This window comes from Oryx dammah, unplaced genomic scaffold, assembly GCF_014754425.2.
Source record: "Oryx dammah isolate SB20612 unplaced genomic scaffold, SCBI_Odam_1.1 HiC_scaffold_23, whole genome shotgun sequence".
NCBI lineage: Eukaryota > Metazoa > Chordata > Mammalia > Artiodactyla > Bovidae > Oryx > Oryx dammah.
Window position 1 is genome coordinate 12,432,098 of NW_024070207.1, and position 72,089 is coordinate 12,504,186.

Genomic DNA, 72,089 nt, shown 5'->3' on the forward strand with positions numbered 1-72,089 from the left:
TATTTCAAAGATGCTCCCCAGGTGATTCTGATGCAGGTAATTATGCAAGGCTTTGAGAAAACATTTGAAGTGCAATCCATTCCATGAACTGTTTCTTCCTGGAATTGCTTATCATAATACTAGAATGATAAAAGAACTTGTGGAAGATTATTGAGTCAATGACAGAATTTGCACAAACCTAGTGGCTCAGCAGTAAATAATCCACCTGCAATGCAGGAGATGCCGGTTCAATCCCTGGGTTGGGAAGATCCCCTGGAGAAGGAAATGGCAATCCACTCCAATATTCTTGCCTGAAAAAATCGCATGGACAGAGGAGCCTGGTGGGCTACAGTCCATGGGGTTGCAAAACAGCTGGACACAATTTAGTGACTAAACAACAACTGGCTCCTTAGCAAAAATCAATCAGAAAATCAATTAAATAAAAGATCAATTAAATATTGAAACATGATGTGTCACAAGTATGTGTGGATATCAGAGGGAAAATAGTCTTTATTCTGTAGGGAAAATATAATTTCTAATATTTATATAGTAGCCATTCTACTTTAAGTGTATTTATAAAGTTTTTACCTTTCAAGTTTTTTTTTCCCCACGTTATCGATTGGGGATGGGATGAAGGGAACTGTTCCCTTAGATCTGTTTCCTGTATTACTTTTTGCAATTTACACATATTCTGAGTCTTCTGAACCAGTAGGACAGGCCTGCCAGGAGCCTTCAGGGAGAGATCATCCCACAAAAGACAAAACTTCAGTTTTTTAGACTTAAAGCAGAAACTCTGACTATAGAGTGGCATCTTTTACTCAAATTTGAACTCTAGTCCAATTCCCAAAATGGACTCATCATGTCTGACTCCTAGTGATGAGGTATCCTGTGGCTGAAATTGGATGGGACTATTGCTAAGAATTCTGCATCACACTGTGGCCCATGCAATCCTGGAACAGCCCCCCCGTGGTTGTTTTTTAGTTGCCAAGTCATGTCTGACTCTTTGCGACCTCCTGGGCCATAACCCACCAGGCTCCTCTGTCCATAGGATTTTTCAGGCAAGAATACTGGAGTGGGTTGCCATTTCCTTCTCCAGGGGATCTTCCCGACTCAGGGACCTAGGGATCGAACCTGCGTCTCCTGCATTGGAGGCGGATTCTTTACCACTCAGCCACCTGGGAAGTCCTCCCACTGTGTTAAGCATCATTATAAAGCAGAGAGAGATTTAGAAGACAAGAGTAGGGATTCAACCCACTGGGGACACCAGGAAACTCAGTGGGGTTTGGCACTGGAGGATTCCAGTGCCCAGCAGACATGGCAGGACCCAGGGAAACCAGGGGTGGAGCTCAACAGCAGAGGCCTGGCATGGAAGACCCCACCTCCCTGCCTATTGGACTTGTTCCTGAGCACAGGTTGAGTCACACTAGGACCCTCCCTCAAAACCGATGTTCTACAATGGGGTGGGGTTCTATATGCCTAGGTGGGAACAAGAGCCCACCAAGTACAGCTCAGTCACCTCATTTCTTCCCCACAGCAGCCCTGTGAGATAAGTGTTTTCCCATGAAAAGACCAAGTCTTAAGCAAGTGTAATAATTGCCAGTTTTATTCCTCTGGCTAAGAGATCCAGAGGTATTTCGAGGTTTACATTTTTTTAATAGTTCTTTTATCAAGAGTTTAAGTGCCCCCATTGCCCTTATAAGCTGGTTGCAAATTATTTGATTGACTCTTAATTAATAAAAAAAACTTTAATTCTCTTTGTGTGTGTGATGTGTTCATTAAAAAATACATATAAGCAAAAAAAACAGCACACAGAAACAAGCACAGTTAGATTTCTGATATATGCATGTATGTATACACACGCGCGCACACACACAATTTGAGACTTTCTCCTACATATGTGAGCTGGTACTAAATATGCTGCTTTGTAACCTGTTATGTTTTACTTTACAATATGAAATGAACATATTTTCATGCATATGTGCGAAATTTCCCAATCGAAAAATAGACCTAAAGAATGTGTCAAAATACAAAATGCAGATGCTGAAAACAGGGAAACTATACCTAAAACAAAACTCCACCAGATGATTAAAAATAAAGCAAAAGTCAGATACATCAGGAAATGCTAACAGAAAGCTGGGGCAAGATTTTAATATCAGAGAAAAAAAAAAGAATTCAAGGCCTAAAGCACACGGGATAAGGACGGCTGCGTGAATGTCTCTGCTTCCAATGCATCACCACAAACTTGTTTCTTACTCTTCTTATCTCTTCCCTAAGCCTTTCCAACTCATCTGCTCCTCTTATCATTTCTTCAGGGTCCAAATGCCTAACGGGAGTGTCCTCTTTATATCCCTGACCAGGCTGAGTCAGCCCTCCTCTAAGGTTTCCTTCTGCTTCCTGGCTTACACCTTCTTCAGAAGGTTGAGGATTTCCTTCTGCCTCCTGTGGTACAGCTTCCAAAGGGCGGTCTTCCTCAGCCTTTGGCATGTTCTGTGGTTTTCTTTCATTTTCTCCACAAGACTTTTGCATGTTGAGTATTTTTCGATTTCCTTTTTGAATAAATTAACCCTGGAAAACAAGGGAACAAAACAACTAGGTGCCAGGCAAATGAACCAGCAGCTAGAGTATGGGTTTCCATAGAGACTGGCTTCTTCTCATTTAGGTCTCTTAACTGTCAAAGTTTTCCAACTAGAAAAGGCTAGATCCTCAGGCTCTGAACTCCCCTGGCTCCGCCCCTCTCTCCCCCTCCTCACCCTCCCCCTCCCGCTCCAGCTCCATCTTCTCTCCTCGCGCTCCAGCCCACCATTTCCCAGCAGGCCCTGCTACAGGCCTCTCCTAGCGCCGAAAACAGGAGCAGGGAGCAGCGAGAAGCGCGGAAGCAATTAACCCCTCCCTCGCCTCCGATCTCCAACACTCCCGCCCTTTTAGGCTTTCCCAAGCCATTCCAACCTCCTACCTCTCACCTGAGACCGGCTGGTCCAGTCTCTGGCCTCCCCTCCGCCTTCCACGTCTCTCCAGTCTCCCCCTTCCCCCGCCCCATTTCCGCTGCAGGCTCTGCACAGGCCTCTGGCGCTTCATCCGGATGGGGAGAGGCTGCAGTGACCCCGGGATGGGCTTCGGTGTCATCCGCACTCACCCCCCCACACCCCCACCCCCACCCCCAGGAACAGGAGGCAACTGCACCTTTACACTGACCTGCAGGGATCCAGGGAATCTTCCTCCCTCTTCCCTCAGTCGATTTGGGTCGCTTCCCAAAGACCAAGAGTCCTGCAGACCGACAAGACTGCTCGGTGAGGAGGTCAGTACCTGAATCACGGGTCCCTTTAACGAGTCTAGGCCTTGTTCGTCTAAAAGTTTCCCCACGTCCTCATCCTCGCGATCCTTTTAAGGCAACCCCGCCCTCCCTCCCCGGTGCCCACCGGTTCCCTTCAGGCAGGGAGTGAGCGACTCAAGTTGTTCCTAAATTGTTTCTGTGTCTCTCTTGGGATCCTCAATTAGCTACCCTTCTCCCTCTCCACCCCCAAACTGCCCAAAATTCCCTGCACAAAAATGGAAGTTTAGCGGAACCGTGGTGTTAGGAAAGTAGTACCGGCTACGCTCGGTTTCTGCTATCTGACTTCTAGACCCCAGCGTCCTGAAGGCAGCGCCCAGCTTTATACTGACCTGAAAGGATCCCGGGCACTTTTCTCCTTCTCCAGCTATAGGGAGCTGCTCCTGGGAAACAGGCCCTGGACTATAAGGACTTCTGCACACGTCGACTCCTGGTCACGTGAGGGCCGCGTCATCAATGAGCTTGAGTCCTCGGTTACTCCTCCCATTTAACACTGCAGCCCGCCCCCTGCGTTCCCTCCATTTGATACTGTCAATCTTTTTTTTCATATTTGCCAATCAGAGACAATAAAACTGGTATCTTCTTCCTGCAGTTTCTATTCGTCTTTCTCGGGTTACCAGGGAGAATCAGCCTCTCGGGTTGAATAGACAATTTCTCCTTCTTTGGGGAATCATCTCTTTCTCCTGCTTCCAATTTCACCTCCTCTCTTCCCCCCAATATCCTACAGTCCACCATTTCCCTTGGAGTCCTGTCTAGCATTAAAATGGGCGAAGGTGGTAGATCGGGGCAAGACGGCAAGACGGCGGCTAGAAAAGAGTCTGGGAGTGAGAGTGTGGGATTTTTTTTACTAGTTCTCTTAAATAGTTTTCTGCTTTAATGTTTTAAACAATAAGCTTACTCTTTAAAAATGATGTTTAAAAAAGAAATGCCACATAAGCAATATTTGACACAATATGGAAGACAAATTAGTTACATCAATTTTTAAGACTTTGGCAAAGTTTTCTGATAGCTGCAAATGAAATGACAGTTTTCACAACATATTGATGTGTTAGAAAATGTTTTTTTAAATCTTATTAAAACAGCGCCTTTTAAAACTGACGCCAAATTAACCGGTGGGAAGAGGCCCAGTTTTCTCTTGTTAGCAGCTTTATGTAAGTAATCCGCTAGTTTTTCTCTTTCTGGTAAAATTCACGTTGTAAAGTGTTAGATGTCTGACCATTTGTGAGGACTGCTGCATGGCTTCTGGTTGTTTTAAGTGGAGGCTTCAGGCTTCTCTTCTTATGGCCTCTGTAGGATCCAGTGTCTTGCTAATCAGATTAATCTATAGAAAACCCTCCTTTCCATAGAGTCTACTTTAATTTGAAACTCAAAAAAAATGTGTTGGAAAATAACTCTCACACACTCTTGGAGTACAGAAAGGAGAGAGTTCCTGGTGAGTTCTGACAGTTTGGTGTGAGGCTTTTTAGCAGTGGAATTTTCATTCATACAGGCCACTCTTGAGGTATTCTGGTATCAGTTTGTTCCATGAACAACATATGTAATTGTTATAATCGGAAAGCAGAGAGAACATCATTGCTGTAAAAATATTGGTTAAAAGAGGAAACTGATATTCCTGCAACCCAGCATCCACTGGTACTTGGAGGTATGTTGGTACCAGGAATGGCAGTCTGGCCAGTGGAGCCTGCTGGAGAGTCAGGGAAAGAGGCAAAGAGGGGTCTCTTATCTAGGACGGTCATGGTAGGATGTGGTAGCCCACCACGAGAAAGCAGGGTTGGAAGAAGTATTTTTGTTATGTTTATGTTTCACAATTTATATTTAAGCATGAATTATTTATTGCACAGTTGAGGGATACATTTCCTAGTATTCAAGGGAGAGTATTTCATATAAATATAGCTATTGAATTATAAAGAGGTAACCATTACCACAAAATATTTCCCTTTTATTTAATGGGGGAAATTTATATTTAAAAAAATGATCATATATTAAAATTAACCTTGTTTAGGGTGTATAGTTCTATGAAATTTAAGAAATGTATGTATTTGTGGAACTACCACCATAGTCAGGATACAGTTCATTCACCCCCCAAAAAACCTAGTGAAGTCATACTTTACCAGCTTCCATGAACTCTGGCAACCTCTCATCTATCATTTTCTCTTTTTCAGAGTGTTACATAAATGAAATCTATAATATGTCACATTTAGAGACAGGCTTCATTCACTCAGTGTAATGCCCTAGAGATTCATCATTTAAGCTGTTTCATGCACTAATAACCCATTTTTTTCTTTTTACTGAGTAGTATTTTGTATAAATATGTTCCAGTTTATTTGTCCATTTACCCTCAGTAGGACATTTTTGTTCTTTCCAGTTTTGAGTAATGATGAAAAGAGTTGCTGTAAACATTTGCGTACAGGGTTAGGCCGTGATTGCTTCAAACCAGACTGTTAGGGTAACCTTTTCTCTGACCTGTCTACCTTCATACCTCCTTATCCCCTCTCAATTTACTTTGCACATTTCTGTCAAATTAAATTCACTCTTCCTTATTTTCAACTTGTCATTCTCCTGCTAAAGGCTCTGGATGGCAACCCATCTGTGAAGCATATCCTGCTTTTCTCATCCTGACCTTCACTGTTGATCAGAATTGAGCCACACTTGTCATCTACTTTTCTGCCCCATCCAAAAGGAACTCTCATTCACTGTGCCCAAGTGTGCTTTCTTCTCTCTTTTTGTCCTTGCACCCCATTTTCTTCCTCCTGATCGCACTCCTCTTCCTCCTAGATCCTGGTCCTGCTCATTCTTAGGGACCTAGCTCCATCACCAAGCCTCTAAAAAGCCTCCCCAGCTCTAAGTGAGCTCTCACTCCCCTGTCAGTGCTGCACATAGGGTCTGAACCCCTCATATTACCCTCAGCAAAGGTTGCCTTGTACCTTTCCCCTTTCCTGTGTATTAGTGTGTATGTTGGGTGGGGTTATCTAACCAGGCAAATATTCAGATGTGGGTTGCTAATGGGGAGTGGGGGCAGGCTCCAGCTCTCAAGCTGCATGAGTGGCTATTGGGATTTTAAACAGTGCATCTCCCAGAAATTTCAGAGATTCAGAAGGAGCTGTATGCCAATTGGCTCACAGACGAACCTTCCCTGCTTGTCCAAAACTGGAGCAGAAATTTTACTGTCTCCTCCTCTGTTTATTCTGCTTATGGGTAGTGAGAACAACACTAACACCATTTTTATGGAGCTACTGACAGAGGATTTTGCCCTGTTTTCCTAAATAGTCATAAGAGAGATCAGTCAGCTCACTGGTGCACACCTGACCAAGAGCCAGATGGTACATGCCTACACCTTCATCTTTGTCCCTGAGCAATTTCAGTACATCAATAGAGCACTCAGCTACTTTTTAAATTAATTTATTTTAATTGGAAGGTAATTACTTTACAATATTGTGGTGGGTTTTGCCATACATTGACATGAATCAGCCACAGGTGTACATGTGTCCCGTCCCACCCCCTGCCTGAACCTCCCTCCCACCTCCCTCCCCATCCCATCCCTCTGGGTTGTCCCAGTGCACCAGCTTTGAGTGCCCTGAGTACAAAAATCTATTCTTTACATCTCTGTCTCTTTTGCTGTCTTGTCATATAGGGTCGTCGTTACCATCTTCCTAAATTCCATCAGTTCAGTTCAGTCGCTCAGTCGTGTCTGACTCTTTGTGACCCCATGAATCACAGCACGCCAGGCCTCCCTGTCCATCACCAACTCCCGGAGTTCACTCAAACTCACATCCATTGAGTCGGTGATGCCATCCAGCCATCTCATCCTCTGTCGTCCCCTTTTCCTCCTGCCCCCAATCCCTCCCAGCATCAGTCTTTTCCAATGAGTCAACTCTTCGCATGAGGTGGCCAAAGTACTGGAGTTTCAGCTTTAGCATCATTCCTTCCAAAGAACACCCAGGACTGATCTCCTTCAGAATGGACTGATTGGATCTTCTTGCAGTCCAAGGGACTCTCAAGAGTCTTCTCCAACACCACAGTTCAAAAGCATCAATTCTTTGGTGCTCAGCTTTCTTCACAGTCCAACTCTCACATCCATACATGACTACTGGAAAAACCAGAGCCTTGACTAGACGGATCTTTGTTGGCAAAGTAATGTCTCTGCTTTTGAATATGCTATCTAGTTTGGTCATAACCTTCCTTCCAAGGAGTAAGCGTCTTTTAATTTCATGGCTGCAATCACCATCTGCCATGATTTTGGAGCCCCCCAAAATAAAGTCTGACCGTGTTTCCACTGTTTCTCCATCTATTTCCCATGAAGTGATGGGACCAGAGGCCATGATCTTCGTTTTCTGAATGTTGAACTTTAAGCCAACTTTTTCACTCTCCTCTTTCACTTTCATCAAGAGGCTTTTTAGTTCCTCTTCACCTTCTGCCATAAGGGTGGTGTCATCTGCATATCTGAGGTTATTGCTATTTCTCCCGGCAATCTTGATTCCAGCTTGTGCTTCTTCCAGCCCGGTGTTTCTCATGATGTACTCTGCATAGACGTTAAATAAGCAGGGTGACAATATACAGCCTTGACGTACTCCTTTTCCTATTTAGAACCAGTCTGTTGTTCCATGTCCAGTTCTAACTATTGCTTCCTGACCTATAGATGCATTAATATACTGTATTGGTGTTTTTCTTTCTGACTTACTTCACTCTGTATAATAGGGTCCAGATTCATCCACCTCATTAGAACTGACTCAAATGTGTTCTTTTTTATAGCTGAGTAATATTCCATTGTGTATATTACCACAACTTTCTTACCCATTCGTCTGCCAATGGATATCCAGGTTGCTTCCATTTCCTAGCTATTGTAAACAGTGCTGTGATAAACATGGGGTATACGTGTCTCTTTTAATTCTGGTTTCCTCGGTGTGTATGCCCAGCAGTGCGATTGCTGGGTCATATGACAGTTCTATTTCCAGTTTTTTAAGAAATCTGCACACTGTTCTCCATAGTGGCTGTACTAGTTTGCAGTCCCACCAACAGTGTAAGAGGGTTCCCTGTTCTCCGCACCCTCTCCAGCATTTATTGTTTGTAGACTTTTTGATAGCAGCGATTCTGACCAGCGTGAGATGGTACCTCCCTGTGGTTTTGATTTTAATTTCTCTGATAATGAGTGATATTGAGCATCTTTTCATGTGTTTGTTAGCCATCTGCATGTCTTCTTTGGAGAAATGTCTGTTTAGTTCTTTGGCCCATTTTTTGATTGGGTCATTTATTTTTCTGGAATTCAGCTGCATGAGGTGCTTGCATATTTTGGAGATAATTCTTTGTCAGTTGCTTCATTTGCTATTATTTTCTCCCATTGTGAAGGCTGCCTTTTCACCTTGCTTATAGTCTCCTTCATTGTGCAAAAGTTTTTAAGTTTAATTAGGTCCCATTTGTTTATTTTTGCTTTTATTTCCATTACTCTGGGAGGTGGGTCATAGCGGATCCTGCTGTGATTTATGTCGGAGAGTGTTTTGCCTATGTTCTCCTCTAGGAGTTTTATAGTTTCTGGTCTTTAATGCATTTGGAGTTTATTTTTGTGCATGGTGTTGGAAAGTGTTCTAGTTTCATTCTTTTACAGTTGGTTGACCAGTTTTCCCAGCATCACTTGTTAAAGAGATTGTCTTTTCTCCATTGTATATTTTTGCCTCAGCTACTTTTAAATTAAGTTAATCACAGTAGCTTTTAAATGTAAGATTTTTGGAAACAAGAGCATTATAGTCAATTAAGAACTATTTTAAAAAAGGAAAGAAAGGAGGTACACATTGGTTTAAATAATGAAGACGTGAGTTCTGGAGAGTAGACACCCTGCCCCTCTGACCCAATCAATATTCTGTTTTTGTGCACCAAGAGAGCCCTAGGGATAGCTCCAAAGTCCACAGCCTTTCAAGTGGTGTGAGGGGAGGAGAAAGGACCTCTTATAAAGCCTATGACATCTAGAATATTGTTTCCTATGCTCGCTTTAGAAGTTATTTTCTGAAGCTCTGAATTCAACAACTCCTGCATATTTCTTATTGTTCTTTCGAAGCTTATCCCACAGAAGAGCTTGAGATGGCTGTTTCTCTCCCTCGTTTCTCTAATATGCTGTCTATGGCTTGAAAACATCCCTCCCGACATGGCTGAATCTGCTGCAGATCCAAAGGTTTGGCTTCAGAGCATGGACTGAAGCAGCTGCCATCTGATGATGAACCCTCTGGAGTGGAAGTAGACCCAACACATTTCACCACTTTGCTCAGTTGAGCATGAATCCGCTCATGTTCTGATGTGAGTGGTGCACACAGTGCCCAAGCAGACTTCTGCTTAGATTGTATGTCTCTGCTTCAGAAAGTAAACTCAAAACAACAACAACAAAAATCCAGAAAGTAAAGTCATCTACCATCCCTCCTGTTAGTGTGTTCCCTCACTTTTGGGAATCTGGCATGCATAAGTTTCACAAGCTCCAAAACCTCTCCAAAACAGACATTTGCTACATCCAAGCAAATGAACATAATTTGAAGTGCAACTTTCGTCTCTTCCAGATAATTCTGCCCACTTCCCTGAACTCTCAGCTAAATGCTGCACACATTGTAGATTATTGTAGTCAAGAGTTTCTAGTTATCAAGGGCATAATGTTGATGAGTTACTGTGAACCTGAAATGCTGTATCATAGCCACTGCCATTTCATATGTCCCCATGGTCTCTGTGTTGGCCACAGTCCTAGGAATCCTTGAGTTGGTCTGCTTAGACTTTCCTACTACGTGACAGAATGCTCAAGACTCACCTCAGCTGGATTCTTGAGATTGCTTTGTGTAAGCCATGAGGTTCACGTCTACGTGGAGCATGTTGCTGGGTTGCAGGGAGGCACATGTCAGCTGTATTACAGCTTAGACCAGACAACTTTTTCCTGTGGCAAAAAACAGAGTTGTTGGGGAGACAGTGCTATTGCTGCTCTCTGGGTGCTTTTAAAAATTCAGTTGATAGTGGAAAGAAAGTCTTTTTGCTGACCTCTTGATTCTGCCTTAGTTGCCTGTGCTGCCTTATCCTTGAGGCATGCTATTTACCTATCCTAAGGCTTTCCCCCTGGTTTTTTGACTTTCTACTTTGAATCCCTTATTTGTCTGTAAGTCCATTAGAACAAAAAACCTTATCTGGTTCAACTTTGTAACCACTCCAGTGATGAAAGTTCAAGGTGACAGAAATGGTTTAAACTTTCACTCAGAAGAGAATGGTTAAAAAAAAAAAAAGAGAGAGAGAATGGTTAAATAAATTATCCATACTGTGGAAGTTGTGCAGAAATTAAAGTAATGAAATAATGCACATGCAGTGACAGCAAATGATATTAAAGCCGTATTTTTGAGTGTGTAAAGTGGCAGAACATTATTTAGAGAGTACTCTTCCACACACAAACACATAGTGCATACATATATATATATATATATGCATGCAATGAATTTATTAAGTAGTTCTAATTTTCTGGTATAATCATGGAATAATTTTATTTTTTCCAGTAATTGCTGTCAGCTGTGGTCTGTCAAATCTTCCCTTTCTCACTAAATAATGAATTTGTTCAATTATGTTTCAGTTTGTTTTCTCAACTAGTCAATCACTTTCATTCATTAAGAGAGTTTTGTTTTGGGTTCTTGAAACTCAGTCTGGTTTATTTTTTAAACTTTTTGTGTTGAAATAATTTTAGTTCTAAAGAAGTGTTTGAAAGATAGTACAAAGCATTTCTGTAAACCCTTCATCCTGCTTTGCCTAATAATTGTTGTACATTTATAAAAAAAACAAATGAACATTTGTGCAGTACTATTAACTAAATTACAGAATTATTCCGATTTCTCCAGGTTTTTCACTACTATCCTTTTCTTGTCCCAGGATTCAATCCAGGACACAATGTTGCATTTGGTTAATATGTCTCTTTATTCTATGAGAGTTTCTCAGTCTTTCCTTGTTTTTCATAGCCTTGACACTTCTAAAGAGTGAGGTATTTTGTAAAATGGTCCTCAATTTGGATTTGTCTTATGTTTTCTTGTAATTACAGTGGCTGTTATTAATTTGGGAAAAGTGTCCTTTTTTATCCCAGTGTCAGGGTTACATGACATCAGCATGACTGATCACTAGTGAGGTTAACTTTGATCGTTTAAGATGACTGCTGGGTTTCTCTACTTGTAAAATTACTGTTTTTCTCTTTTCATATTCTGTTTGTTTAGAAGCAAGTTACTAAGACTAGCCCATATGAGAGAGGAAGGGAATTAAACTCTACCTCCTGGAGGGAGGAACATCAAAGAATTTGTGGATATGTCTGAAAACAACCACAGTAATTGATAAATATATGGGGTCAGATAACTTGAGACTGTGCAAACATTCTGTGGATTTGTAAAAATTATTACTGTGATGTTCTGAGGGTAACTTTTCATATTCCTCATTTCCTTCTACATTTAATATTTGAAATTATTATGTAAGAAAGATACCCCCCCATTTATTTAGTCATACAATTATTCGTTCCTATCAGTGTGACACATGGATTTTTAAGTCTTCAGGGTTATGACACAATACAATCATTTGGGGGTTTTTTGCCCAAATTTTCTAGCCTTGGCAATTGGGAGCTCTTTCAGTTTGGCATACCTTTATCCTTTTTCTGCTTCCTTGCTTTCTGGTACTATGAAATCTTCCAGATTCATCTGGTTTTATCCTTTTCCCAGCCCAATAATCAGCCATTTCTCTCAGGAGTCTTGGTTAATTTTATTGGATAATCATATTTAGTAATTAAGATCTGAGTGCAGGGTATTCTGGTTGCTACTTGGGTGTCATTGCTTCTCAAATTTCTCAGCTCATAGAGCAAGGAGATGTGTATCAAACTGTATATATACAATCTCTACATTTATTTATCATGTATATCTATAGCTATTTGTATCTCTATAGATACAAATGATATAAAGACACACACAAGTTCATACTAATACATGTGACTGTAATCCAGTACCACACATATCCATTTAGCTTTCTCTCTTCTTATTTTTTATTTTTAATTTCTATCTTTGACAGCGAGGAACCTGGTTCTCCTTTATGCATAATTTACTTACTTATTTAATTAACTCTAGTATATAGTTAAATTAGTTTCAGAATTTCTATCATGTACCCCTGTGAGAAACAAATTTCCCTACCAGAACATAGCATTTCTGTATAGTTCTTTTTGTCAGCCATAGAAGTTTTGTTGGAGTCCTGGTTACACACTGGATATTGAGAAAAACAACAATCTGATAAAATAGACAGGATATAAGTAATTCAGCTAGTAATATTGACAAGGACATAGTACACCATGGAGACACAAAGCAGAAAAATTTGGAAACAAAAAGCAAATTAAAACAATGATTAGTGTAACTAGCTGTAATTCAGTTGTTATAAGTGACCAAAGGAACCATAACTGATTTAATGAGCCATCCACAGTACCAGCCCTGTGTACTTAGACATGCATGGCTTAATCTTTGAGACAAGCATATGCTACTGGCAGGATCAACCAGGTAGACAGAAAAAGATAAATGTTTCAATTCTGTTTACAATGGTAATAATTTACCAAATTACTGTAAGTCATAATTAGTGTAAGGGGAAGGTTTTCCTTACCCTTGGAAAGACACAGAATTAAGTCAGTAATTTTTCAGACAGAAACCATAAATATTATAAGCATATTCACCAGTTCACACAGTCCTATGTAACTAATCCCTTCTGTTGACAGGTTATAAAGCCATTAGATTTCCCATTCTTCAGTTTCTTACTCAGTTCAGGATTATGGTCTGAATATCAGAGACTTGTATTTATCCCAAAAGTCCTTTTTATAAATCTTGCAGAGGAAGCATTTTTGCAATGGCATCATAGTGAAACTGTAACTCTATAATGACAGAAGACTTAAGGAGGCACATTTAAATCTGATTATAATGCAATTGACAAAATAACTTGGTTACTGCTGGGACATATAACACTTTCAGATAATAGCTAGAAGTATGATTGATAATTTTACCAGGATGAATCAGAGTTTTAGGAACTCCATATAATCTCTAGAATACCTGTAGCATTTACCACACAATATAACATAAGAAGACTTATTACTCTTTTGACAACACTTCACATGTAATCTAACATACCAAGTGAAATTAACTAATTTAGTATCTCTCTCTGGGGTGTTTCAGGGGCCCCTTTGAAGCATCCCAAAGTTAGCTAAAGGTCAAAGGAACTTCCATATAATTTGACTTGGGAACTTTTGTCAAAAAATACCAAAAGGCTTTTAAACACAACAGGATCATAGGTCACTGTGAAACAATACTTAGTAATTTAACTAAAGTCACAAAATGATTAAAAGAAAACAAATATGGGTCACCTGAGGGCACAGAAGCTCATATAATCTGTTATCAAAAAGGAGCACTTCTAACAGAGAGATCAAATTCTAGTCTTGTGTTAACTTACTTATCAAAATCCATTTACTTAGTTAACTTCAGTCTAAATTTCATTAATCCTCACCATGCATAAAACTTTCTTAGTAAAATGTAGTTCTATTCCTTATACCTTCCTAACCAAAATACATACTGAAATATTATTTTCAGTAGCTCTAATTATATATTTAATTTAGAATCTCTGACTCTTGAAAACCTTAATTTCTAGTGAAAACCAAGAGGCAAGTAATAGTTATTAAAATCCAGAGAGACTATTTTAGATGACTTTTAAAACATAATTATCCTTATAGAGTTTACCTAAAAGCTCTTATTTTGTTTATATTTACTTTAAAGTTTCAACATATCAAGTTATTTTTCTTGCTGACAAATTTGCAACAGATAGAACAAGATTTCATTTAATTTGTATTAAATCTAAATGCAGTTAAAGTATTATACTTAATGTTGGTGACTTTGAAGACAGATCTATATTAATTGGATCAATAAATTTAAATATTAATGCCAGGTATTAATTTAATATTGAACATTTCCCAGTTCAAGTGAAACTGAAACTCATTTAGCTTAATTTTTCTTATACTTAGAATTGTTTGGTTTGTAAGCACTTACTTTTCTTTAAGCCAGCTGAACAGAGCTCATCCACAAGTCAACCTTAACAATGTTATCCAAAGACAGAGACACATGCAAACACAGAAGCAAACAGAGAGACCTCATAGTTCTCATTTCACAATTTCAGCCCTGAGTCAGATACAGAAATGTAAAACCCATCAGTTTACAAAAGTGGTTGGATTAAAGTTAGGTTTCTGGAAGATGGAACAAATCAAGCTCACTTGTCTGGATGGCCAAATATTTACAGAAACACAGTGGGAATTTCTGTTTACCCTTAACAAATCAGTTTCTAAATTACTTTACCATCTTTTCAAATTTTGCATTTTAAAAGTATGGCAAAGATGAGGGTTCCTGAGAAGATCAGATAAGACATTTGCATCTCCATGATATAGGGAAGTTTCTCCTAGAATAACTTTGTTTCCTCTATGTTTAATACTTACAAGCCTCTTCAAATAAATAGGGAAGGTTTGGGGAGTGATATCTATTAGAAAGTCAATCAACTTGTTCCCCACTGTCGGTTACCCAGGACGCCTGTGGGGAAATTAGAATTGGACACCTCAAGTCCATCCAAGGCCTTAGATGGTGATGCTAAGCCAGGGCCCTGTGCTCTGCGGATGAACATAGAAACTTCTGTTTGATTTTCATGGGTAGGGGAAACAGGAGGTGGTGAAAGGAGTGAATATGTTGGTGGCATGGCGAGGGGCAGGGGGTTTTAAGTTTTGAAATAATATGTCTCCACTCTCGTTTCCTTTCTCTTCTCCGTGTAGAACAGGTTCTCCCTTGGGTTTCCTTTCAGAATGCTATACCATAAGGGGGCAACCCTCTGATTTCTTCTCCTGATGAAATAGCATAAAAATATCTACCTGTAGATTCTCACCTCTTTTGCCTGCTCTTTTGCAAAACAATTCTAATTGCAAGATCATATAATACTTGGGTGACCCATTCAGGGACCATCACTCTTTTGATCTTAACATATCTCATATATGTCCCATATATTTGGGATAGATGAAATATTTCCCATTTTTATAAGTTTGATAATACCAAAACTCACAAAAATGCAAATTCCAATACAAAAGTGTCAAACAAATTCATCAATGCACACGAAACTAAAACAAAACCAATGAACTAGTTCCCAACAAACTGGTTCTAAATCAGGTAGAGTCCAACAATAATTTCCCTCTCCAACAAAGTACCCCAATCAAACAAACTGACTTGTCCCATAAAGGAAAAGCCCAAATTGAAGGGGGAATATGTTCCCAATGTGCATACTGGAGCAACTTATTCTACAAAATCAAGTTGGTCAACTCTCAGAAGTTTGTCGGTTCCTTGCTTCAACTGCCCAGTGCCACTTCAGGGAATTTTGAAGGGAAGATCCTCAGGACAAATGGTCCCAGCAGCTGCTAGGGTCTTGCCCCAATATTCCCTGATCAGGGCCAGCTAGCCTCAAGCAGCAAAGCTCCTGGCTGGCTCAGCCGCCCTTGTTCCCAAGTCCAAGCTCACTCTGCTCACCGCCTCATGACAGACCAATAATTTGGGAGACAAGGTGTTTAGGCAAGGAATAATGACTTTATTTGGAAAGCAAGCAGACCAAGGTAGGTGATACACATCAAGGTAGGTGATTTGTCTGCTAGTAGCTAGCAAACTTTGAGAAACACTATACATCCAACATTAGAATTATGTAGCAATGGATTATGGTATAACCCCTCTCTTGCTATGTTCCTTTTGGATTGGCAAGTGTCAGTTGCTAAAGAATGAAATTACATGCTCAAGGCATTGTATTCAATCAGGGACAGAACTGGGTCAAGAATTGAGGTGTTCTGACTCAGTAATTAATGTATTGATTTTTAAAGCTTTTATTATGTGTTATAGGTACCCAAATGAGTAAGATAAAATCTTTATCTTGAAAAGGGCAAGTCTAGTAGGCTAATTATAGTGCCTGAAACATGCATTAATTAAGATTTTGCAGGGACTTCCCTGGTGGTCCAGTGGTAAAGAATCTGCTTACCAATGAATGGGACACAGGTTCAATCCCTGGTCCGGGAAGATCCCAGATACCACAGAGCAACTAAGCCTGTGAGCCACAACTGCTGAGCCTGTGTGCCTAGAGCCTGTGCCCTGCAACAAGAGAAGCCACCATGATGAGAAGCTCATGCACTGCACTAGAGAGAAGCCCCCACTCTCCGCAACTAGAGAAAGTCTGTGTGGAGCAACAAAGACCCAGTATAGTAAAAAATAAATAGATAAATTCAAAAAGAAAGACTTTGCAAAGCATTTTTCCACATTTCATGTCTGCATTTATAAAACTATAATATGAGAAGTCGCGTCCAACTCTTTATGACCCCGAGGACTATGCAGGCCATGGAATTCCCCAGGCTATCATACTGGAGTGGGTACCATTCCTTTCTCCAGGGGATCTTCCCAACCCAGGGATCAAACCAGGTCTTCTGTATTGTAAGAGGATTCTTTACCGACTGAGCCACCAGGGAAGGCCAAGAATACTGGAGTGGGTAGCCTATCTCTTCTCCAGCAGATCTTCCTGACACAGGAATCAAACTGGAGTCCCCTGCACTGCAGGTGGATTCTTTACCAGCTAAGTGAGAATTTGAAGATGTTCAAGCTGGATTTAGAAAAGGCAGAAGAACCAGACATCAAATTGCCAATATCTGTTGGATCATAGAAAAAGCAAGAGAATTCCAGAAAAACATCTATTTCTGCCTCATTGACTATGCTAAAGCCTTTGACTGTGTGGATCACAACAAACTGTGGAAAACTCTTCAAGAGATGGGAATACCAGACCACCTGACCTGCCTCTTGAGAAATCTGTATGCAGGCCAGGAAGCAACAGTTAGAACCGGACATGGAACAATGGACTGGTTCCAAATTGAGGAAGGAGTAAGTCAAGGCTGTATATTGTCACCCTGCTTATTTAACTTATATGCAGAGTACATCATGAGAAATGCCAGGCTGGATGAAGCACAAGCTGGATTCAAGATTGCTGGGAGAAATATCCATAACCTCAGATATGCAGATGACACCACCCTTATGGCAGAAAGTAAAGAGGAACTAAAGAGCCTCTTGATGAAAGTGAAAGTGGAGAGTGAAAAAGTTGGCTTAAAGCTCAACATTCAGAAAACGAAGATCATGGCAACTGGTCCCATCACTTCATGGGAAATAGATGGGGAAGCAATGGAAACCGTGTCAGACTTTATTTTTGAGGGCTCCAAAATCACTGAAGATGGTGACTGCAGCCATGAAATTAAAAGGCACTTGATCCTTGGAAGAAAAGCTATGACCAACCTAGACAGCATATTCAAAAGCAGAGACATTACTTTGCCAGGAAAGATCCTTATAGTCAAAGCTATGGTTTTTCTGGTAGTCATGTGTGGATATGAGAGCTGGACCGTAAAGAAGGCTGAGTGCTGAAGAACTGATGCTTCTTCAGTTTTGAACTATGTTGTTGGAAAAGACTCTTGAGAGTCCCTTGAACTGTAGGGAGATCAAACCAGTCAATCCTAAAGCAAATCAGTCCTAAATATTCATTGGAAGGACTGATGCTGAAGCTGAAGCTCTGATATTTTGGCCACCTGCGGTGAAGAACTGACTCATGATCCTGATGCTAGGAAAGATTGAGGGCATTAGGAGAAGGGGATGAGAGAGGATGAAATGGTTGGATGGCATCACTGACTCGATAGACATGAGTTTGAGCGAGCTCTGGGAGTTGGTGTTGGACAGGGAAGCCTGGTGTGCTTCAGTCCATGGGGTTGCAAAGTCGGACATGACTGAGCGAATGAACTGAACTGAATGTGAGAAGAGGGGCTTTCTCCTTAGTTCAGTAGGGAACATGAGTGTGTGTACATGCTTAGTTGCTTCAGTTGTGTCTGACTCATTGCAACCCTATGGACTTTAGCCCACCAGGCTCCTTTGTCCATGTGAATTATCTAGGCGAGAATACTGGAGTGGGTTGTCATGCCCTTGTCCAGGGGATCTTCCCAACCCAGGGATCAAACCCATGTCTCGTATGTCTTCTGCACTGGCAGGTGGATTATTTACCACTAGCACCATCTGGGAAGCCAGTAGGGAACATAGTGGGGTGTAACTCACTAGGGACTCTAGAGAAATCAAAGGAGCTGTGTTACCTTGAGGAGTTCACTGCACCAGCAGCAGTGGGGCACTTAAGAGAATACAGGACCCATGAGAAGAGGTAGAGTGTGCTTCAGGAACAGCATTACCCAGGGCAGAGAGGCACCCACCTCTCAGCTGTCTGAATTTGTTTATGGACACACTTGAGACCTCACTCAGCCCTCTCCCAAACATCTGATGGAGTTCTGGTCTTGCTAGTGCCGGGGAGAGCATAGGAGCCAGCCCAACACAGCTTACACAGTCAGTGTATCATCTGATCTTTTCCATAGCCCTGGAAGGCAAGTTTTATCCCCAATTCACAGATCACAAGACTGTTTTCCACAGCAGTGAATCTGCAATAACTGCCAAGTTGATTCTTCCAGCTTCAAGTCCCAGAGATAATGTGTTTCACACATCATTTAACATCCTGACAACAGGAATTTTAAGTGTATCCCCTACTTTCATAAACTCACTAAGCAGTTATTTTGATTGCTTTGTATGCACTTTCCTATTTTTAAAATCTTTTATTATTTTATGACAAAAAGTAATCTGTGTTCTTTAGTGGGGAAAGTACAGATGAACAGATCATCTCCTCTACTGCCACAACCCAGAGAATCTTCAGTCTGTGGGGGAATCCTCTGTCATTCTATCCGTTTTTCTTTTTGCCTTCCGGGGCACATAATCTTCAGCAGGGCGCTTTTCGGCAGCGTGAGACTGGCTCTCTGGCTTTGCCTGCGATTCCCGCTTGCCCTCCTTGAGTGGATTTCTCTCAGCTTCGGACTTGCCCTGCTTTTCTTGCTTCCCCTCACCTGCTGGTTGTTTCTCATTGTCTGGGTTCCTCTCATTCTGGACCTCTGGTTCCTGTTCTGACTTCCTCTCCACTTCCAGTTTTTCTTTCTCATTTGACTGTCCTTCATTTGCAGACTGTACTCCATCTTCTGACTTTCCCTCATTGTTTAAGTTTCCTTCATTTTCTGGCTTTCCTTCATTTTCTCTGTAGACCTTCTCCATGTTGAGGTTTGCCCTCCTTTGCCTGTTAGGAGACAAAATGGAGACAAAGTAGACAGGATTTAGGTGGCGAAATACAGGTCCTGATAAATAGTTGCCTCTATGATTTGGGATCTTTATCAGCCTATCCCAACTTTCAGGTGCACTCCCGCCCATATATTTTCTCCTTTCTTTCCCTGTGTCTGCAAGGTTGGCACACACGTTTATATGAGCCCGCCTTGCAGACACTTCTATAAGTACTCCCATTTAAGTGTGCTATGCTGACAAGTCCATAAGAGCAGATTTGTCCCTAAACTTTGCTCTGGTCTTGACTATGCCCATAAAAGTTTTAACCTGGTGGTCCCAACTTAGACTGACTTGCAAGAATTCTGTCCAGTTTCTTTTTCCTCTTGTCTACAGTTGTAAGACTTCTAGAACTGCAGATACAACTGAACAATGGCCAGTTCTCAGATTTCAGAGATACTCTGATATCTTCAAGGGCTTACACAGATACCCTGCCTACCAACTCTCACTTCCTTGTTCTCCCCTCTGTCCCCACCAACAATAAAACACCATGCTCCCTTAGGGTCCTGATGAAGGCCATGTATTCTGAGTCTGGAATAGGGAGTCTTGGAGGAGGGGTGGCAGATAGTGGCCTCCCCAACTTCTCTCAAGCTTTAGTGACTCCTACTTCCAGGGGTTCTGGGGCGGTTGCCCTCTCCCACTGACCTGCACTGATACTTCAGGTCTTTCCTTTCCTTGTCTGGGTTGGTGCCTACAGCCACAGACCTGCCTGAAGATCTATAGAGACAGGAGACAGATGATGAATGAGGGATTGAGAAGTGAATGACTGGCAAGGGGATACTGATTCTTTTCCCTTGCCTGCATGCTCAGTTGCTTCAGTCATGTCCGACTCTTTGTGACCCTATGGACTGTAGCCCACCAGGCTCTTCTGTCCATGGGATTTCTCAGACAAGAGTACTGGAGTGGGTTATCATGTCCTCCTCCAGGAGATCTTCCCAACCAAGCATTGCAGGTAGATTCTTTACCACTGAGCCACCGGGGAAACTGATTCTTCTCCCACTGCTTGTCCAAGCTTTCCCAGCTCCTGCCATCCCCTTGCCCTTTCCCCTGCTTCACTGCCCCCCCTCTACAATCCCTCCCTAACAGCCTCTGTTTTTCTTTTTGCCATGAGAAATGGCAGAGAAAGATTTTTTCCAAAGTATTTCTATGTTTCCCAATCTTCCTTCCAAGTTTCTATCTCACTTTTTCTTGTGAGGTTCAGGGCATTAATATTCAGAAGACAGAACGAGCTGTGCTCAGGTCTCTGGCCTCCAAACCCCCACCCCTGGACACCCAGATAGAATGAACCCATCAGTCATTCTGAAAAAATGGTGATGGTAGAGTCATGGAGCTGGGAAGAAATGTCCAGAGCATTCCTGCCACGCCCTCCCTCTCTGCATACACAGAAAACCACATTTTCCTGCAATTCAAGAGATAAATTATTTCCAAACTCAGTTAAAATTTTGGTCCATGTTACCTCCTCATGACTCTCCTAGTTCAGAAGCCTCTCCTGCCCTATAGGGAGCTGCTTTCCAGACTGAACCTCTGTCCCCCTCCTCTTTAGCACCTCTCCCCCTCCCCTTACCCTTATTCCCCTCTCCCTCCTTTCCAAAATGGATCAAATATGAAGAACAGGCTCGGACCCTTGGCAAAGGGGTTTGCCTCCCCATTCTGGATTCCCAGGCTTTGTCCTCTTCCCTCCATCCTGGAAGGATCACACCATTTCCTTTCCATTCCCCTCCCCTGGCCTTCTCCCTCCTCAAATGTCCCTGATAAACTGCCTCCTAGGAGATCCCAACCGGTACCCATTCTCATCCTCTGGCCCTTCTCTGTCTCCTCCCACCGAGTCCTCTGTCTCTTGCACCAAATAGATAAACATAAGGAAAGGGGTAGAGAGAATCCAGTCCTGAACCTGCTCTGGTCTTTGCCTTTTGCCACCCCCACCCTAGGGGTTCACAAGCAGCAGTGATTTTGTGATCATTCCAGGGAGATGCTTCCTTCTCAAATTTCTTGCTCCCATAAAGTGAAAGTCACTCAGTCACCCACGAGTCTCCTCTCTATGGGCTTCTCCAGGCAAGAATATTGGAGTGGGTCGCCATTCCCTTCGCCAGGGGATCTTCTCAACCCATGTCTCCTGCATTATAGGCAGAATCTTTACCGTCTGAACCACCAGGGAACCCTAAGAATACTGGAGTGGGTAGCCTGTCCCTTCTCCAGAGGAGCTTCCTGACCCAGGAATTGAACCGGGGTCTCCTGCATTGCAGGCAGATTCTTTACCAGCTGAGCTACCAGGGAAGCCTTGTTGCCATAAGCCAGTACTTCAGTAGGGAATAAGTGATACCTGGACCTCTCCCCCAACACTCACACAGTTTTCTGGGCCAAAATGAAAATGGGTGGAAGAATGAATAGGGGTGCATCTGGAAAGCAGACTGGATCCTGTGTAGCCTCTCTTTCCGTTACTATCCCCACCTCAAGTCTCCCCCTCCCCTGCTCTGGCTGGTACCAACTTGTGACCTGTGGGGCTCTTGGGCAGTTGTCCCCTCTGACCTTCAATCTGAAATCTGTCTTCCTCCACAGAAATAGGGAACTGGTACCTGGAGGAGAGGGACTTCTGCAGGCGTCAGCTCTGGATCACAGGAAGGAGTGCCACCAGTGGGCTCGGATCCCTAGTTCTCCTCCCTCCTGCAATAAGCGCGTCAGAAGTCAGCCCACTTCCTCCGTTCACTTGCCCCCTCCCAGCTCACCCTCCTCCTGTCCCTTTCCCTCACTGCCTGAGGCCCTGTCCCTCATTTTGGTCGTGACTAATCCCAGAGGTCAAATGGGGCCCCTGCTCCTGTGGTATGTATTTGTGCTGCCTTATCAGCCGACATATCTTCTCCCAGGGCTACTGGCCCCACTGGTACATTTCTGAGGAATTTCTTTCTCTCCTTTGATCTCAAAGTGCCTGTCCTCTCCTACTTCTCTACTCTGACCCTGGTTGTCACTCCTGTCTTCACATAATAAGTACAGGGTGGATTGGCAGGTAGGGAAGCAGGTAATTGAAACAGCGATTTTCTTTTCTTCTAAATAATTTTCTTTCAGTTTTATTTAATGTATTCCTCACAGCGTGAGTTATTCTTATAAGTTAAATAAAGCTCTTTTCATTTGGGAAAAAGAACAGGTTTAACATAGAGGAAAAAACCAAGATCCCCAAATTCTGAGAGCAAGTTAAGTTTCTAATATTAATTTTTACTATATAGAAAGTCGATTCGATTGGCTACATATAAAATAATTTTTTTTTTTAGTTTTCATAAATGTCATGTTCTGCTGAAAAGTCCATGTATTTAATGTTCCCAAACAATAGCTGAGTGCTAAGTGCACTTGCTGGTATGTGATGCCTAACACAAGATCAGTCTTGAAAATCTGGCCTAAGGCTATTTCATTCAGAGGTTTAACCATGCATAAAGGCAGCTGAGCATTTGAGGGGTGCCGAACATGATCTGATCTTCCCTGCCCTACCTGACTGTTACTTACCTGACTGTTGCTTACTCCAAAAATATACATGGAGAGGTGACCAAGATGGTGACTTCAATAAATGCTTTTGGCTCCTCCCCTCCCTCCCCCAAATTCCCACAGAGATTACTCAATTCCAGCAGAGATGGGAATGCTGTTCTGACAATTGGAGACCAAAACAGATCCCTTCTAGACCCCTGCAGCAGAGGGTTTCCATAAGGCCGGTAGAAGTGATTGTTGTGGGGAAAGCCTCCATACCTGCTTGTTGTCTGCCATTATTCCCAGTGCCCAAGTGAAAATTTCCTTGATTCTGTCTGTCTGCTGCCTACCACCTAGCTAGGGAGATACAGCCTGCTGGGTCTTTCAACTCTATTATCTTTACCTCCAGGACATCTTGGAGGAGCCTAGCCAACCAGCAGAGTTGCTGCCTGCTAGTCCACAACTGCCCTGGCATCCTTTCAGCCACATTTAGACCAGTGTCAGAATTCTAAGGAATTCTGACAAGCCAACCATACTGATGACTGGACCAGGTGTTTTCAACTGAGGGAGTCTGTGAATCACCTGAAATAATAGGCAAGGTTGCATATGCTTAAAAGGTAGTACAATTTAACTTATATGCAGAGTACATCATGAGAAACACTGGGCTGGAAGAAACACAAGCTGGAATCAAGATTGCTGGGAGAAATATCAATAACCTCAGATATGAAGATGACACCACCCTTATGGCAGAAAGTGAAGAGGAACTAAAAATCCTCTTGATGAAAGTAAAAGAGGAGAGTGAAAAAGTTGGCTTAAAGTTCAACATTCAGAAAACTAAGATCATGGCATCTGGTCCCATCACTTCATGGGAAATAGATGGAGAAACAGTGGAAACAGTGTCAGACTTTATTTTTTGGGCCTCCAAAATCACGGCAGATGGTGAGTGCAGCCATGAAATTAAAAGACGCTTACTCCTTGGAAGAAAAGTTATGACCAACCTAGATAGCATATTCAAAAGCAGAGACATTACTTTGCCGACAAAGGTCCATCTAGTCAAGGCTATGGTTTTTCCTGTGGTCATGTATGGATGTGAGAGTTGGACTGTGAAGAAGGCTGAGCACCGAAGAATTGATGCTTTTGAACTGTGGTGTTGGAGAAGACTCTTGAGAGTCCCTTGGACTGCAAGGAGATCCAACCAGTCCATTCTAAAGGAGATCAGTCCTGGGTGTTCTTTGGAAGGAATGATGATAAAGCTGAAGCTCCAGTACTTTGGCCACCTCATGCGAAGAGATGACTCACTGGAAAAGACTCTGATGCTGGGAGGGATTGGGGGCAGGAGGAGAAGGGGACGACAGAGGATGAGATGGCTGGATGGCATCACTGATGAGATGGCTGTGAGTTTGAGTGAACTCCGGGAATTGGTGATGGACAGGGAGGCCTGGCGTGCTGCAATTCATAGGGTCACAAAGAGTCGGACACGACTGAGCAACTGAGCTGAACTGAACTGAACTGAAAGTATGTAGACTTATGAAAAGAAGATCTGTATCCTAGGAATCTCAGAAATCCTGAGACGTGAGCTGGTTGACATCATGAGGAAGCAGGAGCTATGAGGTCGAGAAAAGGCAGAGGAGAAGCAGCTACTTGGGAATGAGACCAGAAGAGACAAATAGCAGCAGATCTATGTTAAAGGAGAGCACTTACTCCTTGGGTTCAGGCATTCTTAACTAAAGAAACCCCTGGAATAATGTTCAAAATGATGTGCGTCTATGTGTGTGGGGGAGTGGGTAGGATATTACTGGGTGTGTACATTTGACTAGGATAGTATCCATTACTTTCTTCAAATGCTCAAATGGGGTAATGTAAAAAATGAAGTAAAATAAAGTAAAAAAAAAAGATAATATATTTTCACATACATCTTTTTTCAAATAGGATTATTTCTTAGGAGAAATTAACATTAATGGTTAACCATTTTAATGTGTACAGCTCAGTGGCATACCATACATTCATGATGTTGTGAATCTATCACCTCTATCTAGTTCCAAAACATTGTCATCAATTCCATACGCATTAAACAGTCCCTCCCAATTCTCCGTTTTCCCTAGTCCCTAGCGACAACTAATCTACCTCCTGCTTCTATGGAATAATTTATATAAATGGACTCATGCAATATGTGACCTCTTATGTCTGACTTCTTTCACTTATCATAATGTTTTCAAGGTTCATCCACATTACAGCATGTACAGTATTTCATATTTCATTTTTTTATGGCTGAAAATGCTTCATTTTATGTCTATATCATATTTTGTTTATCCATTCAAACATTGATGGATATCTGGGTTGTTTCCACCTTTTGACAATTGTGACTAGTGCTGCCTTAAACATTTAAGTATGTTTTTTATGTGGATGTATGTTTTTATTTCTTTTGAATATATGCCTAGGAATGGAGTTGCTAGGTCATATGGTAATTCTATGTTTCTATGTCTAACTATTTGAGGAACTGCCAAACTGTTTTCCATAGTGGCTGCAATATTCTGCACTCCTATCAACAATATGTGAGGGTTACAATTTCTCCACATTCTCCAAAACAATTGTTAATTTCCATTTTTTATTTTTATAATCCTAGTTGGTGAGAAGTAGCTTTGATTTGCATTTTCCTAATGACTGATGGTATTGAGCATCCTTTCATGTGCTCATTGGATATTTACATACCTTCTTTAGAGAAATATCTATTTAAGTCTTTTGCTTATTTTTAATTGGGTTGTCTTTTTGTTGTTGAATTGCAGGAATTTTTCATATATTCTGGATTGTCTTCACTTTTTGATAGTGTCCTTTGATTCACTAAAGTGTTAAATTTTTATGAAGTCCAATTTATGTTTTTCTTTTGTTGTTCATGCTTTTAATGTCATATCTAAGAATCTATTGACAAATCCAAGGACATGGAGATTTATCACATTGTTTTCTTCTAAGAGTTTTAAAGTTTTGGCTCATGTATTTAGGTCTTTGGTTCATTTTGAGTTAATTTTTTATGAAAGTGAAGTCGCTCAGTCATGTCCAACTCTTTGTGACCCCGTGGACTGTAGCCCACCAGGCTCCTCTGCCCATGGGATTCTCCAGGCAAGAATACTGGAGTGGGTTGCCATTTCCTTCTCCAGAGTATCTTCCCGACCCAGGGATCGAACCCAGGTCTCCTGCATTGCAGGCAGATGCTTTAACCTCTGAGCCACCGGGGATGAATGTATAAGATTCAAAGATTCTTTTGATGGCAGGGCATTATACACTGTCACTTGAATGGATCAAAAGGCATTTTTCCAAAAACAATTGCAATTTACTCCTTGATGTCTTGACTTCTGTTTTAAGCTTGATTATTTGGGATATTTGAGCAGCCCAAATAGTAGAGGACATTTGCAGAGAGTAGGAAATAAGTTGCCCTAAATAGCAGAGAAAACATTTTATTGTGAGAATTAAAAGAAGGAAAACAAATAGAAGAATAAAGAGTCTTTTAGACCAACAATAACCAAATTCCTTATTTATATGGCATTAGCTAAAAAAACAGATATGAAGTTTTCAAGGTCTCTAACAATATTTTTGGTAGACTTGAAAAGTGTTATAAGTATAATTATACATTTTTATGACAAAAATATCTTGGTGACAAGCCCAGTAGTTATATTGTTGGAGGGTATAAACTGATAGTTTAGTCAAATATATGGGGAAAGTTACTAGTATTTATAGCCAAGGAGAAGAGGTAGTTGTGTCCATGGTCAGAGACATAGAACAGGACATAGTGATAGAAAGTTGAAGAGTAGGATAAGGGGCTAAGAAGTGGGAGGCCCTCTATCTAGGTAGGTGAGGAGTGTTCTAGGAGGTAGTTGCTTCCTGAAGAAAGCAATAATCTCCATTAACTTTTACAGTGGCATTAATAGTAATAACCTCTATAAGATTTCCCTTCAGGCATAGGAGTAGAGATGTGTATAAGTTTTGGCAGCGAGCAAAACATATACCAGGGTCATGTACTAAACGATGAACTCAAGACATAATAAAATCACTAAAATCAAAGGAAGAAAAGTAATAAATGTATTGTGTCCAATTTGTCAATATCTTAAGGTAGCACACAGGCATTGCTGGGACTCTGGTCTTAGTGGCTGGTAGGAAGTCTTTCCCCTTTGAATGATCTTGGCACTCTTGTCAAAATTCATTTGACTTGCATATGAGAATTATTGGGGGTATTCTATTCCATTGATCTGTCTTTATAACAGAATAACACTGCTTGATTATATAACTTTACAGTGAGTCCTCCAAATTTGTTCTTCAGTTTCAAGGTTGTTTTGGCTATTTAGGGTCACTTGAGATTCCATATGAATTTTAAGATAGGTTTTTCTGTACTTGAGTAAAACATCATTGAAATTTTGATAACGATTGCACTGAATCTATAAATTATCTTGGCTAGTACTGACATCTTAACAATACTGTCTTCCATTCCATGAAAGTAAAACTTACTCCTGTTTTATACTTTTTTTCAGTGTAAAAGTGTTTTTCACCCTTGCTTAATTTTATACCAATATATTTTATTCTTTTAATGCTATCAAAAAAAGTATTAATTTGCTTTTCAGATTGTTCACAGTTGGTGTATAGAGACACAACCCTTTTTTATGCATTGATTTTGTACCTGCAGCTTTGCTAAATTTATTTATTAGTTCTAACAGTTTTATTGAGGACTCTTTAGGATTTCAATCTATAAGATCGTGTCATCTGAGTACAGAGATATTTGCTTCTTCCTTTCCAGTATGGACTTTTTCTCACCTGACGGTGCTTGGACTATGCCTTCCATTACTGTGTTGAGTAGAAGTGATGAAGGTGACATCCTTCTCTCATTTCTGATCTTAAAGGAAAAGTTTTCAATCTTTCACCAACTAGGTATGGTATTAGTTGTGAGCTTCTCATAGAAGGTATCTATTATGTTGAGATAGTTTCCTTCTATTCTTAGTTTGCTGAGTGTTTTTATCATGAAAGGGCAGAGTGTTGAATTTTGTTAAATGTCTTTCCTGAATCCATTGAGATAATGCTTTTTTCCCTTCCTTCTCTTAATGTGGTTTATTACATTAATGTATTTTCATATGTTGAACAGGGCTTTTCTGGTGGCTCAGCTAGTAAAGAATCTGCCTGCAATGCAGGAGATCTGGGTTCTATCCCTGGGCTGGGAAGATCCCCTGGAGGAGGGCATGGCAACTCACTCCAGTGTTCTTGCCTGGAGAATCCCTATGGACAGTCCATGGGGTCACAAACAGTCAGACACAACTGAGTGACTTTCACTATTTTGAACAGTACTTATATCCAGGAATAAAGTCCACTTGGTCATGATGTGTAATCCTAATGTACTGCTGAATTCCATTTGCTAGTATTTTTGAATAAATATTCATATGAATTATTGGTCTATAGTTTTCATTTCTTGCAGAGTCTTTTTCTGGCTTTAGTATTAAGATATAGCTGGACTGGTAGAATGAGTTATAAAGGGTTTCCTGCTCTTCAATTTTCTGGAAGCATTTCAAAAAGATTTTTTTTTAATATTTGGTGTAATTTACCAGAGATACCATCCTATCTTGCTCTTTTCTTTGTTGAGAGCTTTTTGATTATTGATTCAGTCTCCTTACTCATTATCATTCTGTGCATATTTTACATTTCATCAGTATTTAGTCTTGGTAGGTTATGTGTTCTACAAATTTGTCTATTTCACCCAGGTTATTCAATTTGTTGACATACAGTTGTTCATAGTCTTCTCTTATAATCCTTTTTATATCTGTAAAATTAGTCATAATTTCTATAATTTAATTTTAGGCCTATAGATATTCTTTTTCTCTACTCAACCTAGCTAGAGATTTTTAAATTTTGGTGGTTTTTTTTCTTTTTTTATTGATTCTTTGAAGAACTAACTTTTATTTTTTCTCTATTGCTTTTCTATTCTCTGTTATATTTGTCTTTAATCTTTATTATTTCATTCCTTTTAATAACTTTGGGTTTACTTTGCTATTCTTTTTATACTTGATGTATGAAATCAGCTTTTCATGTGAGATCTTTTTTCTTTTTTAATGTAAGTGTTTATAGCTGTAAGTTTCCCTCTAAACTCTATATTCACTGCCTCCCATAAATTGTGGTATAATGTGTCTTCATTTTCATTTATCTTGTATTTTCTAAATTCTCTTGTGGTTTCTTCCTTGACCCATTAGTCAAGGTTTAATATACTTTTCTTGAATTCCTTGAGAACCCAAGATCTCCAGTCAGTCCACCTTTGTATCTCTATCTTCCAGTGTTATCGTGTGCTTTTTGTTATGATATGTCTATGGTTTTTTATGAAGAGATCTCTAACTTTTCCATTCTTTTGTTTTCCTCTATTTCTTTGTGATGATCACTGAAGAAGGCTTTCTTATCTCTACTTGGTATTCTTTGGAATGCTGCATTCAGATGGATATATTTTTCCTTTTCTCCTTTGCCTTTCATTTATCTTCTTTTCTCAGCTATTTGTAAGGCCTCCTCAGACAACCATTTTGCCCTTTTGCATTTCATTTTCTTACAGATTGTTTTGGTCACAGCTTCCTGTACAATGTTATGAACCTCCATCCATAGTTCTTTAGGCACTCTGTCTATTAGATCTAATCCCTTGACTCTATTTGTCACCTTCACTGTATAATCATAAGAGTCTTGATTTAGGTCATACCTGAATGGTCTAGTGGTTTTCCCTACTTTCTTCAATTTAATCCTGAATTTTGCAATAAGGAGTTCATGATCTGAGCCACAGTCACCTCCCAGTCTTGATTTTGCTGACTGTATAGAGCTTATCCACCTTTGACTACAAAGAATATAACCAGTCTGATTTTGGTATTGACCATCTGGTGATGTCCATGTGTAGAGTCATCTCTTGTGTTGTTGGAAGAGGGTGTTTGCTATGACCAGTGCATTCTCATGGCCAAACTCTGTTAGCCTTTGCCCTGCTTCATTTTGTAGTCCAAGAGGAGTACTTGCCTGTTACTCCAGGTATCTCTTGACTTTTACTTTTACATACCAGTCTCCTATGATGAAAAGGACATCTTTTTTGGTGTTAGTTCTGGAAGGTCTTGTAGGTCTTCTGAGAATTGTTCACCTTCAGCTTCTTCGGCATGAGTGGTTAGGGCATAGACTTGGATTACTGTGATATTGAATGGTTTGCCTTGGAAACACATTGAGATCATTCTCTCATTTTTGAGATTGCACCCAATACTGCATTTTGGACTCTTTTGTTAACTATGAGGGCTACTCCATTTCTTCTAAGGGATTCTTGCCCACAGTAGTAAATGTAATGGTCATGAATTAAATTCACCCATTCCAGTCCATTTAAGTTCACTGATTCTTAAAATGTCGATATTCACTCTTGCCATCTACTATTTGACCACTTCCAATTTACCTTGATTCATGGACCTAGCAGTCCAAGTTCCTATGCAATATTGTTCTTCACAATATCGGACTTTACTTCCATCACAAGTCACATCTACAACTGAGCATTGTTTTTACTTTGGCTCAGCCTCTTCATTCTTTCTGGAGCTATTTCTCCACTCTTCTCTAGTAGCATATTGGGCACCTACCGCCTTGGGGAGTTCCTCTTTCACTGTCATATAATTTTGCCCTTTCATACTATTCATGGAGTTCTCAGGGCAAGAATGCTGAAGTGGTTTGTCCAGTGGACCATATTTTGTAAAAAAAGTTGGAGAAAATTAGAGATACCAAGAGAACATTTCATTTAAAGATGGGCACAATAAAGGACAGAAATGGTATGGACCTAACAGAAGCAGAAGGTGTTAAGAAGAGGTGGCAAGAATACACAGAACAACTATACAAAAAGATCTTCATGACCCAGATAACCACAGTGGTATGATCATTCACCTAGGGTCAGACATCCTGGAGTCTGAAGACAAGTGGGCCTTGGGAAGCATCACTACGAGCAAAGCTAGTGGAGGTGATGAAATTCCAACTGAGCTATTTTAAATCCTAAAAAATGATGCTGTGAAAGTGCTGCACTCAATATGCCAGCAAATTTGGAAAACTCAGCTGTGGCCGCAGGACTGGAAAAGATCAGTTTTCATTGCAATTCCAAAGAAAGGCAATGCCAAAGAATGTTCAAACTACTGCGCAATTGCATTCATGTCACACCCTAGCAAAGTAATGCTCAAAATTCTCCAAGCCAGGCTTCAACAGTAAATGACCCAAGAACTTCAAGATGTTCAAGCTGGATTTAGAAAAAGCAGAGGAACCAGAGATCAAATTGCCAACATCTGTTGAATCATAGAAAAAGCAAGAGAATTCCAGAAAATCATCTACCTCTGCTTCAGTAACTATGCTAAAGCCTTTGACTGTGTGGATCACAGCAAACTGTGGAGAATTCTAAAAGCAAGGGTTAGACCACCTTACCTGCCTCCTGAGAAATCTGTATGCAGGTCAGGAAGCAACAGTTAGAACTCAACATGGAACAACAGTCTGGTTTCAAATTGAGAAAGGAAAACAGCAAGGCTATATATTTTCACTCTGCTTATTTAACTTATATGCAGAGTATATCATGTGAAATCCCAGGCTGGATGAAACACAAGCTGGAATCAAGATTGCTGGGAGAAATATCAATAACCTCAGATATGCAGATGACACCACCCTAATGGTAGAAAGCGAAGAAAAACTAAAGAGCCTCTTAATGAAAGTGAAAGAGGAAAGTGAAAAAGCTGGCTTAAAACTCAATATTCCAAAAATGAAGATCATGGTATCTGGTCCCATCACTTCATGGCAAATAGATGGAGAAACAGTGGGAACAGTGTCAGACTTTATTTTGGGGGGCTCCAAAATCACTGCAGATGATGACTGCAGCCATGAAATTAAAAGGCACTTGATCCTTGGAAGAAAAGCTATGACCAACCTAGACAGCATATTAAAAAACAGAGACATTATTTTGCCAGCAAAGGTCCTTACAGTCAAAGCTATAGTTTTTTTCCAGTAGTTGTGTATGGATGAGAGAGTTGGACCATAAAAAAAGCTGAGCACTGAAGAATTGATGCTTCTGAACTATGTTGTTGGAGGACTCTTGAGAGTCCCTTGGACTGCAAGGAGGTCAAACCAGTCAATCCTAAAGCAAATCAGTCCTGAATATTCTTTGGAAGGACTGATGCTGAAGCTGAGGCTCCAATACTTTGGCCACCTGATGCAAAGAGATGACTCATTGGAAAAGACCCTGATGCTGAGAAAGACTGAAGGCAGGAGGAGAAGGGGACAACAGAGGATAAGATGATTGGATGGAATAACTGACTCAATGGACATAAATTTGAGTAAACTCCTGGAGATGGTGAAGGACAGGGAAACCTGGCATGCTGCAGTCCATGGGGTCATGGAGAGTTGGACACGAATGAGTGACTGAACTAACTGACTGTCTGTGGTTTTTTAGTTGTAAGATTAAAGGTGTGGAAGCGATGGGACAGCTCTATCTTATCCAGAACTAGAAGTCTGCAGGTCAGGTTTTGCTGTCAATAAAACTGAAATCCAGCTCATGTTTAGTTATGGTCCTGCAGCTTCTCAGATATATGGCAAGACACTTGTACTGCCTTAGAATGTGTCCTTATTTATTGTTATAGGGAGAAATCTTAGGATTTCTAACAGTTTGTTTCTATCCATCTCTGAGAATCAAAATGGCTTTTGATGAGAAAGGTTTCATTTTGATGAAGTCCAATATATTGATTTGTTTTCTATTGGAGGTTTTTTAAATTCTAATTTAAATTTATTTACATACTGAAAGTGTTAGAGTTTCTCCTGTGTTTTCTTCTTTAAATTTTATGTTTTACCTTATATTTCAGTCTTTGACAAGTTTGACTCAACTTTTTATATGATGTGAGATAAAGTTTTTCTAATGATGATGTGGTGGTGATCGTTATCATGATCATTAGTAAAATTTCAATTGAAACTAGTTCCAACACCAGTTATGGAAAAGAGTGCCTATTCTACCATCAAATTGCCTTGGAAGCTTTGTCAAAAGCATATATATGAGTCTCTTTCTTGACTGTTTTGTTTTATTGACCAATTTGTCTATATTTATGCTGATACAACACTGTTCTATTATAGTACCTTTATAATAGTCTTGTAAGAAGGTAGTCTAAGTTCTCAAAAATGTTTCTTTTCTCAAGGTCATCTAGACTATTCTCAGTTCTTTGGATTTTTTAATATAAATTTTAGAATAAGATTGTCAATTTGTATTAAAAATTGCTGGGGTTTAATTTGTCATGAATGTTTTATAGTTTTCAATGTGCAGATCCTGAAAATCTTTTGTCAAATTTAAACCTAAATAATTCATATTTGCAATGTTACTGTAAATTACATTGTTTTAAATTTTATTCTGGCTACTCATTACTTGTAGAGAGCTGAATATTTTTCCTTAAAATTCATGTTGACTCAGCACTTCAGAATGTGACCTTATTTGAAAATAGGGTCTCTGTAGATATAATTAAGAATTGAGTGATACCATACTGAATCATGATGGGCCCTAAATCCAAATAACATATCCTCAGAAGAGACAGAAAGGACACACAGAGTAGTTGCTGCCACAAACCAAACAATTAGGGCCACTGGAACTAGAAGAGGTAAGGAAGGATTTTGTTCCCTAGAACCTTCAGAGAGAACTTGGTACTAGTGACATTTTGATATGGACTCTGGCGTACTGAACTGTGAGAGAATAAATCTCAGTTTTTTTAAGTCACCAAGTTTATGGTAATTTGTCACAGCAGTCTCAGAAAACTAGAAATATATTTGTATATTGATCTTATATTCCAAAACTTTTCTAAACTCACTTATTAGCTCTAGTAGTTTCTAGTATATTACATAGCATTTTCTACACGGACAATTTTGTTTTCTGTGAATAAAGATGTGTCTGTTTTATTCCTCTGCAATTTGTATTACTTTTATTTCTTTTTCTTATTGTACTGGCTAGAACTTCTAGTACAGTGTTGATTCTAATTAGTAAAAATGTCCTTTTTTGCCTTGTTTCTTATCTTAGAGGGAAAACATAGGCACATATCATTTTGTAAGTTTTTCATAGATGTACCAGGTTGAGGAAGGTTTCTTCTGTACCTCATTGCTGAGTATTTTAACACATTATTGGTGGGGGGATTTTTGCAAAAGTTAATGCCTGTGGCCAGCAATTTGTTATGTAAGTGAATATTGAAACATCCCCAGTCAATAACATTCAGGTAACAAAAGACATATTAATGTATCTCTGGTCCTTAATGTATTAATCAGTAATCAGTTTCTAAATTTTACCAGTTTTTTTTTCATTCTCACTTGAGATCATCATATGTTTATTTTTTCTTTCTAAGTCAATATGGTGAATTATGATTTTCAAATACTAACCCTGCTTTTAATCCTTGGGATAAACCTTACTTGGTGATGTTGTATTGTAATTTTTATATATAATTGAACTCAGTTCAGTTCAGTTCAGTCGCTCAGTCATGTCCGACTCTGCGATCCCATGGACTGCAGCACGCCAGGCTTCCCTGTCCATCACCAACTCCTGGAGCCTGCTCAAACTCATGTCCATCACATCAGTGATGCCATCCAACTATCTGTTCCTCTGTCATCCCCTTCTCCTCCCGCCTTCAATCTTTCCCAGCATCAGGGTATTTTCCAATACCTGGCTCACATCAGGTGGCCAAAGTATTGGAGCTTCAGCTTTAGCATCAGTCCTTCCAATGAATATTCAGGACTGATTTCTTTTAGGATTGGCCAGTTGGATCTCCTTGCAGTGCAAGGGACTCTCAAGAGTCTTCTCCAACATCACAGTTCAAAAGCACCAATTCTTCGGGGCTCAGCTTTCTTTATAGTCCAACTCTAACATCCATACATGACAAATGGAAAAACCATAGCTTTGACTAGACGAACCTTTGTTGGTAAAGTAATGTCTGTGCTTTTTAATATGCTGTCTAGGTTGGTCATAGCTTTTCTTCCAAATCCAATAATTGAACTAGATTTTACTAAAGTTTTGTTAAGAATTTTTACATACGTGTCCATGAAGGATATTGGTTTTAGTTATCTTTTCTTGTAATATAATTGTCTGGTTAGTTATCTGGATAATTCTAGCCTTGTAGGATGAGTTGCAAGTATTCTCTCTGCTTCAATTTTCTAAGGATTTGGCGTAGATTTGGGAGGGATTGGGGGCAGGAGGAAAGGGGGACGACAGAGGATGAGATGGCTGGATGGCATCACCGATGAGATGGCTGGATGGACGTGAATTTGAGTGAACTCTGGGAGTTGGTGATGGACAGGGAGGCCTGGCGTGCTGCAATTCATGGGGTTGCAAAGAGTCAGACACGACTGAGCGACTGAACTGAACTGAACTGAACTGGTGTTATGTCATCTTTAAATGGGGTCTCCCGGGGGGCTCAATGGTAAAGAATCTGCCTGCAGTGCAGGAGACGCAGGAGACGAGGGTTTGATCCCTGGGTCGGGAAGATCCTCTGAAGAAGGGCATGGCAACCCACTCCAGTATTCTTGTGAGGAGAATCCAATGGACAGAGGAGCCTGGTGGGCTACTGTTCATAGGGTCGCAAAGAGTCAGACATGATTGAAGCTACTGATGATGCATGCATGCATCTTTAAATGATAGGTCGAATTACCACTAAAGCCATCTTGACCTATAGTCTCCTTCAGAGGAAGTGTTTTAAATAAAATTTCCATTTATTAAACAACTGTAGGGCTTTCTTCTATTCCAATATAAGTGTTTATACTATAAAATTTCCCAAGTACTACTTTGGTCATATCACAAATTATTATATGCTTAGTTTTCATTTTCACTCAATTCAAAGTATCTTATAATTTCCCTTTTGACTTCTTCTTTGAGTTATTTAGATCTGTATTGTTTCACATTAATTTAAATATTAGCGGAATTTTCAGAGATCTGTCATTAGTTTCTTGTTTAATTCTATTGTGTTCAGTATATATTTTATGATTTGAATCCTGTTAACATTATTGAGGTGTATTTTATGGTCCTGTATATGGATTATCTTGGTCAATATTCCACATGCATGTGAAACAAATGTACTGTTGTTGGTGGCAAGTTCTACAATTGTCAACTAGGTAAATTGATTCACATTGTTGTTCAAGTTATATGTACTTGCTGATTTTCTGTCTACTTGTTCTATCAGTATTTTAGAGAAGGTGTTGAAATTTATTATTGTAATTGGGATTTGTCTTTTTATCCTGCATTTTTATCAATTTAAAATGATAAAATTTTATCATTTTATCAATTTACATGAAGCACTGTAGTATGTGAATATTTATGATTTTATGTCCTCTTGACAAACTCACCACTTAAAATTATGTAATGACATTCTATGACCATGATGTGTTAGTGTTAATCACTCAGTCGTGTCCAACTGTGTGGCCCCATGGACTGTAGCCTGTCAGGGTATTATTCTTTTCTCTGAAATTTATCGTAACTGATATCAGTATAGCCACTCAAGACCTGTTCTGACTGGTGTTAAGCTTGTTCTCTTTTTCCATTCTTTTTCTTATAATCAATTTGTATCTTTAAATTTAAAATAAGGGCCTTATAGGCAGCATATATTTATGTCTTCCTTTTCTATACAGTTTGATAATATCTGCTTTATAATTGAGGTCTTTAGACCATTTACATTAAAGTGATTATTGGTATTGACATGTTTGAATTTTAATCAAGTATCTTGCCATTGTTTCCATTTGTCCCATCTGATCTTGTTTTTCTCTTTTCCCTCCAACATTTTCTTGTGTATTCTGAAGATTCCATTTTATCTATTTTGGTAATATATATTTTTAACATTTCAGAATCTACCTTCAAGTGATATTAAGGTATAGAATAAGAACTTTAAAATTGTGTATGCCTATTCCCCACCTCCTGGCCTTTGTACTACTATTGACATACATTTTACTCCTACATGTGTTGTAAATCCTATACTACATAGTAAGTTGGGGGCAATTTGAAGGCTCATATTGTTACCCGTCTCTCAGAGAACTTTTCCCTCCATTGTCTAATGTTCAGTGACTGAAAATTGTTGTTTTATATATTTTGTCCACATTTTCATTTTTCAGTTATAGGGAATTAAATCCAGTCCCTGTTACTCTATTTTCATTTGAAGCATAAATGTGGCTTGATGTTTCAAATGATGGTTAATTTTTCAGGACTTGTTTTACTTCTAACCAAAGTGCATTTCATATGTATCTGGACTTGCTGAAAGAGTCCAGTGTCTGTGCACTATTCTTGCTCTGCCTCTGGCTAGAAAATTCAAACTGCATAGCTTTCTTTGGTCACAAGGTGGCCCTTAAGTTTATTTTCTGAATTTCCTTCAATAGATTTTTTTTTAAGAAAAAAATCCAGCAATTATTTGTATTCAAACGTTATATTATCTACATTATTATTTAAATTTTATTGAAATACATAAGGATTCAAACATGTATCCTTGTTGGTCATTTGCTGACAAACACTAAATCTACTCTTAGTTTTTCATCCATCAGATATCTACTAGATATACATGATATACTAAAATTTCAATGACTAATCCATATCTACATCTCAAAACTTTCTTGAACACCCTTTTCTCTGATAACAAAGGGCACACTCTCTAATCTCACTGTCTTCTCTTTGCTAGATTTTTTAGTTATTTATGGGAAGAATTTGTCTATCCCTTTTGTGAGGAATGGCCACTGAGGGAGAAAAGGAAGCTCGCCACATAGAAATGATGTCAACAGGCAAATACAGCCAGGTCTTAGATATGGTTGTTCCCTTCAAGGGAACTTCATGCCCGGTTTCCTTATGGTCTTTTGGTCACTTTCTGCTGGTTGTTTGTTGCCTGAGCATCTTACATGGAGCCTGACCACTCACATACTACACCATTAGATGCCCTTTCAGATCCAAACACTCTGTTAAGAGCCAAGGGAAGGTGGTTAACAGAAAGCATTCTGTCGGGAGACTACAATCCTAAACTCATCCTTCTCTGAGGTTGACAGAGCACCTTGGATCTACCTATATACCAGGAGACGTACAGTTTTGGGGGTATATGCATGTTTAAACTTCTATAAAAATATACTATAAATTCACTCACATGTGAGCTTCCAATTTCTCTTCATGAAGGAAATGCTGAATATCCTTAGGCCAAGAAAGCCATAATGCTTCTGTTTTCCATAGAAGTTGATGCAAACATTGGCAATCAAGACTGATAAGTCTAAGAGACTTCCCTGACAGTTCAGTGGTTAATACTCTGTGCTTCCACCACAGGAGGTGTCAGTTCAATTCCTGGTTGGGGAAACTAAGACCCTGAATGTGGCATGGTGTGGCCAAAAAAATACAGTTTAAAAAAAAAGAAGAAAAATAGTGAGAAGTCTGATGGGCATAAGCCTCTCTGTTCATTTGTTTTCCTGTCTTTTCAACTTTAGCCTTTCTCTCTATAAATTTCTGTCTTGTATGAATATACCTTGTGTCTCAAGCACCTGGAGGAGGAAGGGCTTTGAAACTGATTAGGCATCTGATTCATGATGTCTGGGGTTTGCTGTGTTACATGCCATTTTTACCTGCCTAGCCCCTTTCCCCTTTGGATTTGTAAGTTCTATTGTGATGCTATATTCTAGAGCAGAGGGGTATAGGTGTATAGGTGTACATCTCTTTGTGTATAGGTAGATCCAAGGTGCCCTGACAGCCTCAGAGAAAGATTAGTTTAGGATTCTAGTCTCTGGACAGAATGCTGTTAACCACCTTCCCTTGGCTCTTAACAGAGTGTTTGGATCTGAAAGGGCATCTAATGGTGTAGTATGTGAGTAGTTAGGCTCCATGTAAGAAGCTCAGGCAACAACCAATCAAACTTTCTCTAATAGGGCCAAATAAGTATGCAGCCTTTACAAGTGGGCCATACCATCTCTTCACAACTAATCACTTCTGCCACTGTAAGCCAAAACCAACCATAGATAATATAAAAATTAATGTGTGTATTCCAATAAAGCTTTATGGATATCAACATTTGAATTTCATATAATTTTTACATGTCACAAAATATTTTTTCAACCACTATAAAATGTAAAATTTATTCTAAGCTCATTGGCCCAAAAAAATAAGCAGGAGGCTAAATTTGGCTCATGGGCTGTGGTTTGCCAATTTCAGTTCTAGAATCCTAACTTCTAAGTTTATTTCCACAGAAGACTCTCTTCATACATAATATGTATTTCTCCTACTTAGCACACTGCATGGCAACTTCGTTTTCTTTTGGGACACTAACCCAATAGACCTCCAATCAATCTTTTCATAAAGATCTCCACATTTGGGTATCTACTGAATTCACTGACATGATCTTCTGGCATCTAACTCAATATTGTTCACTTAGTCATGTCCGACTCTTTGCGACCCCGTGGACTCAATATAGGATAATTTTTTACTTTCATAGGTTTCACGAGGGTGATGTGAGGAGGGACTTTCTCACATTGTTAAGTGAGCTGTTCCCTCACACATCTTGCATAGTATCATAAACAGGGAGATTCTTGGGAAGGCACTTGGGAAAGACAGGGCCTTTCCAGGAAGCATAACAGGGAGAAGGGATTTATGCACAGTTTATAGATAGAACAGTGAGGATTCAATTCATTCGGAATTCCAGAGACACAGTAGGACTTTCTCACCTTAAGGACTCCTGAACATCAACAACCTGGGAAGAAGGCGGCAATGGGGCACAACAGCAGAGGAACTTGTTTGTGAGTACTGGGACAACTTGGCTTTGGGAAAGTGAGTGAAGTCACTCAGTCGTGACCAACTCTTTGTGACCCCATGGACTGTAGCCTACCAGGCTTCTCTGTTCGTGGGCTTTCCCAGGCAAGAATACTAGAGTGGGTTGCCATTTCCTTCTCTAGGGGATCTTCCCAACCCAGGGATTGAACCTGGGTCTCTTGCATTGTAGGCAGACGCTTTACCGTCTGAGCCACTAGGGAAATATTTAGTCCCTCAAATAACTGAAGGTAGTATCTAAAGGGTTGGGTCATGCATCTCCCAGGGGCAGTTAAGAGCTTAAAGAAAGCTTACAGACTTACTGACTCATCAAGTGCACACAAAAGGCTTGGGAGGTGATTATTATATTCATCTTGCTGAGAAACATGATTTTTAAAGAGGTATATCTCATCATTATTAGGTTTACATTTCTAAATAAGAGATTGAGGTAAGCTAAAAACAAGATTTTGTCACAAGTACTTATAAGTGCTTACATTACTTTAATCAAGTGGTCAACAAGCTCTTTCCTTAATATGTATTGTTTTGAAAACTGAGAAAATGGAGGAAATTCCCTGGCAGTCCAGCAATTAGGACTTGGCACTTTCACTGCTGCAGCCCCAGTTCAATCTATGGTCAGGGAACTAAGATCCCACAAGCTACAAAACAGCCAAAAAAAAAAAAAAAGTACATGGAGGGTATAACATGTGGGTCACCAGGACCTCTAATCTTTAAAATGAGGATGTCCTCTGACAGTTCTAAATTGATAAATCTGATAGACAATGAACATGGCTTTCCATTTCTGTGAAAAACACAAGAAATTATCTGTGACTGTGATACTGAAAAGGTAAGATCTAGTACTCCAATCAGCATCATTTGGGAATTTTCCAATGCAGACAAACAAAAAGAGGGAGAAAATAGAGATAAGAAAATTAAAAATATTCATAGTTCTACCATAGAGATACTTTTACTTTATATATTCTTAGATGGTGTGTTCATATATAAAACATATATGATTTTAAGGGAAAAAAAACAAAATGCTTTTTAAAACTGCTTTATTAACTTCACAATATATAATGAACATTTCTCCATGCAACAGTTAAAACCTTCCTGCTGACAGAAACTTACAGATTGGGTCAAAAACACAACATTTAATTAGAATCTGGTAATAGGAAATGCGCAGGAAACAAGTTTAACACCAAAACGTTTACAACAAAGGTAACTCAAGAACATCTAAGTTGAGGAAGTGTCTCTTAACTTCAGGGAAAACATCAGGATTCAAGGCATAAGGCAAAACTCATCATGATGCTCATGGTAAGGGGGGTCAGTGCTAACTGCCCGAAGACTATGACTCAACTGCTTTTCCCTCAGCTTTTCCATCAGCTGCCTCACCTCCTCCCCAATCCTTTCCATATTCTCTTCTCTCATCCTTGCCTGTGGCTCGCCAAGCCTCTGAGTCACGTCCCATCTATAATGCAGGATGGGCTGCCTAACACGGAACCGCCTACGATTTCCTCTAGGTACATAATATTCACTAGCACCCGAAAGGAGGGCCATAGGTTCTCTTTTAATAGCATCTTGATCCTTTCCATCTTTTTTTTCATTCTCCTGGTTGGCATCTTCCATGCTGTGATTTTTTACTGCTCGTTCCTCTTTGGACGCCATTGCTCCTAGGAGACAAAAGACGCAACAAGGGGCTATTTTCTGGGTGGAACGATCAGCACCGAGGACAGAGGCCCTACTACGCACCTCTCAAGATTCCCAGTCCTGGTGGTCAAAGGCTTTTCAAATTTTCCTTTTCCCACCTGAGAGGCCTCCTACGCCCTCTAGGGGGCCCCCAGTCCGAGCACTGGCCCCCTCCTGCGCCCCAACCCACCATTTTCCCTGCCGATCCAGGCCCAGGTCTCTGCAGGCACCAAAATGGAGGACGGGGTTGCAGGTAGCATTTGGAGTCTTAGGGTTTTCCCCACGTTCCCCCCACGGCCCCCCCACTGCCCAACTGTCCCTCGCACCGACCTGGGCCTATCCTTGCTGTCTCCTGCTCCTCCTGATTCTTGCTGTAAGTGCGCCGCCGCAACACTTCGACTCGCAGACCTGCAGAGGGTCGGGGTGGGGGCAGGGGGCTGCTGCAGCCGGGCGCTCGGCCCCTTCCCGGGCCCAGGTCCCCTACCCCCAGCCACCCCCACCCAGTGTGCCCCGCTCCCACGCTCAACCGCCCGCTTCCCAGTCCCCACACCCCGCACCGACCACCATTTTTTCTACCCCAAGAAGATCGGGGGTGGGGCGGGGCTGTGGGAAAAGCTTGCTACGGTGCGAGAGGCAGGTGTTCGCAACGGGCTGTTGCCCCAAGGTCTCCCGGCCCGCCCCCCACCCCAGCCCCCGGGAAGGCCTGCCGCTTTCGTCTGCCAAATGCTGGGTCGCGGGGGGTGTGGGAGCTGCAGTCTCTACTCCGGGGCAACAGGACCCCCAGGAACGGTCCGCAGGCCGCGTCCGCTCGCCCACGCCACCTTTGTGGACCCCACTCCGGGTCTCTTACCTGCTCCCCTCGCGCCTGCCACTCTTGGGGGCCGCCCCGGCCCGCACTCCCCTCAGTGCCAGGCGGAGCAGGTACCAAGAAGCGAGTGGGTGACTGTCGGGTCTGACGCAAGAGCTGGGCGTGCAAGATTCGGTGCCACCCGGTCACGTGGGCATCCGTCACCGCGGAAGGCCACGCCCTCACCCCGCCCCTCCTACCCCAAGCCGGGGGTCTCGCAGAGCCGGACCCCGCGGGGACATCTCCCCTTGCACCCCACTGTTACCCACGCGCCCTACCCACCGCCCGGCCCCGTGACACTTCTCCAGGAGCCGGCCTCAGAGTTCTCCTTTCTTCATGTGTTCCTGGGTCTTTCTCTTCTGGCCTCAGAAGGGCAGTACTTTCCCAGGGGGCCGATGGCCATGCCCACTTCTCTTCTGAGGACTTGAGTTTTCCCTCTTGTTCCCAGGACACTCCTTCCACCTGCTGTCTTTGCTTCCAGTCTCTCTTTTCCTCCACTAAAACGAATAGAAGAAATAGGTCAGGAAAAGAGCCTAGGAGTCTGGATTTTGAAAAATTCTTAATATCTCTCTGTTTTGTTCCCTTTATTTTAAACAGGAGTCTGTGTACTTTTTAAAATCGTTTTTATTTGAAAAAGGGTTAAAGTTTGGGGAAAAGAACCCAAACACCTGTTTCTTCTGCTAAGTCGTTATATAAATATAGACTGTACAGGCAGCTACATTTTTAGAACTTGGAAAAGGACAGGGCAGCTGATGGTTCCTCTTGTGAGGGTCCCCTAGATTCATGAGGCCCTTCCATGAAGTGAGCCAATAAGTGCGTAGTGCAATAGAGCCTTATTTGTTTTTCAGAACTAAAAGAACAGCAGAAACTCTGTCACAAATTTCTGATTCAAAAGGCAGTAAGTATATCTGTTTGCAAATCGCATGATCATGTTGATAAATTCCTGAGGCATCTACAGTAAACCTACTATAGAACTAAGAATTTAATTTAGCAGACTTGGAGTTATAGATATACAGAAACTCAGTTGTGATCCTGTATGCTAGCAATGAACAATTGGAATTGGGGTAAATTTAAGAAAACATGAAGAAAACTTATACACTGAAAACCACAGAACACCACCGAAAAAAGCTAAAATCAAAATGAATGTGAAGATAAACCATGGTCCTTGATCCAGAAATTCAGTATTGTTAAGATATTAATTCTCTTTAAGTTGATCTATAAATTCAGTGCTTCCCTTGTAGCTCATTTGGTAAACAATCCGCCTGCAATGCAAGAGACCTAGCTTCCATTCCTGGATGGGGAAGATCCCCTGGAGAAGGAAATGGCAACCTACTCCAGTATTCTTACCTGGAGAATCCCATGGACAGAGGAGCCTGGTGGGCTACAGTCCACGGGGTGGCAAAAGTTGGACACGACTTAGCTACTAAACCACCATAAATTTAGTGCTGTCAAAATCATACTTGCAGCAGGCAACTTCATATAAATCGATAAACTTTGTTGTTTAGTTGCTAAGTCCTGTCTGACTCTTTGCGACCCCACGGACTGTAACTCACCAGGCACCTCTGTCCATGATGTTTCCCAGGCAAGAATGCTTGAGTGGGTTGCCATTTCCTTCTCCCAAATTGACAAACTTGCCCTCCCCCTAAATTTATATGGAAACGCAAAGAGCCTAGAACAGGCAAAATAATTTTGAAAAGAAAAACACAAATCTGGAAAATTGCATTATCTAAGTTCCAGACTTATGATGTAATTTTATAGAGAGTGGAATATATAGACACTGGACTTACAAAAATTTAAAACTACTCTTTGAAAGATATGGTTAAAAAATGAAATGGGAACCCGGGAGAAAATATTTATAATATGTGTAACCAACAAAAGGTTTGTATCCAGAAGATGCATAAAGAACTCAAATTTAAAAATAAAAAGGTAGCAATGCAATTAAAAATTATCAAAATAAATAATATACGAAAATTTTAAAAAAGATGATCAGAATGAACAAAAATGTCACAAAAGTACATATACCAGTTACCAATGAGCTCATGGAATGATGCTGAATCTCATTAATCATCAGGAAAATGTAAAAAAAAATACAGAATAAAATATCACTGTATACTCATCAGAGTAGCTAAAATTTAAGTCTGACAATCTTAAGTATTTTTGAGGATATGGACAATTGGAATTCTCATTCATTGCTAGTAAGAAGTTCAATCACCTTGACAGATTTTAACAGTTTGTTGAAAAGTTAGACTTACACTTAACCATCTGTCCTGGAAATTCCACTCTTAGGAATTTTCCCAAACAGAATTTAAAATATATTTCCTCAGAAAGACTTGCACAGGAATGCTCATAGCAATTCCACTTATGATAGCCCCTAAATGGATACAGTCCAAAAGTCCATCAAGAAATGAATGAAAAAATTGTGATGCATTCATGCATTAGAATACTTTGAAGCCATAGAAAGGGACAAAGTACTGGTACAAGCAATGACAGAGATGCATCTGAAAAAATATATGTAGGGAACGTTCAGTTCAGTTCGGTTGCTCAGTCATGTCCAACTCTTTGCAACCCCATGAATTGCAGCACGCCAGGCCTCCTTGTCAATCACCAACTCCCGGAGTTCACTCAAACTCACGTCCATCGAGTCGGTGATGCCATCCAGCACTTAGCTTTCTTCACAGTCCAACTCTCACATCCATACATGACCACTGGAAAAACCATAGCCTTGACTAGATGGACCTTTGTTGGCAAAGTAATGTCTCTGCTTTTGAATATGCTATCTAGGTTGGTCATAACTTTTCTTCCAAGGAGTAAGCATCTTTTAATTTCATGGCTGCAATCACCATCTGCAGTGATTTTGGAGCCCCAAAAAATAAAGTCTGACACTGTTTCCCCATCTATTTCCCATGAAGTGAAGGGGCCAGATGCCATGATCTTAGTTTTCTGAATGTTGAGCTTTAACTTTTTCACTGTCCTCTTTCACTCTCATCAAGAGGCTTTTTAGTTCCTCTTCACTTTCTGCCATAAGGGTGGTGTCATCTGCATATCTGAGGTTATTGATATTTCTCCTGGCAATCTTGATTTCACCTTGTGCTTCTTCCAGCCCAGCGTTTCTCATGATGTACTCTGCATAGAAGTTAAATAAGCAGGGTGACAATATACAGCCTTGACATACTCCTTTTCCTATTTGGAACCAGTCCGTTGTTCCATGTCCAGTTCTAACTGTTGCTTCCTGACCTGCATACAGGTTTCTCAAGAGGCAGGTCAGCTGGTCTGTGATTCCCATCTCTTTCAGAATTTTCCACAGTTTATTGTGATCCACACAGTCAAAGGTTTTGGCATAGTCAATAAAGCAGAAATAGATGTTTTAGGGAAATTTACCATATACAAAATAGTGCATTCTGCATGATTCTATTTATATAAAGTTCTAGAATAGACAATATGTATGCAGATTGGCAAGCAACAATTAGAACTGGACATGGAACAACAGACTGGTTCCAAATTGGGAAAGGAGTACATCAAGACTGTATATTGTCACCCTGCTTATCTAACTTATATGCAGAGTACATCATGCGAAATGCCAGGCTGGATGAAGCATAAACTGGAATCAAGATTGCTGGGAGAAATAGCAATAACCTCAGATATGCAAATGATACCACCCTTCTGGCATCAAGCAAAGAAAAACCAAAGAGCCTCTTGATGAAAGTGAAAGAGGAGAGTGAAAAATCTGGCTTAAAACTCAACATTCAGAAAACGAAGATCATGGCATCTGGTCCCATCACTTCATGGGAAATAGATGGGGAAACAATGAAAACAGTGACAGACATTATTTTCTTGGGCTCCAAAATCACTGCAGATGGTGACTGCAGCCATGAAATTAAAAGATGCTAGCTCCTTGGAAGAAAAGCTATGACCAACCTAGACAGCATATTAAAAAGCAGAGACATTACTTTACCAACAAAGGTCAGTCTAGTCAAAGCTATGGATTTTCCAGTAGTCATGTTATGGATGTGAGAGTTGGACAATAAAGAAAGCTGAGTGATGAAGAATTGATGCTTTTGGACTATGGTGTTGGAGAAGACTCTTGAGAGTCCCTTGGACTGCAAGATCTAACCAGTCCATTCTAAAGGAAATCAGTCCTGAATACTCATTGGAAGGACTGATGCTGAAGCTGAAGCTCCAATAATTTGGCCACCTGATACGAAGAACTGAGTCCTTGGAAAATACCCTGATGTTGGGAAAGTCTGAAGGCAGGAGGAGAAGGAGACGACAGAGGATGAGGTGGTTGGATGGCATCACTGACTCAATGGACATGAGCCTGTGCATGTTCCGGGAGTTGGTGATGGACAGGGAAGCCTGGCTTGCTGCAGTCCATAGGGTCACAAAGAGTCGGACATGACTGAGTGACTGAACTGAACTGAGAAGAGGCAAAACTATATTGATGTAAACTGAATTAAAACAATGTTTGCCTGACTTGAAACTTCAAGTTTTTCTGACTGTAAAAGGGGCATAACAGAACTTTCTCAGCTGAGGGAAATGTTCTCTATCTTGATGGGGTAGTGACTCCACTGGCAAATATGTTTGTTGAAATCATTGAACTGTATAATTAAAATGCCTGTGTATCTTATTGTATGTAAATTATACTGAATAAAGGTAAACTAAAAGTCAAATATCTAGGAAAAGCATAATTAAATACTTGCAAGACCTCTACACTGAAAATTATAAAATAAATTTGAAAAACATTAAAGAAGACCTAAATAAGTGTAGAAATATGGATTGGAAGACAATATTTTAAAGTTGCCAATTATTGCAAAATTGATCCATAAATTCAATGCAATCCATATAAAATCTCAGCAGATTATTTTTCTGTAGACAAGCAGAATCCCAACTATGTATATGAAAATGTAAATAAAGAACCAAATATAACCAAGACAATTTTGAAGAAGAGCACTCCAAGATTTCCATACAAGATATCAAGCTTAATACAATGCTATAGTGAAGAAATAGTATGATATTGTCTCAAATATTAACATATATATGTTCATTCACACACACACACACACACACGTGAAACTTACCTACACATACTATCCTTGATTTATGGCAAAGATGGACAGTGCAGTGGATAAGGATTTTTTTTAAGTCATAGCAGATCAGTTGAATAACCATGTGTGAAAAATGTTTATTAACTCCACCTTAAGTAATACACAAAAATAAACTCCCAGTGGATTGCAGACCTAAATGAGAAAGGTAGAAATATCGTTCTAAGGCAAAGTACAGAGGAAGTCGTCTTTGTGACTTTGGAGTAGGCAGTGTTCTTGAAAGGACACAAAAAGGACTAATAACAAGTATTAAAAATATTACAAATTGTATTTTTTAATATTGGAAACTTCTATTCTTGAAAAGATATCATCAAAAGAATAAAGAAGCAAGCCCTAAACTAGGAAAAATTTTTGTAACATATATCTGAGAAGTGATTTGTATCTATAGAGTATAAATAACTTTTACAAATGAATAAGAAAAAGACAATCCAATAGAAAAATGAGTGAACACCTTAAAATAACAGGTCAAAAATCAGAATATCCAAATGTCTAATACATTTGTGAAAATGTGCTCAACTTCATTAGTGTTCAGAGAAATGCAAATTAAAACCAAAATGTGATACTGCTAAATGCCACCCAGAATGTCTAAGCTAATAAAGACAAAAAAACAAGTGTACAGGTGTTTTACAAGTACAATTAGAGCTGGTATTACCACTTTGGAAAACTGTTTGAAAAATATATAAAGGTAAGCATATGTGTACTCTATGCCCCAGCACTCTCATTCTACATATACCCATAATAAAAAGTGTGCATTGTTTTGCCAAACAACATTTACACACACGTTCATAATCTGTGTTAGTTTCTTAGTCATGTTTGACTCTTTGCAAACCCATGGACTGTAGCCCACCAGGCTCCTCTGTCCATGGGATTTTCCAGGCAAGAATACTGGAGTGGGTTGCCATTCCCTTCTCCAGGGGACCTTCCTGACCCAGGGATCAAACCCAGATCTCCTGCATTGCAGGCAGATTCTTTACTGTCTGAGCTACCAAAGAAGCCCATAATAGCACTTTTTAAATTGCCAAAAATTAGCAAGTACCCAAATGTTCTTCATCAGGAAAAGGTATTGCTTAACTGTGTATTTAAACAGTGGAATATTATTCAGCAATAAAAACGTGCACATTACAACTACACATAATATGAATGGATCTCACAAACATAATAGTGAAATATTGAAATAAAGCCAGAGTGAGTTTGTATGGATTTTGACACAGGCATAGCTATCTATGATGCTGGGCACTTTTGGGTAATGACTGGAATGAAATTTCTACAGTGTTGCTAATGTTCTGGCTTTTTTGTTTTGTTTTGAGTGTTTGTTAAATAGTTCTAGTTTGTAAAATTTTACTGAGCTGCATATTTATAATTTGGGCACTTTTACATATGTATTTTTTACTCTATTAAGAAGTTCCTTAAATGCCAAACTTACATCATTCTCATAGTAAACTGTTAAAAAAAATTGCACACTGTTGGTGGATATGTAACTTTGTACATTCTTTTTAAAAAATTATTTTATTGAAGTACAGCTGATTTGGAATGTTGTACTAATTTCTACTGTATAGTAAAATTATTCCATTATACATACATATATATATTTACATATACATTATTTTTCACATTCTTTTCCATTTTGGTTTATCACAAGATATTGAATGTAGCTCCCCGTGCTATACAATAGGAACTTATAGTTTATCTATAATTTGGTAATTATTTCCGGAGAACTATTTGTTTATCTATAATTTGGTAATTATTTCTGGAGAACTATTTGACAGTAATTATTATATGAAATGTCCATATTGTTTGATATAGTCACTTAATTCTTTACATTCTATTCTACAGAAAAAAATAAACATGTGTAGAAAGAGCTGCACATAAAGATGTTCTTTGTTGTAAAACAAAGCAAAATAATAGAAAAAACAAAATATACAAATGTAGATTATTAAGCTTAAAAAAGTCATTGCCTATCTACATAACTGAGTTCTATTAAACAGTAAAAATACACTGTAAAAGTGTATTTGATGATAAAGAATGCTTTTCATGATTTACACTTTAAATAATAGAAAAGTAGATTAGAAATAATATACTCAATGGGATTATAATATTAATCTATATGCATATACATATAAACATAAAATGTAATAAATAAAATATAATCAACCCTTATTTCTGAATATTCTTATATAATCAGTATTAAAGCAAGCAATTTCTATACATAAAACCACCAGAAACAAACATAGCAAATAACAAACTAGGAAACAGACACAACATATATTATTAATTCATTTTAACCTTATTTTTTCATGCTTCAGAAAAAAGTGATATGGAAAAATTCTTCCTTTCCAGATGGAAAATCTATCACCCTCTTCACAAGTTTGTTTAAGATACAAGATAAACCACTTTAATAGAGACCCCCGAAAATACAATGGTTCAAATAAGAGGGAAGTGTATTTCTCTCAAACAAAATAGTCTAGAGATAGAAAGGGACTTTTGGGCAGGTGAATTTGTCTGCTGTATGAAGTCAGGTGCCTTCTATCCTGTTGCTCTGCTATCTCCAAGAGCATTGTCTTTATTCTTCATCTGAGTTCTAGGACACAGGAAGGAGGAAAGACAAAATAGTAGGCAAACAATTCCCTTTTTTTTTTAAGAGTTTTTTTTTTTTAATGTGGACTATTTTTAAGTCTTTATTGAATTTGTTACAATATTGTTTCTGTTGTTTTTTGTTTGTTTGTTTTGTTTTAGCCATGAAGCATGTGGGAGCCTAGCTTTCCAACCAGGGATTAAACCCACACCCCATGCACTGGAAGGTGAAGTATTAACTGCTGGACCAGCAGGGAAGTCCCCCTTTTTAAAAGTGATACAGTAGTTGCATGCTCCACATCTGCTCATATCCCATTGCAAAGAACTTGAAAAAAAGACATACTGTACTTCATATTACAAGACAGGCTTTCAGCTACAAGAGAGGCTGAAAGTGTAGGGAATGTAATTTCTAGTTGAGTGATCAAGAGTTCTAAAATATTGGGAAAAGAAATCCTGTCATTTAGAGGAAGATAGAGAAAATTGTCACTAGGGACAATTAGCAGTCTTGGGTAAAAGGAGGGATGACAATAAAGTTAACAATCATCAGCCAAATTTTGGTAAAGTTGATCATCTTGGATACTACATCCACACAACTCTGTTTAGAGCAAAACAAAGTTTTCTCTATGTCTAAGAAAAGTCAACTGGGTAAATATTAGTGTGGTATACAGAGATTCTGATCATCCATATTTACTGTAATTTTGTCATATTAATTTTTTGTGAGCATCATTGATTATTTCCTTAGGATAGACACCTAAAAATAAATTTATGGGCTCAAGGGGCACCCATATTTTAAATGCAAATGCCTGAGTTTTATACATAAAAGTAAAAAAGAAATTCAGTTTTATTACCTGGAAATAAGTGAGAAAGTCCTTGGAGGAGTGCAGAGCACAAACTTCCTGACTTCATGTCATAAAGAGCTTGCATTGAACCTGCTTTAAGACCATAGACACCATCAACAGACTTAAACACCTATAAAGGAGGACTAAGGGGCCCTGTACTCACAAGGCAGCATGACATAGGCCAGAGTAATTAGTGGTAACCATAGCAGGCCTGGCTTCAGTCAGACAGTTCTCCTCTCTTTCCCACCCTGCTTCTAGGTCCTGCCCATGTGCTGAGGCCTAGGTCATGGTCCTTTTCCTCTTTGAGGCTTTGTATATTTCAAGCCAACCTGGCCATTGCTATCTTCTAGCTCCTATAGGCTTGGCAGTTCACCCTTTCCTTTAGCTTTCTCCAAATGGCCTCATGCAAAGGGGTATTTGATCTACCCAGAGACAGTATATCTTTCACCAGGGAGTTCCCTCCTCTGAGCACACAGGGCAGTGCTGGGTATCTGAAGGGGCCCCAAAATATCAATTGATTCAACTGTGAACAAGGTGAAGGAATTGAATGGAGAATATAGGAGAGAACATAGGGGTATATGGAGACCGTCTTCATTCTAAAACCTGGGTTGGCCCCCAGATTCAATACTAACCAGCTGTATAACCTTGGACACTTTACTAAAATCTCTCAAAAGGGGAAAGAGAGATGAGGGAAGAACACCAGAGAATAGTGTGCCATAATAGTTCAGATGCAAAGTCAGAAGGGCCTAAACCAGCATTATGACAAATTCAGCTGTCACAATAAAGGAAGCTTACTGGCTATCAAAGGGGTAACATTCAGACAAGGTTTTGAAATTTCAAGAAATAATGACTGGAGAAGTTAATATGATAGGTTGGATTAATTAGTGTTAAAAGCACAAGCTCTCACTCAAAGATGACTATAAAATATATAACTATAAAAGTCAAGTTGGCCCCCATAGACCTGTGGTCACCAAATAGTATTATTTAGATAAGGAGAAATTATGGAGTCAGTATTTTAATTTGCTAGATACAGCTGCTGATTTTTAGGATTAGAGGAAAGAGGATGAGGTTGAACCATGAGTGGTAGTTAGCAAAATCCAGACTGTGAGAAACCCTACAAATGAAAAGTCCAAGTTCTTCCACAGATAATTTGTAAGGAAAAAAAGAGAGAGAGATTGAGGAAAAAGCCATACATTAAGAGATTTTAAATAAACATAATTTTTTAAAGAGCAAGAATATAGTGTACAGTTATGTACATTTGGAAGATAAAACCTTAAAGAAACCAAAGAAAGTGATTACTATAAAAGTAAGAATAGTAGTTACTTATAGGGGGAAAGGGCTTCCCTGGTAGCTCAGCTGGTAAAGAAGCTGCCTGCAATGCAGGAGACCTGGGTTCGATGCCTGGGTTGGGAAGATCCTCTGGAGAAGGGAACAGCCACCCACTTCAGTGTTCTGGCCTAGAGTATTCCATGGACAAGAAGCCTGGAAGGCTACAGTCCATGGGGTCACAAAGAGTCAGACATGACTGAGCAACTCTCACTTCTAGGGGGAAAAGGGGAAGTTTCATATAGGGTGGGGCACCTAGAATGGCTTCTAGGGTAGCTGAAAAAGTTCTATTTATTGATCTGAATTATGATTACAGAAGTGTTCACCTCATAATATTTCACTGACCTATACGTTTTAAATGTTTCTGGGCTATATCTTATAATAAAAATACTTTAAAACCTACGAGTTTTCTTTTTTTGGCATGAGTAAGATCTAAGATAGCTTTTTAAGATTCAAGACATGATAGAGTAGAGATGGTGAGATTTCAAGGTCTCCTAATGACCTCATAATAAACAAGATCAGGGTTGTTAATTCTATCACATGAATTGACACAGTGATTTCCCAGTTTGTATTTATACTATATACATATATATATATTTATATATAGTCTTGTATTTATTTGTTCTACAATTGCATGCTGCTGGTAAATCACTTCAGTCGTGTCCAACTCTGTGCGACCCCATAGACGGTAGCCCACCAGGCTCCCCCATCCCTGGGATTCTCCAGGCAAGAACACTGGAGTGGGTTGCCATTTCCTTCTCCAATGCATGAAAGTGAAAAGTGAAAGTAAAATCGCTCAGTCGTGTCCCACTGTTTGCAATCCCATGGACTGCAGCCTACCAGGCTCCTCCATCCATGGGATTTTCCAGGCAAGAGTACTGGAGTGGGGTGCCATTGTACAATTACTCAAAATATCAGATGGCATCACTGACTCGATGGACATAATTTTGAGCAAGCTCTGGGAGTTGGTGATGGACAGGAAAGCTTGGTGTGCTGCAGTCCATGGGGTCGCAAAGAGTTGGACATGACTGAGGGACTGAACTGAACTGATTGAAAATATCACTGCGTTTTTCACTCAGTCTGCAGGCAATGTCCATCTAGGATAAAACTGCTACAAACTATAACAATTGAGGGGCTCTTGTATAGTCTTTTACAGTCCAAATTGATTTCCTTATTTGCAAAGGCATTAGGTTCACTTTGTGTTGATTTTGTTTTGATACCTTTCCTTAAACAACTGTTAGAGATGTAATATACATACATTAAATTGTACACATATGGAGAATACATTTTGAATGAGTGGTGAGTATTGCAAATGTGTACTCCAACTGCTGATCATACAACAAGTGTATAATCACTACTGCATTTAAGATATGGAACATTTCCATTACCTCAGAAAGTCATGCTCCTTTGCAGTTAGTACTCTAATAAATTTTATTCCAGGAAACACACTGATTTTTATTACTATGTATAGGCTTTTGCCTCCTCAGGAATGTTGTATAAATGGAATCATATTGTACATATTATTTTGTGTCTGGCTTCATCCATGTCATTGCCTGCATCAGTTTGTTCCTTTTTATTGTTCAACTGTTTGTGTTTAGTATTGCAATGTAACAAATAATCCCAATACTTAGAGGCTTAAAACAACAAACACTTATTTTTTTTTTTAATTTTGTGAGAAATCTCTATGGTGTTTTCTGTAGGGGCTGTACAAATTTACATTCCCACCAACAGTGCACGAGGTTTCTCCTTTCTCCACATCCTCTCCACACTTGTTATTTGTTGTCTTTTTGATAATAGCTATTCTGATTGATGTGAGGTGATATCTCACTGTGGTTTTTATTTGCATTTACCTTATGATTAGTGATGTTGAGCATCTTTCCATGTGTCTGTTGGCCATCTGTATGTCTTTTTAGGAAATATGTTATTCAAGTCCTTGGCTCATTATAAATAGAGTTGAGTTGTTTTTATTTTTTGATGTTGAGTTGTATGAATTCTTTGTATAATTTGAATATAGCTTTTTAGTTTGAGGTACTCCCATTTGTTAATTTTTGCTTTTGTTTCCCTTGCCTGAGAATACTATATCTGAAAAAGTATTCCTAAAACCAATATCAAATTGCTCATCGTCTATGTTTTCTTATAGGAGTTTTATGGGTTCATTTCTTATATTTAAGTTCTTAATCCATTTTGAGTTGATTTTTGTATATGATGTGAGAAAGTAATCTAGCTGATTCTTCTGCGTATAGCTATCCAGTTTTCCTAACACCAGTTATTGAAGAAGCTGTCTTTTCCCCATTGTATATTCTTACGTCCTTTGTTTTAGATTAATTGACCATATAAATATGGGTTTATCTTTGGATTCTCTATTCTGTTCAATTAATCTGTGTCTGTTTTTGTACCAGTACCATACTGTTTTGATGATTGTAGCTTTGTAGTATAGTTTTAAATGGGCACATGACACCTCGAAAATTGTTTTGGCTATTTGGGGCCTTTTTTGTTTCCAACAAGTTTTAGAATTATTTGTTCTAGTTCTGTGAAAAATGCCATTGGGATTTTGATAGGGATTGCATCGAATCTGTAGATTGCCTTGGGGAATATGGTAATTTCAACAATATTAATTCTTCTAATACATGAACATGGAATATCTTTCCATTTGTGTCATCTTGAATTTCTTTCATCAACATCTTGTCATTTTCTAAGTACATGTCTTTAACCTGTTTGGTTAGATATAGTCCTAGGCATTTTATTCTTTTGATGCAATTGTAAACAGAATTGGTTTTTTTTTTTAATTTCTTTCTGATAGTTCATTGTTAGTATATAAAAATACAAGTTTTGTATATTGATTTTGCACCCTGCAAGGTTATTGATTTTATTTATAGTTCTAATAATTTTTCATGGCATCTTTAGTATTTTCTACATATAGTATCAAGTCACCTGCAAAGAGTGACAGTTTTATTTCTTCCTTTCCAATGTTAATTCCTTTATTGTCTAATAGCTGTAACTGGGGCTTCCAACACTATATCAAATAAAAAATGGTGAGAGTGGGCATCCTTGTCTTGTTCCTGATCATAGAGGAAATGCTTTCAGCTTTTCACCATTGAAAATGATGTTGGCTGTAAAGTTAGTCATGCTGCTGCTGCTGCTGCTGCTAAGTCGCTTCAGTCGTGTCCAACTCTGTGCGACCTCATAGACGGCAACCCACTAGGCTCCCCTGTCCCTGAGATTCTCTACGCAAGAACAATATGTAGTCCTTATTATGTTAAAGAATGTTCCCTATATCCCTACTTTGTTGAGATTTTTTAAAATTATAAATGGATGTTGAATTTTGTCAAAAACTTTTTCTGCATCTATTGATGTGTGTAGTTGTTCAGTCATGGCTGACTCTTGGCAACCCTATGGACTATAACCCACCAGGCTCCTCTGTCCATAGAATTTTTCAGGCAAGAATACTGCAGTGGTTTGCTATATATGATTTTTACTCTTCAATTTTTAATGTGGAGTATCATCTTGATTGATTTACAGACAGTGAACCATCCATGCATCCCTGGGATAAATCTCACTTGATCATGGTGCATGATCCTTTTAAGTATTATTGAATCAGTTTGCTAATATTTTGTTGAGGATTTTTCCATTTATGTTTGTCAGTCATATTGGCCTGTAATATACTTTTTTATGGTCTCTAATTTTTGTATCATGGTGATGCTGGACTCATAGATTGAGTTCAGAAGTACTCTTTCCTCTAATTTTTTCAAATAGTTTGAGAAACATAGGTTTTAACTCTCCTTTAAATATTTGTTAGACTTGACCTATGAAGTCATCTGGCCCTGCACTTTAGTTTGTTGGGGTTTTTTGTTTTGTATTTTTACTGATTCAGTTTCATTACTGGTAATTGATCCCCTCATATTTTCTATTTCTTCCTGATTCAGCCTGTGGAGATTGGATAGTTCTAAGAATTTATCTATTTCTTCTAGGCTGTACATTTTATTGGCATGTAATTATTCACAGCAATCTCTTATGATCCTTTGTATCTATAGTGTTGCTTGTAACTTCTCTTTCATTTTTTATTTTATTTAGTCCTTCTTTCTTTTTTCTTGATACATCTGGCTATAGACTTATTAATTTTGTCTTTTCAAAGTCCCACCTGTTAGTTTTATTGATCTTTACTTGAGTTTTTTAGTCTCTATTTCATTTATTTCTACTCTGATCTGTTTCATTTATTTCTTTCTAGTAACTTTGGGCTTTGTTTTTCTTTTTATAGTTGCTTTACATGTAACATTATCCTTGAGGGTTTCTTTTTGTTTGTTTGTTTTCTGAAGTAAGCTTGTACTGCTATAAACTATGCTCTTAGATTGACTTTTGCAGTGTCCCACTAGGTTTGAAATCATTGTATTTCCATTTTCACTTGTCTCCAGGTATTTTTAAATTTACTTATTTGGTTGTTTAGTAGCATGTTGTTTAGCCTCAATGTATTTGTGGGTTTTGCAGTTTTTTTCTTGTGCTTGATTTCTACCTTTATATTGTTGTGGTCAGAAAAGATGTTAGATATGTTTTCAGTCTTTTTCAATTTATTGACTTGTTTTTTGGTCTAGCCTGTGATCTATCTTGGAGAATGTTTCATGTGCATTTGAAAAGAATGTGTATTTCATTGCTTTTGGATGGAATGCTCTACATATATCCATCAAATTCACATGGTCTAATGTGACATTTAAGGCCAATATTTCCTTATAGATCTTCTGTCTGAATGATCTGTGCCATGATATAATTAGGGTATTAAAATCCCCCAATATTACTGTGTTACTGTCAATTTTCCCCTTTGTTCTTGTTAATATTTGCTTTATGTATTTATATATAGACATTAGTATGCTAGATTTTGTCCTCAAACTATCCTCATTTTCTAAAAAATTATTTTTCTTTTTTCCATTCAGCTTAGGTGATTTCCACTACTCTTTCAGTTCTCTGATCCATTCTTGTGCATCATCTAAGCTGTTGATTCCTTCTACTCTTTTTTTTTAATTTCAGTTATTGTAGTTTTCAATTCTGTTTGATTCTTTGAAATTTTTACTGTGCTCATCCATTCTCCTGAATTCAGTGATCATCTTTATGATCATTACTTTGAACTGTTTATTGGGTAGATAGATTAGACACTTTGTTAATTTCTTCTCTTGGGGTTTTGTCTTGTTTGTTCATTTGAAATATATCCCTTTATCTTCTCATTTTGCCTAATTCTCCATGTTCATTTCTATATATTAGGCAGTTGGTCATATTGCCTCATCTTGGAAAAGTAGCCTTATGTAGGAGATATCCTATTTGGCCCAATACCATACTCCCTTTTGGTCACCAGAGCTATACACTCCAGAGATGCCCACTATGTGGGCTACATGGGCTCTTCTATTGTGGTGGAGAGGACTACTGTGGGCACAGTGGTAGATGGGGTTCCCTAGCCCAGTTGGTTGCCAGGCTCTGCCTTCTATCATGATTGCCAATCTGCTTGTTGGTGGGGCTGGGTCTTGGGGCAGCAGGCTATGGAGCTGGAGGGCCTGAAACTGGTGCCAACTTGCTGGTGAGCAGGTAAGCTCCTATTGCTATAGGCTAGAGAGAGGACACCAAAATGGCACTTGCCAATACCAGTGTCCTTGTGGTAGAAAGAGCTCCCCAAAATGGCTACCACCAGCATGTATGACCCAGAGGGAGTTCCAGTTTCCTCCTGCCTCTCTGGGACACTCTCTAAGATCAGCAAGTGGGTACAAACCAAGCACCTTTCAAAGTACTGCCTCTGCACTATGACTTGGAGCATGTTAGATTTTGTGTGCACCCTTTAAGAACAGAGTTTCTGTTTCTTACAGCCCTCTAGTTCTCCTGCACACAAGTTCCACTCGCTTTCAAAGATATTCTAGGGACTTGCCTTCGTAGTGCAGCAACTCTGGACTAGGGAATCTGATATGGAGCTCGGACCCTTTACTCCCTGGGGAGACCCTTTGCAATTGTGATTTTCTTTTCATTTGTGAATTACCCACCGAGGGGTGTGGGTCTTTACTATATATGTGTACATGTTTCCACCCCTCCTACCTGTCTCATTGTGGTTCCCGCTTTATATCTTTGCTGCTGCTGCTAAGTCACTTCAGTCACGTCCGACTCTGTGTGACCCCATAGACAGCAGCCCACCAGGCTCCCCCGTCCCTGGGATTCTCCAGGCAAGAACACTGGAGTGGGTCGCCATTTCCTTCTCCAGTGCATGAAAGTGAAAAGTGAAAGTGAAGTCGCTCAGTCGTGTCCAACTCCTAGCGACCCCATGGACTGCAGCCTACCAGGCTCCTCCATCCATGGGATTTTCCAGGCAAGAGTACTGGAGTGGGGTGCCATTGCCTTCTCCGCTTTATATCTTTAGTTGTGGAAAATCTTTTCTGTTAGTCTTCAGGTTCTTGTCATAGATAGTTGTTCTGTAAATAGTTGTAATTTGGTTGTGCCTATGGGAGGAGAATCCAGGGTCTCACTACTCCACTTCTAACCACTGGTCACACCTTTAACCATTTTTAACTGTAGAATTCAATGTATTTTAGTACACTTATAAGTATATAGTTATCAACACTATCTAGCTCCAGAATATTTTCTTCATCCCAAAAGGAAATCCCAGACCTCTTAAGCACTCTGATCTATATTCTTCTCTTTCTTAGCCCCTGGAAAACATTCATTTGCTTTATGTCCCTATTGATCTGCATATTATGAATATTTAATATAAATATGATCAAGCAATATGTGGCCTTTTATGTCTGGTTTGTAACTCACTTGTCATCCTTTGCCCAGCTTCATGAAGTTTCACTTTATGCATGTGCAGCTTAATATATAGCAATGGACTCGAGGGAAGCTTTTTAAAGACTTTTGGAGAATGTTTTTGTGTACTAATCCCTCATCTCTGGTATTCTTCCTCACAAACTTCAGCCACCTCTACCTCCAATATCTTTATTGTCAACTCAGGAAGACAAACACTCTTCCTCTTTATGCCACCATCCATAGGATGCCTTTAGTCAAAATCCAAAGCAATCATAGGGCTTACCTTGATTGCTTCCCCTTTTCTCAGGAACCACACCCTTGTGCTGCCAATTGTATAGAGTCTTAAAACATCGTAGTTATTTGATATATGTGCTCATTATCTAGTTCTTCAAGGCAGAGGATATGCCTGATTCCAGTTTGTCTATCATTTCTGTCATTTGTTTCATTTTAGCATGCGTGTGTGCATGTTAAGTTGCTTCAGTTGTGTCTGACTCTTCGCAACACAAAGAGTAGACTGTAGCTATTTCAGTGCAGGAGATGCAGCTTCAATCCCAGGGTCAGGAAGATCCCCTGGAGAAGGAAATGGCAACCCACCCCAGTATTCTTGCCTGGAGAATCCCATGGACAGAGGAGCCTGGTGGGGCTACAGGCCACTGGGTTGCAAAGAGTCAGACGCGACTGAAGTGACTTGGCACACATGCATTTTATAGAAGGTAGAGATGCTAACGACAGAGAAGACCAGAAAAACAGGCTTATTAGAAGGATGAACTATGGTGCCATGTGGGCTAAGTCACTTCAGTCATGTCTGACTCTATGCAACCCTATGGACCATAGCCCGCCAGGCTCCCCTGTCCATGGGATTCTCCAGGCAAGAATACTGGGGTGGGTTGCCAGTTCCTTCTCCAGGGGATCTTCCTGACTCAGCGGTCAAACCCACGTCTCTTATGTCCCTTGCATTGGCAGGTGGGTTCTTTACCAGTAGCACCACCTGGAAAGCCCTGAACTATGGTATTTACTTTCATTTTTGTAATCGATTCAGTTAATAAAGAGTGACTGCTTTCAAACTGGAAAAAAGAACCCCACAAATTCAATGATCTGCATGAAAATGCTGTTTATAGAGGCTTCAGGACTTCTCCACCCCACCAACAGATCTTTTGCCTCTATCACAACTAACCATTCCTTAATAACTGTGACAACAATGCCCCACTCTTTTTAAGACCTCTTTTCTTTCTCCTCTTAAATAGTTTTTGGAACTACTTACCTCAAAGTGGTTGGTGGCAACTTTGCATTTATGATGAGCCACTGTTTTCCAAAAACAAATATTAAGAACATATCTCTGGGAATTCCCTGGTGTTCCAGTGGTTAGGATTCCATGCTTTCACTACCTGGGAGGACCCAGGTTCAATCCCTGGTTGGGCAACTAAAATACCACAAGCTGCACACATGGCCAAAAATAAATAAATAAGTAAATAAAACATTTCAAAAAAGAACATATCCCTCTTTCTGTTGCATATATTTCAAGCTAACCAATCAACAACAGATTCACTGATTAGTACCAAAAGTCTTAGCAACAAAAACTTTTGTGTGATAATTGACTAAATGGGGCCAGTTTCTGTTAGTGCTTCTAATTCCCCAATGTGACTGAGTAAGGTCTTTGTTGTTGTTGTTTAGTCATTAAGTCGTGTCTGACTGTTTTGTGTCCCATGGACTGTAGCCCGTCAGGCTCTTCTGTCTATGGGATTTTCCAGGCAAGAATACTGGAGTGGGTTGCCATTTCTTTCTCCAGAGTAAGGTCTAAAGAAACATAAATAAGATAGAGATGTATGGGAGAAATGAAAATCTATTGGATTCTAAATAAGAGTGCCGAGGAAAGGTGGGATCTTTTAAACACAGTATTAAGGGAGCTAAAAGGGCATGGTACAAACTGGGAAATAGAAGGCATGGTACTGAGATCAAAGTAGTAAAATTTTATGACTGACTTTTGAGATCTGAAAATCTAAGGACGAGGTGTGTAGCATTATGGAATCAGGAGCTCGCCTAATGAAAAGGCCTCCACATACTCAGGAGTGCCTCAAAGGTGTAGCCTCTAGTTGTCCTGTACCTTTTAAACTTCCAAAAATGTATCTGGTTGGAAAGTCTACATTTCTTATGACTCAGCAACAGAAACAGATGGCTGGGTCTTTTTATCCTCTTATCGTGAATCTTTTTTCTAAATGCATGTATTGTTACTGTATCTCTGATTATTAAGGGAATATATGTTTATGGGGGGAAGAATAGGAAATTATCAGAACAAAAGTACAAACCACGATCCCAATCATTGCTTCCTTCCTTAATTTACCCCATCCCTTCCAATTTGGTTGCAAGAATTGAAGTGCAAGGAAAATGATGGCTGTTAGTGACTGAGGAGAGGGCGGGTGAAAGGAAGACTGCTACCTTTCTGTTCTTGTAGTTTAGAAGAAGATGACTAATCTCTCTCCAACACAGCCATTTAAAAAGTAACAATTGTTAATATGGCTATGGTAATCAGAGGCAAATTCCAACTACAGGGGGAAGGGGCCCCTTGTGACCTCTGGAATTAGCAGTGACAAAAATGAATGACAGGGCCTGGTGGGGGTGGGGGAAGGTTGGTAAGCTGCTCCACTTCTCCAGCACAGCTGATGGGAGGGGAAAGTGGGGACCAGAGTTGGAGAATGACATAATCCTCACGTGATTAGGGGCTGGCGTGAAGTCCCTGTATTTCTGGGATTCTTTCTCCTTTGGCTACCAGCTCCTTACTGCCCTGCAGGCGTTCCTGCTTGTGACCAAGAGAAAGAGGACATAAAATCTTTAAATCCCAGCAGGTTGGTGTGAGGGAACCACTGGAACTCTTGGGGTGGTAGTGGCTGAATTTAGTACTGGAGAAGGTCTAGGACTGCTTTCCCCAACCCCCGCGGAGATAATTGTATTTTTGAAGGAGGGTGGGGCTGGAGTAGGTGGAAGTCTCTTGAGAGACACCCAGAAGTTTAGTGGTAGTTTAGAAATAATCAGCTTCCCTCACACTGGTAAGATTTCCCTTTTTTCTTCTTTTCTTTCCCCAACTCCATTGAAGGAAATGAGGTATATGGGCTGGTGTGTGGAGAAAGGCTGAAATCCTGAGGTGGAGACAGAGGAATTTAGAGATAATTTGGAAATAGTTCATCTCACTGACTGCTGGTCAAGGGATGCAGTGAAGTGGGGCATGAGGGGACAGTGGCCCTCGTAGGACTAGGCCTGAGGGTGAGGGGCGCAAGGTGGGGGCGGCACAGAGATCCAGTAGGAAAGGACAGGAACAGGAGGAGAGACAGGAGGTAGGAAATTTGGGGCAACAACAGTGATGAGGATCCTGGATTCAAGATAATAATATGTTGTCTCTGGGGCTGGTTGATTTACAGAGAACTCCCTCCTCCCCCCTCCTTCCGTTCTGCCAGCAGGTCTGAGGGTCTGTGTTAATAGATCTCTCGAGGCAAGAAAAAGAGAAGGAAACTATCCCAAACCATCTCTGGTCAGTATGAGGGAGGCATTCAGCGGTCTCTCAGGGTGGGCGTTGGAAAGGTCGAGAGCTGGGTTAAATTTGCGGCCTCACAGCTCACCTCCCTGTCCACATCCCTTCTCCCGCCCATCAGAGAGGCCATTTAGCTTTGTCTGCTGGAGAAATGGTGGGTTGCTGAAGGAAGAGAAAGGAGGTGGAGAAGGGGTGGGAGAGGAAGGGGCGGCATCTCGAATTTCAGGAGGGCTGGACCAGTGTGGTAGGGGTAGGGTATCAGGCCAGTAATCAGCTTCAAAGAGAAACTGACAAGGCTGAATCAAAAGAAGTGAAGCAATCTTACTTACATTTTCTCCCTGGACTTAAGCAGGAAATCACTACATCATGCAAAAATCTTGCAAAGAAAATGAAGGAACACCCAAATGCAATGTGCCAAAGAGACAGGAAGAGTGCTCCTATGGAGAGTTCCAACGCCAGCAAACAGAAGGGAATTTTAGGCAAAGACTGCTTCAGTCTCTCGAGGAATTTAAAGAGGACATAGACTTTAGGCATTTTAAGGATGAAGAAATGACAAGAGAGGGAGATGGGATGGAAAAGCGTTTGGAAGAGATAAGGGGTCTGAGAAAGAAATTTAGGGCTCTGCTTTCTAACCGTAGGCATTCTTGAGACCGTCCATATCCCATTTAATGCACTTCTCCCCTGAATTCAACTATTTTCTGTTCTTAATATTGCAGCATTGGTTCCTTTTGTCTGCATTTTCTTGTGAAATATTTGCTACTATTTTATTCCAATCCTTCAATGTTTTACATGTGACTCTTGTTGCCATCATTTCATCTTTTGACCTGATCTCACTCATTTAATAGAGTTGCTTCATTTGTTTGCATGTGAAGATGCTCATTGTATATTGTAAAGTGAAAATAATATGTTGAAAAAATGATATATATAGATATACCTATCTATGTATATCTTATAAGTACATTCATATATGTCATAGTACCAAAAAAGTCTGAATTATTATATAACAAAAGGTTAACAGTGAATCACAGTGTTATCTGTATTTTATTTTATTTTTTTACCTATCTGCATTTTCTCATTTTCCAAAAATGAATTATATGTGTGTGTGTGTGTATGTGTGGATTACTTGTTTCACCAAAACCTAAAATAAACAGACACGATAAAAGAAATTGTCAATCACCTTTGAAGGGCAGTGAAACAACAAACTCCTAATAACAGAACTTGGAGTAGGAAATGGCAACCCACTCCAGGATTCTTGCCTGGAGAATCCCATGGACAGATGAGCCTGGTGAGCAAGGAGTCTGTACATGACTGAAGTGACTTAGCACATGTGCACACAGTGTATATATATGTATATGTAAGCATTATTTCTTAACTGGACTTTGCATTTTGCATTTTCAAGTAAAGGCTATTATATTTCATTATATTTCTATTTATTACTGCTGTGACTAATGCATAGTGGGTACTTAATAAATGTTTACTTAAGTAGAATTATACTGTTCTTGGCCTAGTTTGTCGGAACCAAAAAAATTAAGTCTGCCACTGTTTCCACTGTTTCCTCATCTATTTCCCATGAAGTGATGGGGACCAGAGGCCATGATCTTCGTTTTCTGAATGTTGAGCTTTAAGCCAACTTTTTTACTCTCCTCTTTCACTTTCATTAAGAGGCTTTTTAGTTCCTCTTCACTTTCTGCCATAAGGGTGGTGTCATCTGCATATTTGAGATTACTGATAATTCTCTTGACAATCTAGATTTCAGCTTGTGCTTCATCCAACCCACCATTTCGCATGCCATTTGCTTATAAGTTAAATAAGCAGGGTGATGAGATACAGCATTGATGTACTCCTTTCCTGATTTGCAACCAGTCTCTTGTTCCATGTCCAGTTCTAACTGTTGCTTCCTGACCTACATACAGGTTTCTCAAGAGGCAGGTCAGGTGGTCTGGTATTCACATCTCTTTCAGAATTTTCCACAGTTTATTGTGATCCACACAGTCAAAGACTTTGGTATAGTCAATAAAGCAGAAATAGATTGCAGCCATGAAATTAAAAGACTTTTACTCCTTGGAAGGAAAGTTATGACCAACCTAGATAGCATATTAAAAAGCAGAGATATTACTTTGCCAACAAAGGTCCATCTAGTCAAGGCTATGGTTTATCCAGTAGTCATGTATGGATGTGAGAGTTGGACTGTGAAGAAAGCTGAGCGCCGAAGAACTGATGTTTTGAACTGTGGTGTTGGAGAAGACTCTTGAGAGTCCCTTGGACTGCAAGGAGATCCCACCAGTCCATCCTAAAGGAGATCAGTCCTGGGTGTTCATTGGAAGGACTGATGATGAGGCTGAAACTCCAATACCTTGGCCACCTCATGCGAAGAGCTGACTCATTGGAAAAGACCCTGATGCTGGGAGGGATTGGGGGCAGGAGGAGAAGGGGACAACAGAGGATGAGATGGCTGGATGGCATCACTGACTCGATGGACGTGAATTTGGGTGAACTCCGGGAGTTGATGATGGAAAGGGAGGCCTGGCGTGCTGCAATTCATGGGGTCACAAAGAGTTGGACACGACTGAGGGACTGAACTGAACTGAACTGGCCTAGTTTTACCTCTGATAGCTTAAAGTTGGGAATAATATATTTCTTTACAAACTGTAACTTTTATTTTCAAAAGGAACACAACAGGAAAGGGGTTATTCCCCAAATTCAGCCTACAAAACTATTATAGCATTGTATAACTGATGTCTCTCAAAAATTCAACTCCTGACATTCTAATCATCTAGAGTACTTATTACAAACACAAATTTTTGACAAATATCTCCCCATACACACACACACACATACTTTTACAGAATCAGAATCTCTGTACATATGGCCTTGGAATCTTCATTTTGGGAGTTCCCATGAAATTATGTTCTCTAAAACTGCATCAAAAATTCTCACTATAGAACCTGTTTCAACTGAGCAGTGCAGAAGCAGTTTCCTTATCACCAAAGAGCTTAATCATTTTTACTTCATAATTAAGGGCTCTTGAAAGTCAAAATGGTTGTTACCATAGCTGGAAAATTGAGGGTAACCATCAAGTAAATCTATGTGGAGAATAAGCATTGCTCAGCCTTAGTAGAAGGCAAGAAGACAAATGGAAAATGAAAAAATAAAAATAAGTTGCTATCTCTATTAAATATACAAATGTTTACTTACAATACTCAGCTTTATTGAATATGTAGGCATTTTCATACTCACTGAGAGAGTAAATTGCTATATCCATTTTTTTGCTTCCATTCACAGTAAGTATCAAAAGCTCTATACTTTGAATGCTCTATGTCTCACAAACTCTACTGCTTAGACTTTGTCCTAAAGAAATGATCAAAAAAAAGAAAGAAAAAAAAGAAAGAATCAGAGCAGTGAGCAAATTTTTAGCTATAAACATTTTTATTTAAAGATTTCATACATTTTCAGGGAGCTTTTTTAACCTAAGAATCAACTACATGGACTTCTAATCAAAAGGAAATGAACATAGCTACTAGCCACATACTCAAAAATACATCCCAGGTAGATTAAAGATGAAAATGTGAAAAATACAAACAAAATATTGCAATGAAAATTAAGAAAAACTTATATAGTCTTGTGTTGTGATTATCTTCTTAAGCATGAAAGAAAATCCAGCGGTTGTTAAAGAAAAAACATATAAATATCTAAAAATAAGAAATAGCCTGGAAGAAAAATATTTGCAATATCATGACAAATAACAGGAAAATATCTCTAGTGCCCCAATAGCTTTTGCAAATGGAAAGGAAAAAATAAACAAATCTATAAAAATATGTACATACCATATTACATAAAATTCCACTGCTTTGTATTATAATAGAGATATATATCTGAGATATATGATATATACACAGATTGCTTAGATGGATGTTTATTGTGACATTGTAGAAGCCAAGATATTAGAAATAGCTAACTCATCAAAAGGAAAAGGTCAAATAAACTGTGGTCTAGTTATATACTAAGAAAAGTACGTGGTAGTTAAAAAGAATGAGATTCTTTTTTTTTTAAATTGGAGGCTAATTACTTTACAATATTGTAGTGGTTTTTGCCATACATTGACATGAATCAGCCAAGAATGAGATTCTTATTGTGAATATTGCTGAGTAAAGACATTATATATCTTTATGTTGCTATTGTCACAAGTAATGAATTACCTAGCTCACCTTAATATAATTTGCTTTAACCACACATTCAATTTCCTTTTTCTTCCCACAATTAAACACTTATCAGCTTTATGGATATCCATCTAAAATTTTATATATTTCTGTTTTGTATTTTAGCTAAATATTATAATGTTACATTATGACTTTCAGGAGCTCTTAATTATGAATTATAAACCAGTAGGCTCTCTGATTATAAGAAGGCTCCTGTACAGCTCACCTGAAACTGAGTCTATGATTATGTATGAACATTAACTTTACAGTTATTGTTTTGTGCATTTGTCTTTTAAGTCATATAGAAGAAAAAAGAGAAGTTATAAACCAAATATGCAAAACTATTTGCTTTTGTATTTAGCTATGTAGCTATCTCTACCATTGTTGTTTATGTCTTCATATGACTTCATTATACATTTACCTTGTGTCCCTTCATTTCAGCTTGGAAGTCTTATAGGACGTTCCAAAGGTCAGTGAATACAAATGCAATGAATCTATTTTCTATAGTATGAATATAATCTATGCTATTCAAACTATTCCCCTGTTGATTAGCATTCAAGCTATTTCAAGCAATATTTTGCCCACTAAAAGAATTACTACCTGCCATGAGCATGCTTGTACATATATTCAAACTACTGGAGCTTTTATTTCTGTAGAATAGATTCTGGAAAGTAAAACTGCTTGATCAGAAAGTACATGTTCTGGGAATTCTCTGATGGTCCAGTGGTTAGGACTCCACACTTTTCCTGTGAGGAATTGGGGTTCAGTCCCTGGTAGGGGAACTAAGACTCAGCAAGGTGAGTAGCAAGGCCAAAAAGAAAAAAAAAATTCGTGTTCTTTTACTTTTTCCAGCTTTCCTTGCACATATGTCGGGGCCATTAAATGTAATATAAGACACATCTAAGGCTTATAAACAATGCAGGGTGATCTCTCCACATTCCTTTCAGTAACCTTGGAAACCATGTGTGCCATCTGGAACACATAAAACTGTGAGATGAATACAGGCTAGATACCCAAACAATCAATGGAGGAGAGCCAAGCTGGAGAGCCAATAACTCTCATGAACTGACATGAAGGAATAATAAACCATTTTCAAGTAAGTCAGTCAGGAAGATCCCCTGGAGGAGGAAATGGCAACCTACTCCAGTATTCTTGCCTAATCCCATGGACAGAGGAGCCTGGTGAGCAACAGTCCATGCTGTCACAGAGTCAGACATGACTGAGCAGCCACATCTTAACACCTTGACAAAGTCAGTGAGATAACCTCGTTAATCTTAATATACTGCTTTAACTACACCTTAGCCCAATTTCAATCCCTTCTCCACAAACACTTATCAGTTTGACAGCTATCCATCTAGAAATTTATATATTTCAGTATACATTTTAACTAAATGTTATAAAATTACATTTACTGCACTACTGTTGTTACTTAAAAATATTCCTAGAGATGCTTCAAAAAAGAATCTCATTCTTTTTAATGACTATGTAGTTTTGTTAGACAGAGGATAGTTTATTTGATCTTTCCCTCCTGATGACTTGGGCTATTTCCAATATTTTGACTCTTACAAACAATTCCACAGTAAAAATCCATCTATGCATTTTTGAGCATGCGTGTACATATATCTCTATAGTAATAAAAAGCAGTGGGACTGCTAGGTCATATAGCATGTACATAATTTTACTTGTTTGTTTATTTACCAGTGTATGCCAGAAATACATAATCATCTTGAAAGTCCTGTTGAATACTGATGTAAAAATTCTCAACAAAATGCTACCAAACTAAGCTATCAGCATATTGAAAGGATTTTATATCATGTTGAAATAGGATTTATCCACAAAATGAAAGAGTGATTCAATATATGAAAATCAAGTAATATAATATAGATTACATTATATATATATTAATATGTACATTATATGTTACATTAATATAAGAAAGGTAAACACATTGTCTCAATATAAAAGAAAGCATTTGACAAATTCCAACATTGTGTTATAATACAAACACTTAACAAACTAAGAATATAAGAGGGTTGTCTTACATGATAAAGGACATTTATAAGAAACTCAAAACTAAATTATACTCACAGTGAAGGATTGAAATCTTTCCATGTAATATCAGAAACAAGACAACGTTGCCTGCTTTCATCAATATTTTATTGAAAGTTCTAGCCAGGGAAATTAAGCAAGAAAAGACATTAATCAAATCCAAATTGGAAAAAAAGTATCTTTATTTGCAGATGATGTGACACTATATGGGCTTCTCTGGTGGCTCAGATGGTAAAGAATCCACTTACAATGCAGGAGACCTGGGTTCAATCCCTGAGTTGGGAAAATCCCCTGGAGGAGGGCGTGGCAACCCACTCCAGCATTCTTTCCTGGAGAATCCCCATGGACAGAGGAGCCTGGTGGGCTACAGCCCATGGGGTCACAAAGAGTTGGACGCAACTAAGCACATCATATATAATAAATCCCAAAGAGTATGCAAGAAGGCTACTAGAGCTAATAGATGAACTAACTTGGCAAACTGCAAGACACAAGATAGCCATCCAAATTCTGTTGTATTTTTATATACTAGCAATGAGGAATCCAAAAATGAAATTAAGAAAACTATTCTATGCACAAAAGCATGATAAAGAGCAGAATACTTAGGAATAAAGTTATCCAAGGAAGTTCAATATTCATACACTGAAAATTGCAAAACTATTGAAAGTAATGAAACAAGACCTAAATAAATGGAAAGATACCCCATGCTCATGAATTAGAAGATCTATATTCTTAAAGTGGCAAAAAGCAATCTACAGATTCAATGTGATTCCTTTCAAAACAAGAACAATCCATTTTCCTGAAACGGATAAGCTAACAAAAATTCTTATGGAATTGCAAGAAATCCCAAATAGATTAAAAAAATCTTGAAGGGAAAACAAAGTAAAAAAAGACTCACATTTTCTTATTTCAAAATCCTATAAATTTATAGTAATCAAAACAGTGTACTACTGACATAAGAATAGATATACAGATAAATGGAATAGAATTGAGAATCCAGAAATACGTCTATGGTCAACTGATTTTTTTTTTATGGCCAATTAATTTTGACAAGGGTGACAAGTCCATTCAATGGGAGAAAGTATAAGCTGTTACATAAGTGGTAATGAGACAACTGGATATCCACATGTAGAAGAGTGAAGTTAGACCTCAATTCACATTATATCCAAAAACAAACTAAAAATGGATTCAAGATCTAAATGTAGAAGCTAAAACCATAAAACTTTTGAAACAAAACAGAAGCAATTCATTAGCCAAAAAAAAAAGATGAATTGGACTTCATCAAAATTAATAACATTTGTCCATCAAAGGATACTATCAGAGACTTACCTGGAGGTCCAGTGGTTAAGACTCTGTGCTTCCACTGCAGGGGACCCATGTTTGATCCCTGGCCAGGGAACTAAGATCCCACATGCCATGCCATGTGGCATGGCCAAAACAAAACAAATAAATAAATCTTTTTTAAAAAGTGACACTATCAAAAAAGTGAAAAGACAACCTACAGAATGGAAGAAATATTTCTAAATAATATATCTGATAAAGGTCTAGTGTTAGAATATATGGGCTTCTCTGATGGCTCAGCTGGTAAAGAATTTGCCTGCAATGCAGGAGACGTGGGTTCAATCCATGGGTTGGGAAGATCCCCTGGAGAAGGGAAAGGCTACCCATTCCAGTATTCTGGTCTGGTGAATTCCATGGAACAGTTCACGGGGTCTCAAAGAATCAGACACAACTGAGCAACTTTCACATTAGAATATATGAAGAATTCCTGCAATTCAACAACAAAAAGACAAACAATCTAATTTTAAAATTTTGCAGAGGACTTTAATATAGACTTTTCTCCAGAAAGGATACAATTGGTCATAAGTAACATTAAAATATGTTCAACATTATTAGTCATTAGATAAATAGAAATCAAAATCACAATGAGATACCACTTACACCCACTAAGATGGCTCTAATCCATAAAACTGAAAGTAACAAGAGTTGGTAAGGACATGAAAAAATTATAATCCTGGGCTTCCCTGGTGGAGAATTCACTTTCAATATATGAGACAGGAGTTCGATCCTTGGTCCTGGAAGATCCTACACACCACAGAGCAACTAAGCCCATGCGCCACAAATACTGAGCCCATGCACCCTAGAGCCTGTATTCCACAGCAAGAGAAGCCACTGCAATGAGAAGCCTGTGCACTGCAACTAGAGAGTAGCCACCGCTTGCTGCAACTAGAGAAAAGCCTGCATGCAGCAATGAAGACCCAGCACAGCTGAAAAAAAAAATGTAATCCTTACAGATAGCAAATGTGAATGTAAAATGGTACAGCCCCTGTAGAAAAAGTGAGTTCCTCAGAAGGTTCAACATAGAATTACTGTATGATCCAATAATTATACTCCTAGGAATGAACCACTTTTCAGAATTTAAAATAGGTATTCAAACAGTTGTACAGAAATTTTTGTAGCAACACTATTCACAATAGCCTAAAGATGGAAACAACTCAGATGTCCATCAAATGATGAGCTGACAAACAAAATGGGATATACCCATGCAATGGACTACCATTCAGTCCTAAAAATGAGTGAAGTACTGATACATTCTACAATGTGGATGAACCTTGAAAACATTATGCCAAGTGAAAGAAGCCAGACATGAAAGGTCATATATTGCATGATTTGTATGAAATCTTAAAATATGTAAACACATAAAGACAAAAAGCAAATTAGTGGTTCAGTGACTGTCTAATGGTACAAGATATCCTTTGGGAGTAATGCAAATGTTTTGGAACTAGATAGAAGTGACAGTTGTGCAGCTTTGTGAGCATACTAAATGCCACTGAATTGCACACTTAAAATAGTTTTATTTTATGTGACTTTCACCTCAATACCAAATTATATGCATTTTCGTTATTAGAAATATTTCCAAATTTTGCTCCTAAGAGTTTGTACCAATTTACAGTGGCATCAGCAATGCATAGGACTATTCCCTTCCAACTGTCACTTCTATCTAGTTCCAGTTCAGTCGCTCAGTCGTGTCCGACTCTGCGACCCCATGAATCGCAGCACGCCAGGCCTCCCTGTTCATCACCATCTCCCGGAGTTCACTCAGACTCATGTCCATCGAGTCCGTGATGCCATCCAGCCATCTCATCCTCGGTCGTCCCCTTCTCCTCCTGCCCCCAAACCCTCCCAGCATCAGAGTCTTTTCCAATGAGTCAACTCTTCGCATGAGGTGGCCAAAGTACTGGAGTTTCAGCTTCAGCATCATTCCTTCCAAAGAAATCCTAGGGTTGATCTCCTTCAGAATGGACTGGTTGGATCTCCTTGCAGTCCAAGGGACTCTCAAGAGTCTTCTCCAACACCACAGTTCAAAAGCCTCAATTCTTCGGCGCACATCACCAGGACTGTATTAAAAACCTTTTTGATCTCTAGTCTTTTCAGACTACCCCAGC

General features: G+C 39.4%; 4 protein-coding genes across 6 annotated transcripts; 1 reads left to right on the forward strand and 3 right to left on the reverse strand.

Moving 5' to 3' along the window:
- Positions 1-1,564: 1,564 nt before the first annotated feature.
- TCEAL8 (transcription elongation factor A like 8) lies at positions 1,565-3,753 on the reverse strand. Of its 2 annotated transcripts, XM_040265011.1 has the most exons (3): positions 3,640-3,752; positions 3,172-3,243; positions 1,565-2,544 (listed from the first exon to the last, which is right to left on the reverse strand). In XM_040265011.1, the coding sequence occupies exon 3, from the start codon at positions 2,503-2,505 to the stop codon at positions 2,152-2,154; it is 354 nt and encodes a 117-aa protein (XP_040120945.1). In that variant the 5' UTR covers positions 2,506-2,544; positions 3,172-3,243; positions 3,640-3,752; the 3' UTR covers positions 1,565-2,151. The 2 variants fall into 2 exon arrangements, with proteins under 2 accessions (XP_040120945.1, XP_040120946.1); XM_040265012.1 differs by lacking the exon at positions 3,172-3,243 and having other exon boundaries at positions 3,640-3,753.
- Positions 3,754-18,981: 15,228 nt separating this feature from the next.
- On the reverse strand, positions 18,982-22,305 carry LOC120881351 (transcription elongation factor A protein-like 5). 2 transcript variants are annotated; one of them, XM_040265009.1, is made up of 3 exons: positions 22,116-22,304; positions 20,188-20,259; positions 18,982-19,504 (listed from the first exon to the last, which is right to left on the reverse strand). In XM_040265009.1, exon 3 carries the CDS (start codon positions 19,480-19,482, stop codon positions 19,090-19,092), a length of 393 nt encoding a protein of 130 aa, XP_040120943.1. In that variant the 5' UTR covers positions 19,483-19,504; positions 20,188-20,259; positions 22,116-22,304; the 3' UTR covers positions 18,982-19,089. The 2 variants fall into 2 exon arrangements, with proteins under 2 accessions (XP_040120943.1, XP_040120944.1); XM_040265010.1 differs by lacking the exon at positions 20,188-20,259 and having other exon boundaries at positions 22,116-22,305.
- An 18,481-nt stretch (positions 22,306-40,786) lies between these two features.
- Positions 40,787-42,412, reverse strand: LOC120881353 (protein BEX2-like). The gene is made up of 3 exons (XM_040265014.1): positions 42,285-42,412; positions 41,765-41,842; positions 40,787-41,418 (listed from the first exon to the last, which is right to left on the reverse strand). The coding sequence occupies exon 3, from the start codon at positions 41,411-41,413 to the stop codon at positions 41,027-41,029; it is 387 nt and encodes a 128-aa protein (XP_040120948.1). The 5' UTR covers positions 41,414-41,418; positions 41,765-41,842; positions 42,285-42,412; the 3' UTR covers positions 40,787-41,026.
- Positions 42,413-62,692: 20,280 nt separating this feature from the next.
- On the forward strand, positions 62,693-63,142 carry TCEAL7 (transcription elongation factor A like 7). Its single transcript, XM_040265015.1, has one exon. It carries the CDS (start codon positions 62,768-62,770, stop codon positions 63,047-63,049), a length of 282 nt encoding a protein of 93 aa, XP_040120949.1. The 5' UTR covers positions 62,693-62,767; the 3' UTR covers positions 63,050-63,142.
- The last annotated feature ends 8,947 nt before the right edge of the window (positions 63,143-72,089 follow it).

Bases quoted from the DNA above. Each gene is read 5' to 3' on its own strand.
- TCEAL8 (XM_040265012.1), bottom strand. From the start codon at position 2,505: ATGCAAAAGTCTTGTGGAGAAAATGAAAGAAAACCACAGAACATGCCA.
- LOC120881351 (XM_040265010.1), bottom strand. From the start codon at position 19,482: ATGGAGAAGGTCTACAGAGAAAATGAAGGAAAGCCAGAAAATGAAGGA.
- LOC120881353 (XM_040265014.1), bottom strand. From the start codon at position 41,413: ATGGCGTCCAAAGAGGAACGAGCAGTAAAAAATCACAGCATGGAAGAT.
- TCEAL7 (XM_040265015.1), top strand. From the start codon at position 62,768: ATGCAAAAATCTTGCAAAGAAAATGAAGGAACACCCAAATGCAATGTG.